The sequence below is a fragment of the Astatotilapia calliptera genome, chromosome 6 (assembly GCF_900246225.1).
Source record: "Astatotilapia calliptera chromosome 6, fAstCal1.2, whole genome shotgun sequence".
NCBI lineage: Eukaryota > Metazoa > Chordata > Actinopteri > Cichliformes > Cichlidae > Astatotilapia > Astatotilapia calliptera.
Window position 1 is genome coordinate 39,756,716 of NC_039307.1, and position 72,089 is coordinate 39,828,804.

Below are 72,089 nucleotides of genomic sequence, written 5' to 3' on the forward strand. Positions count from 1 at the left end.
CAAGTAAATATGGAAACATCAAAATAGCCATTATTTTAACTGAATCCTTGCATCTCTCCCTTCATCTGTTTTCTTACATCTTTATCTGCAGGTAGTCTTTATCCTTCGAGCCTCTACCAGAGGCCTGGGAGCTCCAGGGTCTGCTGTCCTACCCCTGCACTCTTCTGGATAGAGATCAGGGATGTTGTTCCTGGGCTCTACTGGAGCCACTGGCCCAGTTTGGACAGTTCAGACGACCACTGTTGCCTTCATGAGTGTATTTGTTTATCCACCTTGAGAAATCACGAACACTTCATCTGTGATTGTTGTTTTTTTTCTTACCACTGTTCCTGCTATGGCGTTACCGCCCATCTCTGATGATTACCATCACCATAGCAGGAAAAAACAGTGGTAAGAACACCCCCCCCCCCCCCACTTACTAAGAATAACAATAACATAAATAATATAATGTGTAACATGGGCAGTATTAATGTGTCCCAGTTTTTTTAGCTGCAGTGACAGTTGACATGGCTGTGAGCAGTGTTTCCTACCTGTGTGGGCCTCAGTGGTGCACGGACACAAAATAAACAAATGATTCGTTTTCACGCGTGTTTAATGAATGAAAGATTTACTGTGGTACAATCAAACATTCTGTTACAAAGGTCCAAAATAACAACGGTGTGCTCTTGTTTCTGACACTTGACTCCAGCTGCAGTAAAGACATTCTTCACTACAGAGGAGGCATTAAAGAGTAGAAGTAAAACGTCAGGGATGGGGTCAAATTTACAGACATTACTTTTGGTAAACAGGTTTGATGAACTTAATTGCAAATAATATTGGCAGCTTCCAGCGTCACACCTCATCCTGTAGTAGATGCAGCTGCACTACATACACGGGGAAATCGTCCTGACTTATCACCAAGACTTAAAACTTGACCTCTGACACCGACTTTGAGGTCAGATGTTGAGGTCACCAGGATTCGACCTCATCCAAGATCTTTAGTCGCTGCACCTACGTCACCTGGATCTGCAGTAATCATATTTACAAAAATACACAATCAGCCTTTCACAGCTTGTTTGCTTAATTAAAACTAGCATTTGGCTCTAATGAGTGATGAGGCTCAGCTGCATGAAGCTAACTCGTATTAACAATATTAAAGCCCAGTATTGTAGAGGTGGCATCAGCCGAGAGGAGGGAAGTAGTGATAAAATACTGAATGCTGAAGCTCCGAGTGCCAGCAGTAATGACAGCATCTCCCAGTCTCAGCTGTGAATGTGAACAAAGGTTAAGTGATCTTCATGGAGGAGAACGAGCCTGGAAGCTTGACAGAAACAGATTTCTGATTTACTCACAACAGTTTGTTCATAAGCCTTATGAATTCCTTGACCCAGAGGAAGTTTTAAAAGAAAAACGTTAAAGCAGCAAATCAAAATATCTAAGATGCCAAAGTCAGGTTATCCTTGAGTTTTCCTTTGGACAAAGCAGGAGGCGAGAAGACAAACACAAAAAGAGGCATCAAAGTCCCTTTGACTCACTGCCTCATTCAACAGCTCCCCAAGGTGAGGCATTTGCATTTTCACTTGGTTGCACAGTTCAGCATTCCAGAGCAGTTAATGGAGCTAAAATCAATGACAATCTCAGTCCTCTTGGGCTTGAACTGCCTGTGAAAACACCAAACACACACAGACTGGTCAGAGACGCACCTTTACACACAGAAAATGCTTAAAGAAAAGAAAATGCACCTTTGAAAGATTTTTATTGGCCTCCTACTCTGATAAGTTATAACAAGGTTCATGTAGAGGTTTGTAACCACAAAAATCCATAGTTCAGCTCACAGACACGTCTTGGGATCTTTTTAAGCCACATCGAGCATCATAACTTGGGTCTAGCAGGTGTTCCTGAAACGGCCCCCGAGTTGCACAGGCCTCCCCGAGTCTTGTCTGTATGATGAGCTTTCTAGAAGTGCAGGGTTACGATACTCGTTTGAAACAACTGTGATACAAACAGTGCTGTGGCTGCAGACAGACACAGCTCTTCCCCTCACTAACAGCAGAGTCCAGACTGTAGAGAACTAATCGTAGCAAATAAAGAGTCGAATCCAGAGCAGCACAGCTGCAACTCAGGCCTGAACAGAGAGGCTGCATGCAGGTCTGTACAAGATAATAAAGTTGATCATTTCTACCTTTACGATTATTTATTAGTGTGTTTCTTATTTTGTTGTGACCAGCTGTGTTCTTATCTTTAAAATGCAGGTGTGATCAGTGCATCGTTCACAGTGAGTGCTCTGGTGGGTACCTTTTTATTTTAGTCTAACAGCAGACCTTATCTACAGCTCATTAGATCTTGTTTTAACATATGGCATCGAACCTGAACATTTAACAGTGTTTCCTGAAAACCCTCTCCTGTCTGATCATTTCCTGATAACATTTACATTTACAATAATTGATTACACAGCAGTGGAGAGTAGACTTTATCACAGTAGATGTCTTTCTGAAAGCGCTGTAACTAAGTTTAAGAATATAATCCACCCACTGTTATCATCTTCAATGCCCTGTACCAACATAGAGCAGAGCAGCTATCTGAACGCTACCCCAACAGAGGTCGATTATCTTGTTAATAATTTCACCTCCTCACTACGTACGACTCTGGATACTGTAGCTCCTGTGAAAACTAAGGTCTCTAATCAGAAGTACCTGACTCCGTGGTATAATTCTCAAACACGTAGCCTAAAGCAGATGACTCGTAAGCTGGAGAGGAAATGGCGTGTCACAAATCTAGAGGATCATCATTTAGCCTGGAGAAATAGTTTGCTGCTTTATAAGAAAGCCCTCCACAAAGCCAGAACATCTTACTATTCATCACTGACTGAAGAAATTAAGAACAACCCCCAGGTTTCTCTTCAGCTCTGTAGCCAGGCTGACAAACAGTCAGAGCTCTGTTGAGCCAACCATCCCTTTAACGTTAACTAGTAATAACTTCATGAACTTCTTCACAAATAAAGTTTTTATCATTAGAGGAAAAATTACCAATAATCATCCCACAGATGTAATATTATCTACAGCTACTCTTAGTACCATCGATGTTAAGTTAGACTCTTTTTCTCCAATTGATCTTTCTGAGTTAACTTCAATAATTACTTCCTCCAAACCATCAACGTGTCTTTTAGACCCCATTCCTACAAAACTGCTCAAAGAAGTCCTGCCATTAATTAATGCTTCGATCTTAAATATGATCAACCGATCTCTAATAATCGGCTATGTACCACAGGCCTTCAAGCTGGCTGTAGTTAAACCTTTACTCAAAAAGCATCTCTAGACCCAGCAGTCTTAGCTAATTATAGGCCAATCTCCAACCTTTTTTGCTTTAGTAAAAAACAAACAGTTAAATGTGTAACTTCTTTACACTGACAGAAAAGAGTTTCACTGGTCTGGCCACCTTAGGATCAAAGTGAGCTGTTTGTGGTTGTAAAATGTAAAATGACTTTGATCCCTCTGGTCTATAGGGTTGGTGAAATCTTGATTTGGTACTTTCTTGGGATCACCAGCAGGTGGAGCTGTGGCTGCTCTGCACACCCTTGATCCTATTTTTCAGCCGTTCATCCCAGCTGAGGAAAACGACACGTTTCTCCCGCTGAAACAGGCGCTTTACTTTTCTTTACATCTTCTTTTCCCTTTAAATCAAATACATCAATCATCCTTTTCTGACCTCCATAACAATTCCAAACCTTTCACCACATTTTCACTTGCACAGTTCATTTGTTGTGCTCCCTTCCATGTCTGTCCGCTTAGTTCTCAGATCTGGTGGTCCTTTGTTTATACTGACTTATTGTAAGTCAACACGTCTAAAAGATAGCTGTTGTTGTTAATTGGGGCTATGTAAATAAGCGTACTGTATGTCTTGATGCATGCTCAGTCATCCAGGTAAATCCCACAGTTTGATTGTGTTCATCTGGACGCAGCGCTGTCAGAGGGAGAAACCTCTCGTCACTCATCCAATTTACAAATGCAACCTGAATTTTGTGAATTTGCAGAGTTCTTGGTAACTTTGTAAAGCAATCAAATAGAAATAGAACAAAAATACACCCACTTTAGCCTCTGCACTCAAGAAATGTTTTATTGCAACTGATATAAAATCTGAAGTTTAAGATTTGGATGCAGTTCCACTTACTCGTGCTATTGGATTTAGCATGCATCTATTGGGCAGTCTCAACTACAGTCACAGTATGACAACATTCACAGAGATTTTTCTCTGTACTGAATGAAGGAGGAATTGTGTGAAATTTAGGTGAAGCACCATCATCACAACAACTTTTAAGAACAAGCACAAGCTTTCGTTTTGCTATTTGGCCATAATATCTGCAGCAGTGGGATTCTGCAAGCATGGAAAAGCTTCCTGATACATCCTGAGTTACAACATTCTGAAAGTGTCCGAGACAGACTACTGCAGAAACGTAACCACCGCCTGGCCTGAATTCAGTCTCTGGTCCGGAGTAGTTTGGCCGTACTTAAGGCAACAAAGCATCAGTTTCTCCTTCTAGACTAACGTGTAACTTACCTGCACTCGATCTTTGCCATACTGAGCAGCCTTCTGGAAGCAGTCATTTCAGGTGTGTCATGGTACTTATCAGAAAGATACACCACCTCCTTCAGACCTGGAGAAAGTGAGGGAGGGGTCATAAATTAATCTTATTTGATATTACAGAGGATGGAATATTGCAAATCAATTAAGGTTAATTGATTAAACACTAAGTAACAGACACACCGATGAGGGTTTAACACTTTTTAAATATACACGCTTTTCTGTTCCAAAGGACTGACCCACTCTGCAGCCTGATGTAGCAGTGAATCACATTCTTAAATGTAAAAAAGGCCATCTATGTCCACTGTGAATGACCATTATTGAACAGAGGTGGTGGCCACAACCCACACTCACACTTTGCACCAGGTTACATCGTGTATGTCAAGTTTATTTATAAAGCACATTTAAAAACAACCAAGGCTGACCAAAGTGCTGTACAAGAAAATACAAATATAAAATACAATAAAACACAAGTACATAAAACACCTCACTGATAAAACAATAAATTAAAACAATAAGTTAAACCTTGCTAAAAGCCAATGAGAAGAGGTGAGTTTTAAGAGCAGTTTTAAAAGTTCCTAGGCTTGTGGAGAATCACAAGCGTGAACCTTTAATCTGACAAGTAAGTCAGGTGATAGGATGTGGCTCACCTGAAACCCCTGGAGGTAGTAATAATAATAATAATAATAATAATAATAATAATGGATTGCATTTATAGCGCTTTTCAAGACCCTCAGAGCGCTGTACAATTCCACTGTTCATTCAGTCTCACATTCACACTGGTGGAGGCAGCTGCAGGTGTAGCCACAGCTGCCCTGGGGCAGACGGACAGAAGCGAGGCTGCACCACCTCCGGTCAACACCAGCAGGTGGTAGGTGAAGTGTCTTGCCCAAGGACAAAGACAGACAGAGCTGGGGATCGAACTGGCAACCTTCCGGTTACAAGATGAGCTTCCCAACCCCCTGAACCACGGTCGCCCCCTACGCCCTCTTATCACACCTTGGCTCATATGATAACACTGATGACTAATAGATGGTCAGCGACCACTGGGGTTTAAACACTGTTGGTTTGAAAACAGCCTCTCGTCCTCTTGGATGAGAGGCTGTTTTCATCTTCAAAAAACCTAAAGAAGTCAAACTGCCTTCCTTTCAAGCTCCTAAGACGACCACATCCTGGGTGACCGAGTACCTGCACAGACAGCAAATCGCATTGTTATTATAATTTATGTCTTCTCTGAGCAGTCTAAATCATCTAGAACTAAATGAAAATGTGAATAACTGGGTGGTCTTTGAAACAAATAGGGGGAAAGATGTTGTTCTCACGATGTGGTCAAGCATGCTGCAAACACTGGTACTTAGAAAATGTGCCAAGAAGAGGCAGAAAATGAAAGCTGACTGAAACAGATGCCACACACCTCAAACTTTTAAGTACTGGGAGAGAAAAGAAGATTACTGCTACGAAGAAGTCTTAACTAGTCTGAGAAGATTTTCAGAATGACCATAATCAGACAACTGAATGAACAAGGCTGAAAAAGGAAGAATAGCTGCTAAGAAGCAGCGACTGAGCATTAAGGAGGTCAACAAATGTACAGGAAGACTTCAGATCTGTCAGGGAGCTGCAGGTGACTGCAACTAGGTACTGTTCCTGTGCCCACACACACACACACACACACGCACGCACACACACGCACACACACACACACACACACACACACACACGCACACACACGCACACACACGCACACGCACACACACGCACACACACACACGCACACACACACACACACACGCACACACACACACACACACACACACACACACACACACACACGCACGCACGCGGGGTTACATTTCTGGAAACAACATGGGGAAATTTGTGAAAATTGACATTGTCTACGACAGCATCTTGTTGCATCATGGAAACCCTTCTGGACTGTTGTGGGCACCAACAAGACAAAGGCCACAAGCAAACTTTAAAGCGACGCCGAGCTTAACTAACCAAGAAAAAGTAACTTTGATTCGGACAGTCCGTCAGTTCAAGTACTCAAGTGTGGACTTTAATTCCACTGCACACTTTTGGGATTTGGTGGATTTGGATGGATCACACAAAGTTTCATCCAAAGCAGGTCGATGGGAACAGCTAGAAACCTTTTGTAAGTCACTAACAAAAGAGGATCACAGCAAGTACAAGAGCAATGCCAGAAAACATGCAAGCTGTTATCAAAGCCGAGAGAGGCCATAAAAATACTGTTTCTAACAAGTTTCTTTGTAGAATAATAGCTGGGCACAAATGGAAATGTGCTTTAATCACAATTTTTTAAATAGTTTTGACTCTACTTGACAACATATTTTAAATCAGTCATTATGGGATGGAGGTGTGGACTTTTAACTGAATATATAACTCTTACAAGGGACAAGTCACAGAAAGACAAATACAGTCGTCTGACTTTGTTGGGTGTCTGCTAGATTTGTTATTCAGACAAACTGGTGATGGCTAACCAATCAGACCATAATAATCCATTATTATTATTATTATTATTAAAAATGAAGTGAGTTCTGCCAACATTGGCGGCTGTGACTCCTAATATTATTACCTGGACCTTCATGAATCAGTATGAATGTAGAAACAGTTACAGTGTGTGCTGTTAATACTCACCTGCCTGAATAATGAGCTTGGCACACTCATTACAGGGGAACAGCGCCACATACATGGTGCAGTCCTTCACATCAGCACTGTTCTTATTCATAATAGCATTCAGCTCTGCGTGGCACACTGTGAGACACGACATCGAAACAAACCTCAGTCACTAAAACACACTGCAAGTTTGATAGCACTTCATCATGTAGCCTCTGCTGCCCCCAACTGGCCAAACGTTTGAAAATTGTTCCACCCACTTCCATGATCACAGGTGCATAAAATCACACACAGATAAACATCTGTGAAAGAATGAGTCGCTCAGGTGTGAGGGCAGATGAACAGATACTTTTGGCAGTATGGTGCAAATGTAGATAGGATTTGGTTTACTCCAGACATTCTCCCACACATAAGGTGGATGAAAGCAGGAGTGCTTTGTTACTTTAATGCACCAAATACACCATTTTAAAACAAGCTGTTGTAGAAGAAAGCAAAAATGACAGTGTGCATTCTCACCATAAGGGTATTTAGTGTCAAGCCGGTCATCAGCAGAGCGAGACCATGGCAGCAGGTCATCATTACAGCCATTAGGCATACCATTGTAACCGATGCCCACTATCTTATTCTCCTGGTTCACTATACATGCTCCCACCTGTGAGAGACACCGAGACAGAGGGACATAAAGAGAGGGACACACACAAAGAACTGATTCCTATATTTATAAAAACAAGACCATCAAATTAAAATTATTATACCACCACGTCCTATTTTACAATAATGCATGCCCCAAATTCGCTCCCTGACAGACTTTCTAATATTCAGCTCACCTTAAATTTGTGTGTGTTTTCTCTTTCTTTCATCTGCATATTTAAATTGGGAGGAAATACAATTTTTGGGGCACGTTCAATTTTTCCCTGTTTTTCTTTCCTTCAGAGTCTGAGTAACTGTGTTAAATAATCATTACATCAACAGTGAACATCACATCTGAGCAGGCCTAAACCTTGTCTCCCTGTTTTTGGACAGCAAGAGGAAACAAACTAAACTAGGATTGTGCGAAGACAGCTTGACAATGAAGGTGACGTTTGACCGTTTTCACATTAAACTATTGCATTAGAAACGTTCCTGCTAATACATTATATTTTAACACAATGGGAGATTGTGCCTTTCGGCCGGCCTGGGAGCTCCTCAGTGTCCTCAGACAGCTGGGGAGAGATGAGCGAGCAACCACACATTCTCATGCCAACATGCAAATGACAACAACAACAGTAAACTCATAGTAAAAGACTCTTCTAAACCTGAACCACACCTCAGTTCTGTACACCAGAAATTTGGATATGAACTCATAGTAAAGTATCTGTTTCAGCCCTGACACATAAGCAAACGCAGACGTACCTGGGAGCTCGGGTCTTTGCTTCTTTGTGCTGACAGAAAAGCCACAGCCATGAAGTACTCTGGCCACTCAAGGTAGTCCTCTCTTTTCTTGGTTTTGCCACTATAGAGAAAAAACCCAAGAGATTTATGAAGTTATGTGAGAGAAAACAAAAACTGTCCAATTCTGGTTTAAGGGACTTCACAGCTTTGTGAGCCGTCACTCTGGTACCTCACCATCAATGTTACGATTCAGTTTGTGTTATCTGATGTGTACATTCGTATGTATTAATTGATGAGCTGCCAAAACAATCATTTACATATAAACACCACAGAGTCTCCTGAGTAGAAGCTCAATGTGCATAACCTTTAGTAAAAGCTTGAACATAATGGTTTTCAGTATCAGCACTTGTAACAAGACTGATACTATTCAGATATACACCAATTAGTCACAACATTAAAACCATGTCACTAATACTCTGTAGATCTTCCTCCTGCCCCAAAATCAGCTAAGCTGTCAGAGTATGGAAAGAGTGGACACAGTGCCTGTTGTGTCTGGCACTGGGATGTTGCTCTGGCTGCCCTCTGCAGCAGTTTACAGGGATGGTAGGGTGCCAGCGTTAGTGTCCAACAGACAATGACAACACTGAGAGTTTTTAATTATATTAAAAGATGAATAAGAATTGTATTACTATTTAGTATTGCACATTATTTTTTTAAATTAACATTATGAATAATAAAAAATAATATTTCCCCCAAAATGACTCACATAAGCCCCCTGACAAACAAACCTCTGTACTGAGCCACAAACGATAACACACACTACTGAGAGCCACGGGGCTTATGTTTGGAGAAACAAGGGCCAGATGTGCAACCAAAGAAAACTGTCCCAGCAGAGAAAAAGCAGAGGCGGCAGTGTTAGGCTGTGGGAGATGCTTCCTAGTGTCTGGAAAGGGGGAACTCATCGAGGTGGAAGAAATCATGAAGACAGAAGGATAATGGGAAGATGATGAAAGCTTTAAGCAGTCAACAGCAAAACTGGGTCTGTTGTTGCAACAAGGACCAAAACATGTGTCGATCTCGGAAAACTCCACTTCAAGCGAGACTAAACAGATAACCTGGAGTACAGGAAGTGTATTTGGGACTGACGTCACTCCCGATTATCGTGTTTGAGAGAATAAATGTAGAAAAAACGGGATTTAATTTGGTTCTCGGCAAGGTAGAGCCGTGCAGGTATCACTGGGAGCAGCATCAGGAATAGAGCCTCTGCACACGGTGAGTCAAAATCCACAACAGTGCAGATTAAAGGTTCACGCTTTTACTATTGGATCGGTAACTTGGGGTATGTTCCGACCTTTTATGCAATTTTTTTTTTTGGCATTCCACAAAATCTCTCCAACTGGGAACTTCCGGCGATGCAGGAACGCACCATAAAACTCGAAACGTCACTAACAGCCCAGTGAGACAGTTTTACGACCTCCGAGCATTAAAAATAAATGTGAAAAACACTGTGACGGACTGATAAATGAAAGACATTGGCTCAGGGTGGAACATATACTAAAACACTACGTAACAGCGCACCACACGCGGACAGACTCAGCTGCTTCTCGGTGGAAATCCGAGCCTTTCCCGTCACGTGTAGAGAAAGGTTACCTGTTTAAACTAGAACGCTGTTGGGTTTCTTCCATATTGTAACAAGTAACTGGTATAAATCCCTCTGACAACGGCAGCCTTTGTTGATACCGCACCGTGAACCACGTCACAACACAGGAAGAAATCTCCCGCGCTTAAGGCCGGACTGTGGGAGTTTTTCTGCCCTGACTTTTGCTTCAAAGGACTGCAGCTTCTTCGGTCACAGTGGCGGATCGAGAAAGTCTTACAGGGGTGGGGCAGGGTGGCATATACGTCTTTGGTAAAGTACGTGAAAATCACCTATATGTAAATGGAGCCAACAAAGCACTTTAAAACTATTTATTATATCATTCTCTCCACAGCAGGCTGAAGAGCCTCCTGTAGACCCGCCCACATGTAACTCACACTGGGTTGATTGTGTTAGAGGACAGGACAGTGCTCTTCCTTGATAATTATTCACACAATGACCATATGACACATTTATAGTAAGTTTAACATTAATGACGTTTCTTATTGGCCAAAGGTCCTTGTACCCCCTCAACTGAACTGTACAGATCCACTTCTTTGAACTATGACATTCAGTCATAATGAAAACGATAAACACCCACATCACTAATTACTTGAGCTCAAGCTCTAAGAACATAATTAGAAGGTTAACAGCTGCCATATAAAGAGCAGCACTTGTGAAGTACACTTCATGTCTGTTTGGCACTAACAGGTCATTCATCAGCTTGTGCAGCTACACTATAGAGATAAAATTCAGGTATTTGCAGTCAACAAGCTACAAGGGTATAAAAGTGGCTCATTCTAAGGAGCTCTGAATTCTGAGCACGGTAACGTAATAGCATGGCACCTTTGCAACAAGTCCCTCTCTCCTATATTCTGTGACCAGCTGTAAGTAGTATTACTGCAAAGTAAAAGAGTTCAGGAAGCCCACCAAATCTGTAGCCAAACGTTAAAGAGGGAGGGTCACTGACTGATGAACTCATGGTGCACCAGGACCTTTATTAAGACAAAAGTAACAAAAACATCATGTGAAATCACAATTTTCCATTTTAGTGCTGGAACTGGTGACACCAGCAGACTCTTGTATGCGAGGCTCTCCCAGAGCGCTCTGTTTCTGGTGGAATGCCGTTCAGTCGGACGCAGGTCAGGTGACTGATAATATTCAGTCTTTACCCTAAAAAGCTCTTTGTCTGAATCGTTGTGCTGATAACTTTCTGTTGATGCATTGAGCTGACTGTGAGTGCTCCGGTTTACATCTCTGCATGAATTATATTGATGCTGTCAAACCTTTTACTCCCTTTGATATCTCTGTCTGTTTGTTAAGCCTCACTATTTTTCTCTGATTAAACTCATTAATGGGTGGATATGTACCTGTATAATAAGTATACAGTATACTAAAGTATAGTAAAGCTTTAGTGCACTAAAGCTTTGAGTGTTATTATTCAGTGTTCAGTGTGCAACAGACTGGAGGTGCTCTTCAGCCTGCAAATCTCACAGTTAAAGAAGTATAACTGCATCAAAACAGCTTTACACTGAAAATCAGGCTGCTTCTACTGCAGAAGTACAATCAGGTACTTACAAGTTGGCAACGTTTTGTATCCCGTCAGTAGCCCATTTACACTCTTCCTAAACAAACAAACAAACAAACAGCAGGTTAAGAAATAAACACTTCAATTTGGACACCTTGGAAAGTTTTCTGTTTTCAAATGACACAATCTCAAACACACACACACACACACACACACACGATGGCAAAGCTGCGTGTAGCCACAGCCACCCTGGGGCGCACTGAGGAGAGGCTGCCGGACACTGGTGTCACCGGGCCCTCTGACCACCACCAGTAGGCAATGGGTGAAGTGTCTTGCCCAAGGACACAAGGACCGAGACTGTCCGAGCCGGGGCTCGAACCGGCAACCTTCCGGTTACAAGACAAACTGCCCACTCTTGAGCCACGATCGCCCAAATAAATAAAATCCAGGAATAATGTTCTCAATTGGTCAGTAAATGGTGATTTCCTACCAAGTTTGGTCTACAAAATAAGTTTCTGTAGTGATAGCAGAGATAAGCCAGAAGTCGTCCTCATACGCCCAAATATGGGCCTTGTACCAGGAAGCAAGTTTAACATACCCAGGGTATCTTTTTGTTCTGGATTCACTGACACTAACATCAGCAATCACGGTGAATGGTCACATGAAGCTGGTTACCAACCTGTTAAGTTACCCTGGCTTTCCTAATCTAGGTACACGCGCGTGCAAGGGGTGACACTGGCAACATCTGACCAATCCCACTGAATACTGAGCAGCAGCTTTAAATGTGTCAGACAGTAAGACTGGAAAAAATCTACTATAAAGAAAGAAAAGAAAAGCTGGCAAAAATGCCAACAGACTTATTCCATTAAATGAACGTTTAAATTAGCATAAGACAGTTTTGTATTTTTTAGCTGCATCCCAGATGGTGTTGAACAGTCTGATGGAAAGCATAAATATAAAAACATAATTAAGTGTAAGTTTATTCTATTTGCGACTGATATAAAGTACAATTAGGTGTCCTGAGACTTAATTATAGGCAGTGATTTAATGATTCCACAAAATCCCAGAACACTCCATGTTAGTGACTGAGCAAAACTACAAACATCTCAAATGAATTTTCCTAAACGACTGTGTGATTTCTACCATATCATGTTGAGGTTTCTCTTTAGATACGTGTCACTGTGACTCGCAGCCAAAGAAGTCGTGGAGGTGCCAGCAGGTCTAAATGAATGGTACTTAATTGCATAGACAGCATAACAGAACAGAATTTAAAATAATAACACAAAATTTAAAGTATGGTTAACTCATTCCAATCATGAGAAAGCTTGAAAACATAAGGTTTTCAACTCAGCTTAATTACCTTTTTTTCCAAATTACTCAGTGCACAAACAGTCAAGAAGGTCACATGTCTACACTTTGGTCTATTACGACTACAACACAGGACAGATAAGGAGCAAATTACTCACCTTTGAAGGATCAATTGTGTAACTGGAAGCATGTGATGAGGTAGACGACTGGCATGGCTGTGTATTGTGCACCTAAAAAAAGACGAGAAGGCAAAAGGAGATGCAACTAAAATGGCCATTTTTAAACCATTTGGGTAAACTGGTTGCAGATTACCAATCGTTTAGAAAAGGTGGTTTAATTTAATCTGAAAAAGCCGATTCACGAGGTCCTGATTCGATTCAATTAAATTTGGACTCAGATATAAAAATATGGATATGCACTTATAAATGATCAGAATTATAATATATTTCCTGTCTATGTATAAAACCAAAGCTGACACTGTGAGACTTCATCAGAGGTGTGAGCATCACAGCAGAGGCCTTTGTGTCAAAGTGACTGAGGATCAAACAGAGAAACATGAAGCAGATTTTCCTGGATTGGCTTTTTATAGCAGATAATCTTAAAAATATTCTGCAGTAGAACAAAAACGTAAGAAAACCATCAATCAGCATCTGAACATGACCTGATGCTGCTGAAGTGAAGCAGAGCAAAGTTAGAGGTTTGATTACAGACACAGCTGAGAGTTTTGCAATTTGGCATCAAGTTTACATTTGTTCGATATAAATTTGATTTGAATCAGGAAATCAATGTTTTAAACCCACCCCTAATCAATTGCCACGTATCAACAGAATTACAGGGAGAAAAGCAGACGTCACAGCATGTGCACACACCTACCTCTGTATTTCTCTGTTCGAATTTTGTTTCCAACAGCAGGACTCTGCTTATCAGCTTTTCCCAGCTTTCTCTGGATACGGTGACGACTTCTCCCACATTCTGGAAAAGAATATGATAATTACAGAAAAGAAGCGCTCGGGTTATTCTCTTTCCTGTTGTCTATCAGAGAAAAGACTAAAACAAGACTAAAGAAAGGGCAACATATTTTAAATAAGTAGGGAGTATCTTAGCTTTGTCTGTTTTCCTGCCTTGCTCCAGGCGTTTCTCCAGAATACTGACCTTGCTGAGGCCAGACACTGCATAGCTGAGCTTTTGTTACCATCCCTGAGTTTGGACCCAGTGTTTTCAGTTGAACGTTTTTCAATATTGATATTTTAAGCGAAGTAGATGAGCGCTTTCTCATCTACTTCAGTTCTGGGTTTTAGTTTATTTTGCATCCTTAGGGTCCCCAATGAATCTTGTTTCCACTGTGGTCCCTGTGCTTCTGTAGCTTTGTCTGTTTGTGATTCCATGTTTTGTTACTTCCTGTACTTAAGTAGGCTTTTGTCTCCTGTGCTTCAATGTCCAGTTTAGGTCCAGTTGCCTTGTCATGCCTTATTTGTTCCCTTTGTGTCCCTCTGTAGTTACTCTCATCTCCTCAGTCAGTCATGTGTCCATGTATTTTGACCTTTTGTCTGTGTCAAGTAAGCATATGAATGCTCAGTTGTTCTCCCAGTGTCTCCCAGTTTGTTCCTGCCACTCTTCTTCCTTGTCCTCATCACCTGCCATGTTTCTATTGTCTCCATGTGTGTTCTTTGCTGTGTGACTCCTTTGCTACCTAGTGCCATGGTTTTCTCTAATTGCCTAGTGTTCTGTATTCCTGGCTCCAGTGAGCTCTTTATTTTGCATTTCTGGAATGTCACATGCAATAAAGCCGTTTTTGAGTTCAGGTTTTGCCTCTCGAGACCTGCATACTGGGTCCAAAACCTGTCTGCCATATACACCACTCATGGTGTTGACATGTGTTCAACCTACCCTGAACATATCCTCAGACTTTCATGCCTATTAAACTTTGAGACGCACTGAATCTTTTAAGATTTTTTGACATCATTTGTTAAAGAATGTCCAGTATATTGGACATGATACACCCACCCTGCTAGGGAAAACAATGTGCATTTCCCGACTGGTTGTAAGTGACTGCGGGAGGTGACGGTAGCAAAACTTCAGAAAGTGTGACACAAGCTTCAAAGTGAAAGAGCTGTACCCAACATCTCTCAAAGCACAAATGGTCTCAGTTTCCAATTTGCACTTTCCACAGATTCATTATAGCTTGGAGAGTTGCCAGCGAGTGTTTATAAATAAATTTGTTACTTACGGACAAACTACGGACAACTATGGGGCGATCGTGGCTCAAGAGTTGGGAGTTCGTCTTGTAATCGGAAGGTTGCCGGTTCGAGCCCCGGCTTGGACAGTCTCGGTCGTTGTGTCCTTGGGCAAGACACTTCACCCGTTGCCTACTGGTGGTGGTCAGAGGGCCCGGTGGCGCCAGTGTCCGGCAGCCTCGCCTCTGTCAGTGCGCCCCAGGGTGGCTGTGGCTACAATGTAGCTGCCATCACCAGTGTGTGAATGGGTGGATGACTGGATATGTAAAGCGCTTTGGGGTCCTTAGGGACTAGTAAAGCGCTATATAAATACAGGCCATTTACCATGCTTGCCAACAAATCAATCACACGGTGCTGTTTGCCAACTGGTGAGCGAATCACAGGTCTGTCTGACCGGGGCTTTACCAGAGATGTTCCCATCAACCTCGAGTAACCACTTGCAATTGGTCAGGGAGTACCCAGTTTCCCCCTCACAACCGGTACTTGCCAGATGGCCACTGACTATCGTCAAAGCCTGTGTGATTTGGGCCTTATTCATTTTATTCTAAATTATCATCACGATTTTCACGGGTGGAGACAAGTTAATGTCACATGGTTAGCAGTCACGTGTTAGTAAAATCTCAAATAACCAACATCTGTCACAGGAGTTCACTAACATGGAGGCTGTTGTCCTTATCCTCTTTTCCTGGCAGCTCTGCAGCGTCACTGCTGGAAGAATCAGGGGAGTGTACGTCACCAGAGGCACATGTTCCATTATACAAGGACAATGGTTCAGTATGGGAGGAGTTTGTGGGAGATGTCATAGGATTTTCCATGTGATGTATGACAAATGACTTCCTGGATACCTAAAATAGATAAAAACACAACGATCAGCTGTTAATGTTACATTATTATCGTCACGCCTCTCTGTAAACGTGATCCTCCAAACATCTGTGAACGGCTTTCAGTTAACAAAGACATGACTTTCTTTGAGTGCCTGTCGCATTGAGTAAACTGCATCACTGATGTACAGTTGTGTACAATGCTATGCCATTCTCTGGACATCAGCTGGTCATGTACGACTTCACACCAGACTTAGGTGCCAGAGCATTCGACTCTGGGCTACAGGACTGCTGTATGGTAACCGTTTCTCACACTGTGAGGTGGAACTATGGGCTGTGACTGATGAAGCTTCCAAAGTCCACAAGAACACACAAGTACGCATATTGATAAATGGCCCACGAGTGGGGTTGAGCTGTACCATACAGTGGAAGAAATGCATATGTACTTTATTGTTACCATTTTTTAAACTGGCAAAAACAAAAAAAAGCACATGGGTGGCAGTTCTGTTTTATTTTTTAACTGGCAGGTCCACTGGCACGATTATTCAGTAGCAACCACCCCATCTCATGTCCATAATTTGTCTCTTTTTTCCACTGCTGGAGAATATCAAGGCAGCTCTCTGATGTTATGAAATGTATTGAATGCCAATGAAGTAAATGACAGTGTATTTGACCACTTTAGCACCTCTGCTGTTTTCTGTGTGGCTGCAAACTGTGGTACAAATGGTATTTCTATTTATCACTGTGAGAACAAACAAGTCTGACTTTTAAAAGTCAACACACTTGTATTTGGTTCAGAAAAATCATCAGAAACATTCTTAATATTAGACTTTTTTGGCCTAATATATTCATCCTATACTACATATGATTTGTGGTGAGTATGTAACAGTTATAGTTTAATGTAGTAACTAATAATCAGTACATTACACTGCTGTGTTACACTGTTACTCAGCTGAATTGTGTGTGTCTCAGTGGTTTGTCCTCTGAGCCATTCAAATGTTTTGGGGGGGTTTTTTCGGGGCTATTTTCGGGGCTTTTCTTTATTTCTTTCACTGTCCTTTCTTTACTGAGACAGGACAGTGAAGAAAAGACGGGAAAGCTGGGAACGAACAGGGAGAAGACACAAGAAATGGCCTCAGGAAGGATTCAAACCTTTGCCTCTCCAGTAGGCGTGCAGCATATGGGTCACCTACTTGAACCAGTGAGCTATACTGGTCCCTGTGGAGATCCTGTTCAGAGTAGTTAACAGTATTTTTTACTCAGGAATAAAACATTGAGCAACTCTCTGTACCTTTGGATATTATTATATCTTGTGACAAGTCATATATTAAATGTTTGCTTTGAGAAACTTGGAGTGAGAAATGACTGGTGTAACACAGTGTGCCACTTGTGACCCAGCAACAAACACAAACTCAAACACACTACAGAAACTTCTGGAACAAGCGCTCTCCATTTGAGGCAAATACATGGAAATAAAAACAAATGGCAGGTTTCGTACCTTCTTCAGCTGGCTGTGTTTCTGCAGGACCAAATTAATAATGTCACAGATGACAGAGATTTTCCTTTGAGAGAAGCCCCACTGCAGGAACTGCTGCTTGGTCAGCAAGGGCTTATACTGGAAGATATCTCGTAACACCTTGACAGACAAAACGGAGACAGGAAACACACTCACAAAGCTGGACACATTGTTACAGGACTGAATGGACTTTCTTATAAAGCACTTTTCTACTGTAAATGGGATTAAAAGTAGAGAGAGCGGGCTCGCTGTCTGCTCTTTGGTCAGATGGAGGCAGTGTACACAGTACGTGCTACAGCCAGTCTGTGTGTACTCCTGCTGTTGCTGGTCCACGATGAAGAGTGAAGCACATACTGACAGTGATGAAGAGTGAAGCACATACTGAGCTGAAGTGTTGAAAACAAAAAGATCTAAACTGCAGTCTTTGCTGTGCTTTTCATGCTTTATTTTTTGGTGTTTGCTGTTTTTTTAGCACTTCTTTCGTTCCCAGTGAACGTTATCATTATTGGATTAAAACACACATGACATTATCGAGCAATGCTACATTAGACTTGTGTTTAGGAATGGGCACGCTATAGCTCTATTAGCTATCCCTTGTGTAACATGTGTTAACACTGTATGTAAACCCTTTAATTTCATATCTATTCTTTACATACCTGGTCAACAAACCTTTTCTCTGCACCCTTGCTTGTGACCATGGCTAGCTTTCCTTACTTTGGCTTGCCTTCCTTAAAGTGTAGCGTGTGAAAGTATAATATCTACACATGTGGGAAATACTGGCAGTGACCAGTGGTACCGCTCAGCATCCTCGTAGATACACCTACAGCATCAGTTTCAATACCCTACATCACCCTGCTCTCAAGTGATCTCATTCACACGATTTTCAGAAACCGTGACCTCTGACCTGGAGGTAGACATCACTGATATTCAAACTTGTCCAAGGTTTTGGTAGAAGGGTGACGACAACACCCCACCAGCTTTTTACTACTGAGAGGTAAAAACTACTGACAAACGATGTTGTATTATTTTAAATGTGTCTCACATTATCCTTACAAATACCAAGCTACAGCCACAGACAGCTTTGTGTCAGTGTTTAGCCTCCTGCTTGCTGCAGCGCTCTGACATCATCAGATCTACTCTTCAGTGCAATGAAATTATAAGAGCTGTTCTTATCCATACACCTTTTCCTAATATTTAGCATTTCTTTATATTTATTTTTTCCTTTCAGTAATAACTGCTTTCCTCACACAACAAAAGGCCAACTGTGTGATTACTGAACGTAACATAACTCAATGAATGAAGCATGACAGGATTTGGAAACAAACAACAAGGTGAACCAGATAAATGTTCTGTGTTGTAACTAATGTGGGTGAGTTCCTCATGCTTTTCATTCCCTATACCAAACATACTGTTTCTTAAGTCTGTTTGTGTGCATCCTTTATTCCTGTTGTTGCATCCCCGTAACAATGTTTAATCACAGAAACAGGCCTCACACAGAGTAACACAAATAGACCCATGTTCCTGGCAATGGTAGGTCAACACTTTTAGGTCAATACCATCTTTGAACGGTTGTCATATAGTGCTCTGCAAAACTCTTAAGCAATCCTTCATTTCTTTCTTATTTTTTATTCCAATAAGCTTCTGTTCATTTCTTAACAGTGGTCTTGAGTAATAGTTCCTGAGGCCTTTTTCTTTGAACGTTGGCGGCTTTTTCATTCATTTCCACTCAAGTCCTTGTATCTGACCATTTTCAGAAGAATGGTTTTTCTTTGTTAAGCCTCTTAACACCAACCTGTAAATCACTCGAGCATAAAAAGCGGCCTAACTCGAGGGATGAACCAGTGCTTTGTCAACATATAACAGAAACAAAGAATCAAACTTAAATTGTGTCTAGCACAGACCTGACAGAGGCATCTAACCCGAGGGCGCAGACCTCAGCACTTTTGAAGCACGGAGAAACAAGGGGCGGCTCAATCAGTATAACAGTTTTTGCGCATTAGCAAAAAGACAACACTCTAAACACAGGAATTTGTTACCTTATAAACGGCCTCTGTAAAGCGGAGGTCAGTTTTACCCGTCAGCTCTAAACCAGCTGCCATCAGTTGCTCAGCAAAAGGTGGAGAGAAGGAGGTGAGAGTGAAACTCAGTATTGGCAGAAAAGCTGATGGATCTCCTTTGGACAGCCTGGCAGAGTAACACACAACAGCATTCACAGCATTAGAGCAGATACAGAAATCCATCTGCTGTGCTGATTACACATTCGTCGCTTTTCAGAATCAGGTCGTTCAGAACATTCAGATTTACATTTTGTTCTTTTTTTATTCATCTGGTATATCTGATATGTATTTACACAGACCTGACAGAGGTACAACCATCTGTATTATGTGCAAATTTACATTCAACATAAATACTTACAGAATATGTACAAATTCATGCAATCATGCAATCCTGCATCTTCCCAAAATGGTAAATGTAGTATTATGGGGTATTACAGGCTTTTGGTTGTTTTGTTATTACATTATTAACATACATTCACACATACTTAATCATGTAGAACAAGCCAAGTATTTTCTTACTATTTCTTACAAATGATTCCAAGAACCGTGAAATGATGGGCGGTGCTGCCAAAGCTGCAGAATACACACATGTGCTCTGATACCAATTCACAACCTCTGCCTAACTGGAACCCCGGTGTGAGGCTGACACTTGGTCTGCATGGCCTTAAGTGGCAAACATTTATCTTTCAGTCTTCACAAAGAGCAGCCAGTCTATTGCCAGAATTGTGAACAACCTGCTAAGGACCAAAGTGCTGAACAAAAAAAACATACTGGAAAAACCTGGAAGGTGCAGAGATATTTCTCAGTATTGGGTGGAGCATGTTAGAAAAAAAAAGGGCAAAAAACCCCCAAAACAAAACAAAAAGAAACATTGGACCTAACATTCATTTGATGCACAGGCAGGGGTGGAAATTAGCACTCGCCACTGGCGGGTTTAAATTTGAACAGAAAAATACGTTCAATTTGAGATGCGCCTGGGTTTCTGCTATCTAAATGCCACTATGCGATCCGAGCAGATACTAAAATGTGACGTCGTCAGACTGGCTGGTCAGTAGCGTCACACGATGAGTCATGAGAGCGTCCTGTTCACAAAAATTAAAACTGCCATTTTTGAAACCCGGCAAGGGGAGAAATGGCTACAAAAAACAAGTCGATCCGAGGAGGTGCTAATGGAAAAGGGGCTCTGGAAGGAGGAGGAAAATTTCAACAGTAGCTTTTGAAATGTAGATTTACATTTCTGGAGTTTAGTGGGACGAGTCAAGGGAAGAACCCAAAGTTAAACTGTGATTTTTTTTTTTTTTTAACGAAAACGTGAAACAAGCTGACAATGGTGAGCTACACGACTGGCTTGTTTTTGATGAGAGCAGCCAGTCAGTGTTTTGTCTTTCGCCCGTGCATGCACACACACACACACACCCCTACTATAAGCCTACAATGAGAATAAGCATGTAACCTATGTAGTTAGGTCAGGTATTATTTACATGTATAATATAAGATTATGCCACATGCTGACTGCCTGTTGTAAGATTTAATCATTGGGATTAATGTGCAATGTTTGACTTGGTTCTGACCTATTGTGATAAGCCAAAGAAAAGGCTAGTCAGAGTGCTGACTGGCCTTTGGCCAAGACTTTTGTCGGTACCCGTCCCTGCAGCTGTGTTTGGCCTGAGGACGGGTGGGAAAGTTACCCAGCAGCAGGGGCGGGGATACTGGTCCTATATTAGGGGACCAGAGGACACCCCAGCACTCCCTTTTCTCCTGCTGCTGTCCATCTCTGGGTCGCTCTGCTGTCTGTGCTTAACGCTGTGCACCGCGGGATTTTTGCTTTGCTTGCTATACTCTGTATGTATTTTCTTGCTGTTCATATGATTCAGTGTAAACTCTGTTCCAAGAATTCTCCTCTTTTCCAGCATCTTTTTGACTGCCTTGATTTTAATTGGATCTAAAAAAGTTGGATCTCCACATCGTCGGTGGGATAAGGTTATCAGGATGGCTTCAACCACACTACGTAGAACGTGTTAAAATCTGCAGGGTTCATTTTGTGACAACAGTGATACCTAGTGTTTAACTGGCAACATCAAGGCGATCCATTCAAGCTCAGTTAAACTAAGAGGCTCCACTCACAAAGATTATTGTGCAGCTTGGGGGGAGCAAGTGTCAGGTAAAGAGTAGGGGTGGGGGAAAAAAAATCGATACTGTGTAGCATCGTGATATTTTGTTTGCTAATAATGTATCGATACAGGAACAGCAGAAATCGATATTTTGTTACAAAAAAGGTTTTTGTGCTCTGACTTCAGAGCACGTTGATCCTTTTTCTGAGCAAGAATCCTGACATTCCTTCACTGTCCAAATGTGTTTAACTGGTTTTTGGCAGCAATAAACATGACAGTTTACTTATTTTAATTTAAGACATGTTTTATTTTAATTAAGTTTAAAACTTTTTTATTTAACGTAAAATTATATTTTGTTTTAATTTACTTTCAAATTCTTCAGTTGCTGCAGGGGCTGCAGTTTTCATATTGCATAGTTCAGAATAGCTGTAATTGTACCAGATGGTTGCATTCAGTTAAGTTGGACTAGACTGTAATACAAACCGTTCAGTTTGTCAACAATAAAACTGACTGAGATGAGAGAAAGACTGAGTGTGAGACTTTGATATTAGATAAAATGAATATTGATCAAGTTTACCTTTATGGACAGAATCTGAATATCGCAAAATATTTTTAAAAAAATCGCAATAATATCGTATCGTGCGTTAAGTATTGTGATAATATCGTATCGTGGGATGTTTGGTGATTCCCACCTCTAGTAAAGAGTGGGCTGTCTTTCTTTATGAAGGCTGATGGATTGATCCACGGCTCCACGAGCCCACCTGTCAAAGTGTCCCTGAGCAAAATACTGGAACGGCTGCATCCATTGGAATGTTATCTAGCATTTATGAATGGAAATTAAGTAATACGCTTATAATATTCATAATAATATGCTCACTAAAAAAGACAAATATTACTAGCAGTAATTGGAGAAACGCTACAGAAGAAAATGTTTAAGAAAGCACTGGCAATTCACAAAATATCACATTTCTGCAATGAAGAGAAGGAAGGAATAAGTCAAAGAAAAGAGACTTAAAACAAAATCTATTTTATTCATGAGCATGAGAAGTTCACTACTCTCTGAATTAAATCTTATTTATTAGCATTGGCTATGGGTGCTTATTGTCGCACTCAAAGTAAATGGATGGAGCAATGCAAAAGGAACACCAACTGGAAAAAAGAAATCAACCACATACATAAACTTAGAACGAACAATGAAAATATCTGAAAACTCAACAAATCTCTGTCGTTATTGAGGGATTTTACCAAAAGCTACAGTCTGAAAAAACTTAACCTTTCTTTACACAGATTAAAATGAGGGCACAAATTATTGACAAAAATCAATGGAAATGATGTGATCAAGAATTATCTCTGAAAGAACTCAAACAGTTTATCAGTAAACTGAACAAGAAAAAATCCCCAAGTGATGATGGACTCACTGGAACATTTCAGAGGCTCTTTCAAGATATCATATCAGTCTGAGAGAGAAATATCTCATTTTCAGCATCAAATTCAACCTGAACTGGATCAAACGTGTCATTAGAGACAAACATAGATTCTGGTATTTAATACCAAACCTTATTTTTAAACATAGAGGGACAGAATCCCTTCTTATGTAGCGCTTTACACAACTTGCCTCATTCGCTGCCATTTGCACAAACACTTTTTTCTATGCTCTTTCTACACAAGTGCTTTCTATCTAACATTCACACACATTCATACTCCGATGGATCATTGTGAAACTTGGTATTAGTATATTGCCCATTCAGACTGGAGGAGACAGCGATCAAACCACCAACCTTCTGATTAGAAGGTGATCTGCTCTTCCTGCTCACCCAAACAAAACTCCAATTCCGTTACAAGCATTTTCATGCTGGCTTCATCTTTACAAACATAATTTTTCCCGACATAAATCTCTGATTTGGAATAACAAATGTATTAAATACAAAAAAATATTTTATATCATAGACTTCATTAGGGCAGCCCGGTGGCATACCTCACAGCAAGAAGGTCCTGAGTTCAAGTCCATCACCTCGCCGGGCCCTTTCTGTGTGAAGTTTGCATGCTCTCCCCGTGTTTGCGTGATATTCTGGGAGTTAGCGGGGGTTAGGTTCATTGGTAATTCTATATTGCACATAGGTGTGAATGTAATTGCAAATATTTGTATGTTTCTATGTGTTGGCCCTGAGACAGACTGGCAATCTGTCCAGGGTGTAGCCTGCCTCTCACCCTATGGAAGCTGGGATATGCTCCAGCCGCCCCGCGACCCTGAAAAGGATTAGCTGAAGAGGATGGATGGATACTTAATTGTACTTCATATCAATATTGATTACATCCACCTTTGTTCTAGCGTTCGTGTCACATACAAATGATGTCACGGGATGGTCGACTGCATTGCTATAACGACCTCAGGCACATTAGGCTGTACTCGATAGTACATGTAATGGAAACATCAAATGGTATGCTTCTCTCCAATGAAGAATTTTGTCTACATCTCAATTTAGCTATAAATCATGACGATGATGCTAAAGTATTTGGCTCAATACCATCAGGGGTTTGTATGCTTTTTAAGAATAAACCTAATATCCCTTCATACCATATGCCGTTGGTATCTCCAATACAAACTGTCATTGGTAAGATATGCTTATCTAAGTATTCTGAAAACAACAATAAATCTATTAGACCTTTATTTCAGAATAGCATAACCAGGGCTGCACATAAGTGGTCCGCGGGTGAGCATTCGCTGTCAAAATAAAAAATGCGCACAAGATAAGAAGTTGCAACGCGTGTTTGCGTACATAAGATTTTCTGGAGGAGGACAGACATTTGTTTAGAACTCTTAAAGATGTCGAAGAAGCTCCTTTAAGCAATTACTGTGATGTTCCTCCACCTCCAAAGAAATGTCAGGAGTCCGAACCACAAAAGAAGCGCGTATTCTCGGAAAAGTGGTTGCAGGAGGTGAGCTGGCTTCAAACAAATGATGAACGCACAGAGATGTGGTGCAGAATATACATATATATATTCTAAGTTTGGAAACTACCAAATCAGTTTTTAATTACCAACAAAGTTAAAGACATTTCTTATAAGGTAATACACAGAATTTACCCATCTAAAGATTATCTTCAAAGCAAATTCAAGTTAGACATTGATGCAAACTGTAGCTTTTGTAAGACTTGTAAGGAATCTGCTATGCATCTTTTTTGGTTTTGTCCCCTTGTACAAAACTTCTGGCAGAGATTACGTGTCTTCATCTCAGAAGATGGATTTAAAGGTTTTGTACTATTTTGGAAACATGTATTATTTGGTCCCCACAAAAACCAAAGACAATTCAACATAGATATGATTAACTTGTTAATCTTAAAGGCTAAATTTCATATTCACAAATCCAAATGTTTAGGAAGACATCCCTCCTTTTCTATGAGTTTTTGCAATATCTTAATTCAATTAAGAAATCCGCTAACCCAAAACTATGGTTGTATGTGGAAAAATGAAGATCCTTCAATCACCGCTCTTTGGTTTAATTAGATAAACTTCTCCCCCTAGCGTATGTGTATTGTATGTTCTGGCTAATGTTTGTTTGTTTCTGGTACAGTTTCTGTAAGTACAAAACCTTTAATGCAATACTGTTTCATTTTACTTTGTATTGTACCAATCTTTAAATAAGGATCTTATTTAAAAACAAACAAACAAAGAAGATAGGAATGGAAAACGATGGCGTCGAGCCGAATAGGCACTCTTGGGAACGAGCTTTGTACCCTTTAGCAGTAAAAATGCTACAACTGAAGAGCCGTGGTTTTTAATCAAAGTGTTTTTCTTACACAAATTACTAATAAAACATTGTAACGCGAATACTGTTAGTTTGGATCTCTTTAGTAACAAGGGACTGGCGGTGGTGACGCTTACCCATTGTAGTCGACGTATCCCGGGTACTTGATCACTCGCAGGAGAGCTTCCAGTTTACGGAGATAACCTTGAACATCTCCAGTAGACAACATTTTAAATAGATGTAAAAGAAAGAAGAGCCCGTTGATGCCAATCCCCGCTTTATTCCCAAAAAGGTACGAAGGAGTTTCTCTGTTGTGACAACGCCAAATTTAAAGAAGCCGAATTGATTGTTTAAAAAGTCGAAGCTCTATTAACACTCCTTTATCCTCTTTTCCACAAAGAGACATAACTCGTATGAATCATTCTTCTGCCGCTTTTCCTTTTCCTTTAGCTAGTTTTGTTTCTCCCGGGTCGTCAACAACGCGACGCTCGATTGGCTCTTCTTCTTCTTCTTCCTTAGTTATTAACGGCAGCTTGCATCCAACAATGTTGCACTACTGCCATCTCTTGGGCTATACTGCTACATCATTTCCTTATATGCTCCTGATGACTTTGGTACTTCTCAGAAACGAAATTCCTTTCCCTTCATCATGATTTAACTGAGCAACCACATTCTCAAACTTCAATTCCCTGTTAGTATCCATTTCTACACTCGATATTCTTCTTTGATTGACTTATTTCCGGCAGCTAATAAGCACACGTTCTATTGTTTCTATAGCATTACACCGATTACATAAACCAGCTAGATGTTTCCCCATGTTGAAAGGAGTGCCATTCAAAGAGCAATGACCTGTTCTTATTCTATTTATTATTATCCCCTCCGGCCTACTTATTCCTCTGTCTTGTAACTCCAACTGTATTTTATACAGTTACCTTTTACCTCATTACTCCACACCATTTTTCATAATGTACTATTTTCCAAACTAATATATCTACTAAAATATCTACTCTTGTAATAGCTTCCTTAGCCAGCTTATCTTCTCTTTTGTTACGCTAAATACATACATACATACAATTCTACACCACATATACTAAAAACTAAATTGATGTTCTTTTTTGAAATCTTGATATTTTATTTTATAATTCAGGAGCCACTACTGCTACACCAGTTGTTTCAGTTTTTGGCTCTTTCGATCCATCTGTATAAATCTGCAAGTAATCACTCTACTTGATCTCTACTCTGTTATAAAATTCTTAACAAATATCTGTTATATTTCTTCTCTTTTTAATATCTGATGTCTACAGTTGTGTATTTCCATGGGTCCTAATTCTGTGCTATATACTTGAAATACTCTACCAACCCACCCAAAACTATTTTTTAATCCTTTCATTTTTCCAAAACACTTTCTTAACAGGATGACGCTTATTATGAGCTTTCAGGTGTATCCAATAATTAACCATTAACCACTGTCCCCTGATCCGACTTGTAAAGCAGGCTGATTGGCTCTTGGGTCTGTGCGCGTTGCCTACGTCATGCAATAAGTTGACGTCAGTGACGCAGACGCTGGTTCTGCTTTTGTTTTTTTTGTTTTTAAAGCTTATTTATCACATTCATGTTAAATACGTAAACTTTAATCCACTGATAAAGACAAACCGGGGGAAGACACATTTTCTTTCGATTCAACCTTTTTTGTCTATATGACGCGATACAAAAGGTGGGAGGGCCGACAGGAAGAAGAGAGTGGAAACATAATTCAGTTGGTAGACTCCTGTATTGAAGGGCTCTGCTGAACCGGAGGACCTGTTGTTCTGTTGTTATCTGTACTCGGCTTAATGAAATTACTGCAGTATCCGTTTGATAATAAGGAACTCGCGCTTCCAGCTGTCATTGTGCGCAGGTCAGGTTGTCAGAGGAATCATTGAAGTCAGGTTGGTAGCGCCACTTACGTTTCTGTGACGAACTCATATGTTCTTTAATATGGAAATAAAGAGAACGCATTTGTGTCCTCGGTGCACTTAAACTATCTTGGTAGGCTAACTTGATGAATTGAAAGACTAGCATAAGAGTGAAAGACAGTTCAACCAATGGGTTAAGAGGTTCAATGCTACTGTGATTTTGTGGCCAGTGGTATTGAAGGGAGGGCGGGTCTGCAAGTCAAACTACCGTGCTGGCTGGAACTTCCAGCGTTGATGTTTACAACAGTGTAATGGAAGTTGTTTATGTAAAACAGCTGACGTTTGACCGGCCTTCAGACTAGCCGCTGTCTCCTTGCTGTTGGCACGCAGGTACCGAACAAGCCAAATTTGAAGCTAGTTAGCAGCATGTGTGCTCTGTGGATCTGACAGTGTTTGCTAAATGTAGGCCTGTGTCGGTGATCGTTATTTATTCTGAAGCAGTTAGAGTGCTGTCAGATTCTGGTGGCTGCGTAGGCTTTTTAATACATGAAACGGGACACAGCGGCTCATTACTTTGCTTCAGTCTTAACCCTTTATAATCTCGATTTTTTTAATAACCAGGTTTGATCTAAAAAGTATGACCCCTGTTCATAAAGTAAATGGTCAAATGTTGCCTCGAACAGTGCTCACTGTATACATCCATTGATCATGTATTTAATGTCATGTCAAAGTATGCAAAGAAGAAACATGCGTGTACAAAAAAAGATGTAGTCTACTACTTTATTTTTCACACAGGTAAGTGGAAATGTAGCATATTCCTTTATATCATCTAAGTGTCTCCCTCCTGTTACAGATGGGTCAGGCACTGTGGAGGCTGCCTCCCAGACAACAGCAGCAGCTTCAGGAAGAGCTCGCTGATCGACTGGCTGAGAGAGGAGGGGGACGACAGGAGCAAGGTACTCTGCTTCAGAGCAGGAAACAGAATTGACTTGGAAATGATGGAAATTCTATATTTCACTGAAATTTTGAAACTGAAACGTTCTGGTGTAATTTATATAAATATTCCCGGTGTTAGACTGCAATCCAGGGTGCGGCGTCATTTATAGATGTAGCCAAGTTCTCTGAATGATATAGATTTAAATTACTATCTCCTATTTGTAATAGTTTTATATGTGAAGATAATGAATCAAAAATATACATTTTCTTCCGCTCAGTCCAGGGTCATGGGGTGGGGATGCTGTCACAGCTGTAACAGGGGAAGAGCAGGGGCTCACCCTGCACATGTCACTGATCTGTCAAGGCTAACACAGACAGATAACCTGTCACACTCATGGCCGATTTAAATTCACTAATTACACGTCTTTCGAGTGTGGCCAGAGAGGGGAACATGCAGACTCCACACAGAAAGGGCTCCTGGATTCAAACCAACGGCTTTCTTCCTGTGAAGTGATGGTGCTAACCACCACACCGCTGGACAGCCCTAAAGTCAGCATATATTTATTTATTCCTAAATCTGTATATATTATTAAGCATTAATGAGTTTCTTATGCCATGTACAGTAATTACACATGCTGTCATTTGAACTGACAGCTAACTGCATTTATCCTCTCCTCTTTAGGTTTATTTTTAACTTTTGGCAGTTTCTACCAAATCCACTGAAAACAATTAACCAGTGGTGAAGCTTAGAGTCAGAAAATGATTCATTTTTCTCCTCGAGGTGAATTTCAATGTCTGCGACTGAATAGAAAAACATTTTCTTCTTTACCCAGGGAGAGATGCAGGCTCGCAGAAAAGAGCTCCACAGCACTGCTATCGGCCTGACATCTATCATCTGCTGAGAACACGCAGTGGCGGTATAAACATACAAACACACACGATGCAATCTGTATTAACAATTCATGCCTGTCGGGAATCCAAACATCTGTGACCATGTCCCCAGGGAGGAAAAAGTCCTTCATTCTCGTTTACTTACATTTGGGCTTCACTTCTCTTCACTTTCACTATGAAATAATCCACTCAGTGAGATCATGTGAGATAAGGATTTCTAAACTAAAACAAGGAAATAGGTTTCTGTAGCATCCTGTCCTTTGAGGCTCCATTTTTGTTTGTGTGTTTGTTACATTGTCCATTCCACACATCAGTCGGGTCCCCCTCTGACACGATCGTGCTTGGGTAAAAACTTGTGATGCACATGTACTAACTTGTTATGTTGTAAACTGTTTGGAAGAGGGACAGCTTTATTGAATAAAACCATGCTGATCGCATCTTGCAGACGTCTGCTCTGTCAGTTGATTGCACCACTTGATAAACCTAACTAAACAAGAAACAATCAAACAGTGTCAGTAACTACAGCTTGTTGGTCCAACATAAACTAATCAAAGTCTATTGGCAGCAACCAAACAACCCAATGACATCATACTCTGTACTAAACATGTAACTTTAGACACTTATTTCTTAAAGCCAACTTGACATATAATGTTAAATCGATGCCTTTATTAATGTAGTGTTTCATCTCCACTTCAGTACTGTTTAGTTGCTTCTTTTAACATTTTGTACATAATCAGAATAGCTGTAGTTAATAGGCTATTACTTTTGATTCATATGCAGGACGTTAAACCTAAGAAAGAGATAAATACTTTCATCCAACTTGATTATTAGCCACACAGAAAGGCTCCATCCGGGGTTTCAACCTGGATCCTGCCATTAGGTGAGGCTGGTGGGCTGTAACTATTCTATTGTAGGAAAGGATTGTATGCTGTCCGAAGGTTTCCAAGAAATTTGGGTGTAATTAGTGAGAGGCATAGCTGTTTGGCCATGAGTTCTGCCATGAGTTCTGCTTAGTAAATGAGTTTTTTAGCATGTACTTAAAATCAGGACAAAGTACGCGTACAGTGCTTCAAGTCAGTTTGCATTTTGAAGTCCTGGTACTGGGGTCTCTTAGTTGGCCCCGAGGTCTGAACACACTGCAGCTTAAGAAAATGTATGCAAATCGAAAAACAGAGCAAATTATGAAAACGTCTTCATCAATTTCACAGCTCATATGTTCTAAAAGCACGCAGTGCAACCAAATACAGAAAAATGCTACAACTAAATCTGAATACGTCTGTCTATTTTGTCTCTCCTTTTTTGGTAGGTAAGGAACCTCATGGTTTTATAGACTTGGAGATGCTGCCACCTGAACTGGGCATCACCATACTGTCATACCTGAATGCTACTGATCTGTGCCTGGCTGGATGTGTGTGGCAGGGTCTGGGAAATGATGAATATCTTTGGCAGGGGTAAGGCACTTCACCTCGGTTTTTTCTTGTGGTAATTACATTTTTACTAGAAGTGTTACAAATGTCTATGTTGTTGTTGTTTTTTTTTTAATAATCCATGTCAATTCCTCCAGGCTATGTAAGTCCACTTGGGGCCACTGCTCCATCTACAACAGAAGGCTTCCTGCTGGTTTCTCATATAGAAGACTATACCTACAGCTAGATGAAGGCAGCCTGACATTCAATGCTAACCCACAGGAGGTAATATATAAAGTTACACCCAGGATCTGTAGTAGAGACGCATCAACTGTGAATATTTCTTTTGTTTCCATCAAATCTCCTGCCAGCCAATATGTTAATTTTTCCAGGATTTCAGTGTAAGAACAAAATAACTTAATCCCCGTCCTTCACCTGACCTAATGATTTAGTCAAAGGGTCAGTATTGGTTGATGCGCACATCTGGATTTGGGGCATCTGCAGTCTGTTGTCTAAACCTTCAGTGATAACAGTTGATACAGTTATACACTGGAGGAAATAAGTATTTGATCCCCTGCTGAATTTGTAGGTTTGCTCACTTACAAATAAATGAATAGCATCTGTGTGAAGGGAAGCCAATGCAGGAGAAATATTTATCTCTCTTTCTGGTCCCTGTCAGTACTCCTGCTGGAACATTTTGGATCAATTGAAGGCTTTTCAAGGAGCTTTTAGTTTTTAGCAATAAATGCATGAACTAGTTTTTCAGTGTCACTCTGAGACAGGATATTTCTAACTTTAGAGATGTTGCACAAATGGAAGAAAGCAGTCTTACATATTTGTTTAATATGTGCGTTGAAGGACATGTCCTGGTCAAAAAGGACTCCAGGGTTCCTCACAGTGTTACTGGAGGCCAAGGTAATGCCATCCAGAGTAAGAATCTGGTTAGATACCATATTTCTAAGCTTTTCAGGGCCGAGTACAATAACCTCAGTTTGATCTGAATTAAGAAGCAGAAAGTTAGCGGCCATCCAGGTCTTTATGTCTTTAAGACATTCCTGCAGTTTAACTCATTGGTGTGTGTTATCTGGCTTCATGGACAGATAGAGCTGGGTGTCATCTGCATAGCAGTGTAAATGTATGCTATGTCTTCTAATGATGCTGCCTAAGGGAAGCATGTATAATGTAAACAGAATTGGTCCTAGCACTGAACCCTGTGGAACTCCATAATTAACCTCAGTGTGTGAAGAGGACTCTCCATTTACATGCACAAACTGGAGTCTATTAGACAGATATGATACAAACCACTGCAGTGCAGTACCTGTAATACCTACAACATGTTCTAATCGCTCTAATAGGATATTATGGTCGACAGTATCGAACGCTGCACTGAGGTCTAGCAGGACAAGCACAGAGATGAGTCCACTGTCAGAGGCCATAAGAAGATCATTTGTAACCTTCACTAAAGCTGTTTCTGTGCTGTGCTGTGCTCTGAAACCTGACTGAAACTCTTCAAATAAACCATTCCTCTGCAGATGATCTGTTAGCTGTTTGACAACTACTCTTTCAAGGATGTTTGATATGAAAGGAGACTGACTTATGATTGGTGATGGCTAAAAAGTGGCTAAAAGTGATGGCTTTTTAACTACTGCCAGCTCGAAGGCCTGTGGTACATAACCAATTGAGTCGATAGGTTGATCCTATTTAAGATTGAAGAATTAATTAATGGCAGGACTTCTTTGAGCAGTTTTGTAGGAATGGGGTCTAAAAGACACGTTGATGGTTTGGAGGAAGTAATTATTGAAGTTAACTCAGAAAGAAAAATCTCTAAATAAATATCAATGGTGCTGAAAGTAGCTGTAGATAATGTTACATCTGTGAGATGATTATGGGTAATTTTTTCTCGAATGGTCAAAATTGAGTTTGCGTTTTCCAACAGGGGTGGACAAGGCTAAGCATCAGGCTTTCAAATGAATGAAAACTCTGTTTAGGTCTTTGGTTGATCAACAAGCTAGAGTGGGAGATTGCTAGCATAACAAAATAAACTAGCAACCTGACTGCTCATTAGTTTGGTAACTCTTGTAGTTCAACAGCGCAAATGACGGCGCTGGGCTGGGGTCAGCATTTACTCAACGTTAGTGTCATTGTGGGTTATTGGCTAGCTTAGCTTTAGCATGCTGTCTGTGCAGGTGCATGTTGTGTTAGCAACATTGTGCTGTTGTTTCTGTCCTCAAATAGTCTCTACTTTACCATTGTGCTCGTGTCCCTTTGTGCGAAAAAAATCGAAGTAATGTCCGTATCCACACTATAAACTGTGCCACTATTTTCCTTTCCCCAACACACGGACTGAAATCAGCTAATCGTAGTGAGAGTGCAAGAACCAAGCTGTCGTTACACTGTCACCACGCCTATATAATAAATACTGCATGAAAATTGAGTGTTTTGTAGATTGGGAGACGCTGCCGCTCACAGTAAAAGAATTTGTCGGCTACAACTTGTAGTTTTCTCTTGGGAAGCATTTGTTTTAGAGCTGCCTCTCTGTTCGGCGGGCTTTCTGTGTCTGACCCTGAGACGCAGACGTCCCCCTTCCCTGAGTCGCTGAGTCAGTGTCTAGATTCTAACTTTAGTCCTACAAGTCTTTGCTATTTCAGAGCATCATTTTCCTCTTTGTGTTTGTAGGGTATCAGTTACTTCATGTCCAAAGGTATACTAGTGGATCACCCCACTGAGCTGGCAAAGTTTATTTTCTACACCAGACGGCTCAACTGGAAGATGCTAAGGATTTATCTGGATGAGAGGTTAATACACACACACACACACACACACACACACACACACACACACACACACACACACACACACCACTCTTCACTTGACATTCACAACAGTTTGTTAAGCTGAAAGGTTGACACTTGCAGTTCATAGGTCCATGAATGTTTAGAGACAGTCACATCATAATAGATTAGTTTGCAGTCCAGTGTGATGGTGCTCAGAGGGAAAATGTTTACCTACTGTGTCCAAATACATTTGGTCCTAACTATCCCCAAATATATAAATATGCCTTTACTGCTAACTATTAAATGTATTTTCATGTTAGTATAGATATTTTAATATGTTTGTCTGGAACAAGTCTCTCTTGTAAATGACAAATTGAATCTCAATGGGATAAATAAAGGTTAAATAAATAAAGATAGTATCTGTATGCTATTCTGTGACTGCAGCTTGTGTGACTGTATGTTTCTGTGTGGGCAGACGGGATGTCCTGGATGAGTTGGTGAAGCTCCATAACTTCAGTAACCAGTTTCTCCCCAATGCTCTGAGGGATTTCTTCAGACACATCCATGCGCCCGAGGAGAGAGGAGAATATCTGGAAACCCTTATTACCAAGTTCAGCCACAGGTTTTGTACCTGTAACCCTGGGCTTGTTCGAGAGCTGGGCCTCAGTCCTGGTTAGTACTTAGTGTTCCTGCTTTAAGTACAGGAGTTAACTTAAGTGTCACCAGTGTGTCTGGGCCTCGAGATGGCTCTTTGATAGAAGATAGTCTTCTTCCTCTTCAGCTGCTTCCTTTAGGGCTTGTCACATAGGATCATTTCACCGTATCCCTCGCATCCTCCTCTGTCCAACCAAGCCCGTGCATGTCCTCTCCTCTGTGGGCCTCCTCTTTTCTTCATGTCTGACAGCTCCAAATTCAACATCCTTTGTCCAATGTGTCCACTATCACCTCTCTAAACATGCCCAAAACCATCTAATCCTTGCTTCTCTGAATTCATCTCCAAACCATTCATCATAGCAGGTCTCACTATCATCTTGTAAACCTTCCTTTTGTCACAAATCACCCTGACGTCCATCTCCACCCACTCCACCCTGCGTGCACTTGTTTACCTTTCTTGTGCGTCGCGTTAAACGGTTGACCCAGCATATTTAAATTCATCCCCTTTCACTCTTTCTGCTCTGTGTTCACCGTAGCACCCGCCTGCCTCTCACACACACAAGTGTATTCTGTCTTGCTCCTGCATAGCTCCACTGTTGCAAGCTCTCTTTCACCTGCTCTCATCTGCAAACATCAAAGTCCATGGAGACTCCTGCCTGACCTTATTTGCCAACTTGTCCATCACCATAGCAAACAAGAAGGGGCTCGGAGCTGATCCCTGATTTAATTCCACAACCACCTGGAATCCATCTGTCACTCCGACCGCACACCTCACCACTGTCTCACTTCCTTACTATCCTTCCCCAGCTGTTTATGCTTCTGATTTTCTGACTTCCTCATACACATTTCCTAGCAGCTCCATTTGACCCTCTCAAAGAACATCTCATTTGCATCTGTAGAGCTCTTTCTTGGCATGAAGATGGCTCACCAGCTTTATCCCTCTGTAGTTGCTGCACATCACTCTTGTTTTGGAAACACTGTACCCTTCCTCAGCCATCCTTTGTTAAATAGTCTGATCAAAAACTCCTCCAAAATAAGACACGGTACGTCATTTGAACGACCTGCCTTTCCACTCTTCATCTGCTTCATAGCGGCCCTGATTTTGTCTCATTCACTCTGTCCTCCATCCGCCCTCCTCTCTCTCATTTTCTGTGTTCATCATCTCCTTAAAGTACTCCTTTTATCTACTCAACACACTATCTTTACCTGTTAGCACATAGCCACTGCTATCCTTAATCTGCTGCACATCTTTTCCATCTTAATAATCTCTCTGCCTTGCCAGTCCAAGTCCTTTCATAATGTCCACCCTCACACACAACTCTCTGTAAAACCTTTTCTTTGGTGCTAGCATTAAAGAGATGCCCAGCAAACACTAAGATGCTAACATTCGTGGATATTTTGTTTTTGCCAGAACTGTTAAACTGATGTTGTCATTGACAGTGAACCGTCTTGTATTTGATTTCTGAAACAGATAAATGATAATAAGAGTAAAACTGGAAGCTTCAGTTTTTCGGATTCAGAAATGTCGAGGGAGTGTGATTTTCATCGTCCTGCTGTAGTAACAACAAACTGTAGTATGCAGACATGACATGAAAACCTCATTCACTGCCACATAATAAGGATGTCAGAAGGTTTTATTCTTTCCCTGCATTTACCAAAGGCTTTGTTAATGTCAGCAGAACACAGAGAAACCAATGCCTCTCTGGATTATTGCTAACTCGTCTGAACTGCTTGTGTGGTTAGGAATTGTAGCAGGATCAGTCTGACACTTTAGAGCCCAAGACTAGAGAGGGATGGATTACTGCCTTTTCATGGATGTGGTAATCTAACCACCTGTCCCCTCTGGAAAGTCTTGGAAACAAGAATGCTCTAGAGCTATTTAGTAGTAGAAATCACTCAGATTGATGAGTTTTTCCACTTTCTGTTCCTCTCTCCAATTCCAATCTGGTGCCTTCTCTCTGCAGATGCTGTGTATGTGCTGTGCTACAGCCTTATCTTGCTCTCCATCGACCTCACCAGCCCACACGTGAAAAACAAGATGTCCAAGAGGGAGTTTATCAGGAACACACGACGAGCAGCACACAATGTTTCGGATGACTTCGTAGGCCACCTCTACGATAACATATACCTGATCGGCCACGTTGCTGCGTAGCTCCAACTGTCAGCTGACCGTACTGCACTGAAAAAATAAGAACCGGCCTCGTGTCTAAAAGTATGGATCACCACAGAAATGGATTCGAACAACTTTTCACATCTAACGAGGAATACGACGGCTAAATCTTACTGGAAAGATCAGAAACAAATAAAATTGTCACTCCACTGCGAGAGACACTGCGCTACCAAAAATTAATGTTGACATGTGAAAGAACCTAATTTCTTTAAAACCCAGTCACTGCAGAGGAGGAGATTTGAAGCAGAGCCACGAAGACACTGCACTGATTGAAAGGGACTACTGACTGATGGTGGAGGAAGAGCAGGAAAAGCTTCGTCTTCAGTCTGTTTTCAGATGTCAGGGTAATTCTGCTGATTCCGTTTAGCTAAGCGCTGCTCGTCTCTCAGCTGCAGGACGAAGCCTGGCTCACTCTTGTTGGTAGTGACACACGAAATTAAATGGAGCTAACACAGTATCAAACATACCATCAGTTTAATAAGAAGATTAATTGTTAAGCAGTTGAGCCCATGCTATAAACAGTAGGCTTGATCAGCCGTATGGACACTATGGCTAGTAGATCAGTTGTAGACTGTTTTTGAAACTGCTTTGCTGAATAAGCCTAAATATGTCTCAAAACCCTCCGAACTATAATTTAACCACTGGGCTCTCATCCTGAGGCATAAGAGTCAGTACACATGAACACTAAACGATGCCATGTAACAGGGTTTTACCTGCAGTATCTGTAACAAACACAAGTTATGGAGGCTATAATACTACTGTGGCAACGCTGAAGTCAAACAGAGGATTCCTGCTGCAAGTCGGAAAGATTTTCTAATTATATTAATGAAAGAAAATTGAGACACTATATCCACATGTAGTTTAAAATGAATGTGTGAGAATCTTGTTCTTGCAGGAGGGCTGCTGTTGTAAATTTTAAATATTGCAAATTGCAATACAGTTGATTGTTAGTAACAGCTAATAAACATGCATATCTTTAGTTACTTTTAGTTGAAAGTGAGTATGTGATTTAAGAAAACGTGTCATAGCAGTGGCTTGGTGGTGATGGAGATGGATGCTTATTAAGAGAAAAATAGCTCAAATCAAGTGTAGAAGGAGATAATGTTAGCCAAGAAAAGAGGAGTTTTATTGGGTCTTTGGGGATTTGCCTCCTGAACAGGGGTGGATGCCAGAACTCTGTAAATAACATTTATAACAGAGTATAACTATGATTTAGGGCGTTCATAAAACTGTGTCCTGAACAGAGTTTAGCCCAACTGCTACAGTTTAGTTTTATTTCCTGAACAAAAAAGTCTTCCACTTTGTTCTGTGACATTAATCACATGTAGTGTAATTCTGTTTTACAGTAACACCACAACCCCTGCAAAAGCAGTCCCATGCTTTCAGAGGTCAGTGAGAGTGAGTCGGTGCTCTCAAGTTTTATTTAGCTTTCTATTTATATAACTAGCTGCACGGTGTCCGAGCTGTTATTGATGGATTTGTAAGGTAACACTACAATAGGGAGGACATAGATTGATTGTGGATACAGATACTCATTCTACTTTTTACTAAAAGTAAAGTTTTAATCAGGTGACCTGAACCATCTTGTAGATGTGCTGCAATATGCTTCGGGTGCTGGGGGGCTTCCCATGATGCACGGAGCACTTCTTCTTCACTCACCTCTCTGTATTTAATTATGAGCAGTGATTAAACTCTGGTTCTCTCCTGTAGCGTGCTTCCTGTCCTGTCTCTCTCTGCTCTCTCTTCTTCTCTTTATTCCCCACCACAATACTCACTCTGTGCTCGTAGCTTCTAACAGCGAGTGCCAACAGCCAGAATGTAGCTGCAGCTAAAGGGATCACAGCGTTCACTTAATGTAACCATAGCAACAACACATTTTCTGTGGTTTAATTAAGGGTTTGATTTTATTTGATCACGGTGGGGGTATTGTAAAACAGTCAAAAGATACTGGTTTTGTTTTCTGTCCAACTCATTCTCTTCTTTAGATCATTATCACTCAGACATTTGACACGAATGTTTAAATTATGAAATCTTTATTGTTGTTTTTTTCTGTGTTCTTATGCTATGAAAGTCAAAATGCACTGAGAACTTGTTCCAAGGATGTGTCTTTATTTTCCTGACGAGTTTCAACCAAGGGAGAAACTTGTGGCATTCCCTCAGAGCAAGCGAGACAAGCAATGCTCCTCTTGTCTAAATTAAAACGTACGAAAGTAAAGCGATCTCTCTCCTTTAATATCAGACGTGCTGTCGTGAATCCTTATGCTACGCTAGCGTTCTCTGTGTCCATCTCGTTAACAACGACTGAAGCTGTGCAAAGCTGAGATGCCGGCAGCTGCTTTTCTGGTGAATTGCACATGCACAGCTAAATGCACTGAGATCAGTTACAACCTGTGCTTGGTGTGAAACTCAGCTAGCATTACCAAGTAAATGACATTAAGTGATTTATCAAAGTCACAGATGAGTTGCCACCTTAGCAGGCGTATAACAGAGTAGATGGAGTATGGAAAAGTATTTAATAACTTAAAAGTAAACCTCTTAATTCAGCAGATTTTAAAATTATTATTCATAAATTTTACCTTTAAAGAATTTTTTTTTTTTTCCAGCGATACGTGAACCAATCATGAACCAGACACACATTGGGTTGTCAGACGTAGACTAATAGAAACCAAAAACCCAACAAACACTTACACAGCTATGAAAAACCTGATGGGGATCAGATAGGAGCAATGCTCCACGTTCTCAAGCTTTCTAATCGAGCAGCAAGCTGTCCGCAACTAATTAGCATTAAGAATAAATGAGAGAAGGGCGAGAACATGATAATGGGACTGACAATGAAAAATGCAACAGGACAGTGAGTGTACAAAGGCTCCGAGGTCACGTGCAACACGTCTTTGTGTATAAAAACTGGTGAGAACCAGAAAAGGTTAGGTTTAGATTCTGCAAGGTCGTCATTTTCTGTTAAGCAAAGCTCAGGCTTCAGTTAAAGTTAACCTTAGGATATGTGGTTGTTAAGTTCATGACTCATTACACCGGCTTCTTCCTCAAACTCAAAAATAACTGGAGTGTGTAAGAGTGTTCGTATTTGAGGTAAAACATTCAATCTCGACTCCAGATACTTGATGTGTGTGATTCAGAGACAGACGCAGAACAACCTGTCCCCTGCTGCTATTTGTTTTATGCATTGCAAATGATTAAAGATCGGGGGCTACAGACACATTCCCATCCATACATACATGTAGGCACACTTACTGCTGTGCATGTGTGACCATATTCATACAGTGCCAACACAACTGATTGCTAAAAGAAGGAACTTAATGTTGTCGTCAGCTGTGTTACTACTGGAAATGCTTGAAAATTGGACCCTTTTTAAAACGTGGATAATACAGCATTTAATTTACAGAGAGAATGAATTAGGAATTTGCACTATTTTTCATGAAATTAGTGTTTCAGTAATATGTCACTGAAAACACAAATGTACCCACATCAGCTGTAATATAAGCACATGGTTGTCTTGAACAGATGCGTATGACACTCTAAATTATTTTGTTTAAAGCCATGTTTACTTATTTTCGTATTACATGAGGCACTGAGTTTGTCAGACTCCAGTTATAGATTATACCTTTAGAAGGAAAGACATGTACAGATGATGTCAGATAATGTGACATCGTGTGGTGTAATGGCTCCGCTTTTGCTGATGATTTTGACCCAAACGTGTCTCGAGGCTTTGAAACGATCTGAAACTCAACTCCGTGGTGACATCTGCTGGCCAGTTTGGCTATCGCCACATCGTGATTATGCTGTCCGGTGAAACGATGATGCAGACAAGCCCAGTGCAGACTGTAATGATCAGTGTGGTTCATCAAGTATCTCCCTCTGTTAATATTTGTGTTGATCAAAAGAAATGAATTCATAAAGTAAAACATACAAGACTGTTGTGTTTACTGTAATAAGCACACAGGTTTCCAGCTGTTTACGGCTTCGTTTTTTGCTCACAGCTCTCAAACTTTGATTGATTTTTTATTACTTTTAAGTTTTCTGGGAGTTCCTGTCATCAGGTTTGTTCTACACACTCTCAAACAAAGCTACAAGCTGGCGTAGTGTGACTTTTTAATTATTTGCATAAATATACACACTACCAGTCAAACGTTTGGACACAGCTTCTCGTTCAGTGTTTTTTCTGTATTTTTGTGTAGATACAAACTGAAAACATCACATATATGAAGCAAGAAGCGCCTTGAGGCGACTTTTGTTGTGATGTGGCGCTATATAAATAAAACTGAATTGAATTGAAGATGGGATTATATGGGATTATAAAGATAATATATAACTCTAAATCTGTTTTATATTTTAGATTCCTCAAAGTAGCCACTATTTGTTTTTCAATGAGCTTCATGATGTACCTGAAATGGTTTCACTTCACAGGTGTGCCTTGTCAGGGTATTTAAATGAAAATACAAAATGAGTTTTCCTTTTTTAACTTTTATCACATTTTCATGGGCTAATTCTGACCATGTGAACACAAGGAAAGCGGCGGGGCCAGACGGCATCACCGGCCGTCTGCTGCGCTGACCAGCTAGCAGGTGTGTTCACTTCCGTCTTGCCCAAGAACAGCAAACCCTCATCCCTGAACGATTACCGGCCAGTTGCACTGACCTCGGTAGTAATGAAGGCGGTCGAGAGGCTGCTGAAGAACATCATCTCCTCCTCCATCCCAGACACCATAGATCCGCTCCAGTTCGCCTACCGACCCAACAGATCCACAGAGGATGCCATCGCCCACGTCCTGCACACCACTCTCAGCCACGTGGACAAGAAACAGGGTAACTATGTGCGAATGCTGTTTGTTGATTACACTTCAGCGTTTAACACAATAGTGCCCTGCAGACTGTTCACAAAGCTGAGGGATCTGGGACTCAACAGCCATCTGTGTGCATGGGTGTTGGACTTCCTCACTGGGAGAACTGGGTAGGTAGATGCCTCTCTAACATCCGTCGGGGCAATCGTGACTCAAGAGTTGGCAGTTTGTCTTGTAACCGGAAGGTTGCCGGTTCGAGCCCCGGCTCTTGGTCGTTGTGTCCTGGGGCAAGACACTTCACCTACCGCCTACTGGTGTTGGCCAGAGGGGCCGATGGCGCGATATGGCAGCCTGGCTTCTGTCAGTCTGCCCCAGGGCAGCTGTGGCTACAACTGTAGCCTCCACCAGTGTATGAATGTGAGAGTGAATGAATAGTGGTATTGTAAAGCGCTTTGGGTGCCTTGAAAAGCACTATATAAATGCAATCCATTATTATTATTATTAACAGCATCACCATGTGGAGAGCATCTTCACACAGAACATGACATCGTGGTTTGGGAACAGCTGTGTGAAGGACCAAAAAGCTCTCCAGAGAGTGATCCGTACAGCAGAACGCTGCTGCAGGATTGCTCTTCCCCCGCTTCAGGACACCTACACCAGGAGATGCCGGACTAGAGCAGATACTGAAGGACCCGTCCCATCCAGGCAACAAACTGTTCCAACGTCTGCAATCTGGTAGAAGGTTCTGCATCTTCCGGGCAAGGACAGAGAGACTCAAGAGGAGCTTCTATCCCCAAGCCATCCGGGCCCTAAACCATTAACCTCTTACTGCTGTGGATGCTCTGTCTTGTAACACAACCACAGTGAACCTTTGGCTTTCTGTTATTTATGAGATAATTGCACCAGAAGCATCATAATGTCATAGTATAGTAATGTCACTAGAATCAGAACAAATCTTTGACTGGTCCTTTTTCATAGTTTTTTCACAACTTTGGTTTTGGAAAGTCTTTTATTCATTGGATAACAGCTCTATATAACTTACCCACCAACAGGTCATATCACAATGTTTCACCCTGGAGAGAGGGACCAGACAAGGATGAACACGGTCACCCATATTATTTGCAATTTTCCACAGACATACTGGTCGTCACAATACACGAGAATTGGAATATCAAAGGTATTTAAACCTCCCTATTGGAGCACAAAATTAATTTATATGATGGAAATGTATTACTGTGTCTACAGGACAAGCTCAGTAGTTTGTAGTTGGATAGAAGTAGAATAAATAGATTCTAATAACGTTAAACTTTCAGACCTTACAAACATATTACCATTTCAATTCCCAATTAAATCTTCTTGGGAGGGAAGGTTGGGATGGTTTTAAGGTAACTGGTTTTGTCCAACATAGGCTGGACCAGGGGTAGGGAACTCCAGGCCTCGAGAGCCGGTGTCCTGCAGGTTTTAGATGTGTCCTTGACCCAACACAGCTGATTTAAATGACCTCCTCAACATGTCTTGAAGTTCTCCAGAGGCCTGATAATGAACTAATCATTTTATTCAGGTGTGTTGACCCAGGGTGAGATCTAAAACCTGCAGGACACCGGCTCTCGAGGCCTGGAGTTCCCCACCCCTGGGCTGGAGTGTGCAGTCTGCATGTATGAAGTCTGGCTCATTTTTGGTGCAGCATGTTCTGGGGTTTAAAAGCCACAGAGATGCAGTGTTTGTGGGAACGGTGCTTGTTCTGTGTTGTAGCGTCCTAATGACACCCAGTTTGTGCTCCAGTGGATGATGATGATGATGATGGAGCACAAACTGGGTGTCATCAGGACACTACAACACTCTTTCAATGATGAGGATGTACATCCTGGACAGGGAGGAACGCTGGTTTGAGCGCGGAGTCAAGGAGGCCATTTACATGAAAGGGGAAAGACCATCTCTGAATCAACGAGGGGCCCAAGGGTACATCTGTCACCATCTTACAATGCTGTGATTGCAGCCATTCAACTCTCTGTGAATGGGACTCATGGCCATTGATCAGTGGTCATGACAATTTGCATATTAATGACCTGGAACTGACCTCACAGCCCATTGTTCATTCAGTGGGCTGGTTTCAGTCATTGTGCAGATGTGCTGTTTATAAGGTTGGAAACCTGCAGTCAGCTGAGGCTACGTCCACACTAGCCCGGATAAATTTGAAAATGGTGCCCGTGTCTGGAAACGCTCCGCGTCCACACTATCGTTTTCATTCGTTTTCACAGTTGTGCGTCCACATTGAAATGGCCGAACACGCTTACGTTCCAGTCCTGCGCATGCGTGACATGCATGACGACTCGACCTGCCTCATTTCTTTCTGCCGCTTATTTACTTTCCGGCTCTTTGAAACGTTGCGGCAAAATGTCGAGGAAAAGCACCGAGTTTTTCAAATGGACTAACAATGAGGTGGAGTTGTTGCTGCGAGTAACACAAAAGTACAAAGTTGCAAACGCAAGTGTGCATTAAAGAATTTGAAGAAAAGATATCTGGAGCGCAACTGCTGTATAACGCCCTCCGCTATCTTAGTTTAATTGGTCACATGACTGCATCACATGACTAAAATGCGTCATCACTGTTTTCAAAAAGGCCCCGGGTTCGCTGTCCACACTGGGACCCGAAAACGGCGTTTTCAAATGTGTCCACTTTGGAGAGCGTTTTCAAAACGTTGCGTTTTCCTTGACCAAAGACGGCGTCTCAGTGTGGACGGGACGCCAAAACGGAGAGAAAAAGATGCGTTTTCAATCAATAACGTATTAGTGTGGACGTAGCCTGAGACTGAAGAAGTCACTTGGTTTTATTTTCTCTAACTCAAAGTATGCTGAAGTGAGCATGAATGAAGTTTCAAAATATGGTGGGTTTGAAGAGAAGCATTCTCCATTCATTTGAGTGGAAAAAAAATTATTGAAAAGTTAAATATGTTAAAAAGCCGGAAAAAAGAAATGTAGCACACTTTTCCAGAAGCAGCTGAATGTTTTGATATCAGAACGGTTTCTGTACCACAAAGAAGTAGCTTAAGTACAAAATGATAACGTGAACACCTTATAAATAAAACTGAATCAAAATGAACTGAATTCAGTGTTTTCAGATTTTATTTCTTTGTCTGTTTTCCGCTGCAGCAGTTTCACGAGCATTACTTTGCTTTTCTTGATTTTAGCATTTTTGTAAAGTTTCAGACGAATCCTTCACAGTGCATTTTTGTGTCTGAACTACGTTTACTCTACCTTATCCTACAGTTTTGCTGTAGTTGTTATATATACTGTAAGGCAGCGGGTACATTATAGTGCTTGAATTCAAAGACCATAGACCTTTGCATGACCCAGCCCCCTCCCCTTTCCCCTCCTAATGTCATCTATGCCCTTTGACCCCAGCAGGGCTGCCAGACCATCAGAATTTTTCACTTGTGTTGTTCCAGAGCTTTCTAAGCAGCTGCTGTCCAGGCTTTGTGCTCTCAGCTGAAGACTATGCTGTTCATGTCTCAGCTCTTGTCAGATGTTGTACAACACTCAGCCACAGCTGGCAGAGCCATGCAGCCTGAGCAGAGAGCCTCACAATGATGATTTATTAGTTCAGAAGAAACACAAGGACACAATCACTGTTGGCTCACGTTTTCTTTTTGTCTTCTTCAGTTAATTTACTGCTGCTAGTGCAGTTCTAGGACAGCAGAGAGCTGCTAGCTTATGTTTTCATCACAGACAGGAAGGAAGGAGGAAATTGAACGAGGTGAGTTCTGAAGATTATGTGAATGGACAAAGTTATTTTATCAGCTAAAATGTAGAAAGGAGTTGCTGATATCTGATGAGGGATCCTCTGATAAAGTTTATTTTAATTAAATATTTTTATACCAAACTTGAAACAGAGCAACACTGCTGGATGTAGAAGAAGCTTCCCATCACAGAAACAATGAGCGTACTTAACACTGTGTTTTCAGTGTTTTCACAGCAACCAGTTGTGTTCTTTGTTTTTAAATCTAGCTTTCTGCACTTTCTTAACTCTGTGAGAGGTCTTTAATTATTAGTGATTCATGAGTCACTGGTAAGTTCAAAACACTCCGATGTGGAAAGTGTTAAAATGATGTGACTGCTCACAGCTGAGGAAAACCTACAATATTCTGATGACAGGGGAATAGAGACGTCTGACATGGAAAAAACATTCATCGGCTCCAAGCTATTAGATTCAGCAATACTATAGAAAGATTAGTGTGAACGCTGATTAAGCATTGACAGTAATGAGATCCAAGTCGTTTTTGGCATCTTCAACACTGTTCAACTTAGAAAAAACGTCGATTCTGCTTCTTTTGAACATGTGTGCATATATGTTCTAATGTATTTCAGTGTTTAAATCCTCATTCAACCTACTTCTCTTTCAACTTTACTTGCTTCCACATACGTTCATCTATAGACACCATTTAAACTTTAAAACGAAGCCAAGACATTGAACTACACAACTTTATAATAATAATGGATTGGATTTATATAGCACTTTTCAAGGCACCCAGAGCGCTTTACAATTCCACTATTCATTCTCTCTCACATTCACACACTGGTGGAGGCAGCTACAGGTGTAGCCACAGCTGCCCTGGGGCAGACTGACAGAGGCGAGGCTGCCATATCGCGCCATCGGCCCCTCTGGCCAACACCAGTAGGCGGTAGGGTAAAGTGTCTTGCCCAAGGACACAACGACCAGGACAGAGAGCCCAGGGATCGAACCGGCGACCTTCCGGATACAGATGCGCTTCCCAACCCCCTGAGCCCGTGTGCATGGTACGCACTGTTGACAGCTACAGTGAGAGAAGCAACTGGCAGTGTGGCAGAAAGGATTCATCTGAAAGCTGCTGCTGTGTCCACAGCTTTCAGTCTGCAGCCATTCTTTGACCCTCAAAATGTAGCACCGTTTCTCTTCTTTCCAGTGATGAAAGTGATGAATCTCTCAAAGCTAACAGATGTGAACAGATCCGATTGGAGGGAGTACCTTGTAACTGAAGCATAGATGCACAATGTATTTTCAATGAGGAGATTGTCTTAACAGCAGGAAAGACCCTAGTTTTTAAATTGCTCAACAGGAGCAATTTACCAGGAGCAACACCAGTGGACTTGCTGGTTAAGGTCTTGCTGGAGTTTGAACCAAATTTACCAGGGATTTGCTGCAGAGTGACAGTACGTCACTATTTCCTGCAGTCCAACCGAAAGCTGTTGGCAGGTACTTTCAGTTGATGAATTTTTCTTTGGCAGACAGGTGGTTTAAATCTGGGCAGTTGTTGTCAGTTGATGGTTTTCAGATTTGTCTTTTCTGACTGGATGATTAGAATTTCAACCATTTATCTGTCTGTAGTGAATCCCCCACATTTCAGCTCATCTAATGTAATTCCTCTTTTTTCAGTCTGTATAGTTGAAACATACGTATTTTAAAATAAAATACAACACACGCACACACACCTACACACACACACACACACACACACACACACACACACACACACACACGCACAATATATTAGAGTGAACAGAACATGCAAATATTTTGGTTTTGAGTTTGAGATTTGAGATAATTACAGACTTAAGTGATTTAAAGTATGTGAGCTTTCAATATTCTGATTCAACAAGTTTCCCCCAAATTTGAAGGTTACAGCTATTGAATTCAAATCATTCAGCTATTCAGACTACACTTTCTTCAGGAAATGAAGTGGCCTGCTTGATAGCCTAGACGATCTAGACTCTCAGGAAAGAGTCACTTTGATCCACAGTGCAAAATCTATGAAATGTTGTTGTTCACAGTTGCTACGCAACCCTAAATCGCTCGTGTGAAAGTGCTGTATTTAAAAGCTGTCTGTTCAATTCAAATTAGATAAAGAAACTTGACAGTGAAGTAGACAAACAGCAAAAATAGGCCCAAAATAAGTAACTGAGGCCATCCCGTAAAAAAATAAAAAATGCTAACCCCCAGCTGTTCTGTTTTCACACAACATCAAGTGTAATTTACTGCTGACGATGAAGTCTGTGTCAAAATCATTAAAATAAAGCACCTCGGTTATTGCATTCCATACTGAGGGCACCAAACATATTTGTATTAAAGGTCACGGAAATCCTAAAACCAAAAATGTCACTGTTACAATGATGCAAGATGACTCAGAGATGATGATTCATATACATCCTTAATTTGCATCGACACCAATAGATTTGATAGCTTAAAAAAAGGTTTCTTCAGATGACATCAACATTTGTTGCATATACACAGTGTTAGTTGGTCAGTGGTAAGCAGTCATATTACCAAACAAAGAGTTGGTGCTTACCTGCAGTTTATATGTGACAAACAGTGAATGCAGTGTAAGCTCCAGCCATCTGTTAAGCAGCTGTGGAACGATGTCTCCTCGTGTCTCTTTGTTGCTCTCTGACACTCTGACTGTTCCCCTCGCAGACGAAGAGATGAGCTGAGCTAAGTGGCGCAGAGATGCTTTATGGGTTTAAGAAAATCGTCCGAGGAGCTTAGCTCAGTGACAAATTACTAACATTAATCTTGTCATACACACCCATAACTTTTACCTTTACCATTGACAGTATTAGGAATGTAATGTTATAATACTAATTGCTATTTTCCAAGTGGGATTTTTAGTGTGTCTACATGTGACATGATAAATACCTAACCTGCCAGTTTACAATGAACATTCCAGATACATTTGTTTCTAGAATGACAAAAACAAGCACAAGCAAAAAACAAAAACAAAAACAGTGCAGCCAGCATTTCCCAACTCAGCACGCTCCTCTGTCATTAGAGAGCTGTTATTGTACAATGTGCATTGCAATTTTTACAGTAATCCAGATCAACTGAACTGAATAAATTGAAGTTAATTGATATTGACAATAAGAGAAATGGTGCTACACTCTGCAAACAAAGTTACCACACTTTTATTGGAAATTTAAAGTAACCAAAATTAGACACATATTCTATGTTAAAGACATTTCGAAATTTAAACTACAGACTTACAGGTTTTTATCAATTTGCTGTTTTTATGGTTCTCTAATCACAAGAGGACAGCATAAAAGGTAAAATTCAATTCACTTTTATTTATATGGTGCCAAATCATAAAAGTCTCCTCAATGCACTTTATCTTGTAAAGCAGAGACTCCATGATAATAGAAAAAAGCCAATAACCAAATGGCCCTATGTGAGCAGCACTTGGTGACAGTGGGAAGGAAGAACTTTAACAAGAAGAAACCTTCGGCAGAACCAGGTTTAGGGAGGAGCAGTCATCTTTGAAAAAACACTTAATGACTACAGACATGAGGGCTATAGGTCTGTAATCACTAAAGCTGTCTATTCCAGTCTTTTTGGAGAAGGGAATGATGGTGGACACCTTCAGACAGGTGTGAACAGTGGCATGAGTCAGGGAGAGGTTGAACAGCCTGGTGAAGATCCCTCACAAGGCCTTGGTTAAAGCCTGCACAGACAGCCTCTGGGATGCCCTTGGAGCCAGGATATCTTCTGGGGTTCACCACCCTCAGCTTCCTCCTGAACTCCTGTTCCTGAAGGGAGAGGGGGAGGTTGGGGGCAAGGGCAGTAGAGGTAGGGTTGGTCTCAAACCGAGCAAAAAAGGTGCTGAGCTTCTCTCACAGGGCTAACACATAGAGAAACAGTCCAAGGAGCTTGGAAAGAAAAGCGTCTGGACTTCTTTATGTTGCTTGAAGACGTTTCACCTCTCATCCGAGAAGCTTCTTCAGTTCTAAGGTCAAATGGTGGAGAGTCCCAAATTTAAGCCCTAGGGGAGTGTCCCCCAAGGGGGTCATGAACCCCCTGTTGATCCTCTACCTAATCACACGAGCAAAGGTCTGAAAACGGGTCTAGGTCACAATCAGCCAAGGTTTCGGATGAGCTTCGGATGCTCCAGTACATCTTTCCAGAAGGAAGCAGGCTGAAGAGTGTGTGTGAGGGGTGTATGGGGTCCTCCACAATGCTGGTGGCTTTGCGGATGGAGTGAGTGCTATAAGTGTCCGTGATGGAGGGAAGAGAGGTTCCAAGGATCTTCTCAGCTGTTCTCACTATCCGTTGTCGGGTATTGCAATCTGATACGGTACAGTTACCATACCAGACAGCGATGCAGCTGCTCAGGACGCACTCGATAGTCCCTCTGAAGAAGTTGGTAAGAATGGATGGAGGAAGATGTCATGACCCTGTGCCTTCTCGGCTGACTCTGTATGGCTACAAGTGTTTTTGTTGCGCTGCATCTCTCTCTCTCTCCCCTGCACTGCGCTCTACCGGGGCGGAGTCATGACGGCTCCAGCCCCTGGCTCGGACACCTGCAAGCAATCATCTCACTCACTTCTTAAGGCGGCTGCTGAGAGTGCTTCCTCGCTGGATTATTGTGTAACAGTCGTCAGTGTCATCACCTATCTGAGCCTTTTTCTGAGTTTCTGTCGTGCCACTACTTACCTGCCTTTCCTCTCTGTGCCAGGATTCTCGCCAGCCTGAGGACCGCCGTTGGTGAGCTAAAGCCGGAGTCCGAGCTACCTGAGCTTCAGTGGATTTTGTACATAGCCCTCTTCTTCCCGTGCCTGTGCTTCCCGGAGACCCTCTTCCTGTGCCCCCTCACCTGTATATATTCGCACCTGGTGTCTGTGTGTGTAAATAAAACGTGAACTTTAGTGACGGTCTGACTCCGAGTCCCTCCTGAGCCTGACAGAAGATGTGCTTTTCTCAGCATCCGCAGGAAGTAGAGACGCTGTTGAGCCTTCTTGGTTATGGAGCTGGCATTAAGGGACCAGGAGAGGTTCTCCGCCAGGTGGGCACCAAGGAATTTGGTGCTCTTGATGACCTCCACAGAGGATCCAATGATGTTAAGTGGGCAGTGATCTCTTTGTGCTCTCCTGAAATCAACAATCATCTCCTTTGTTTTGTCCACATTCAGAGACAGGTTGTTGATTCTACACCAGTCCGTTAGCTGTTGCACCTCCTCTCTGTATGCTGACTCATCTTTCTTGCTGATGAGACCCACCACAGTCGTGTCATCGGCAAACTTGATGATGTGGTTCAAACTGTGCATTGCTGCACAGTCATGAGTCAGCAGAGTGAACAGCAGTGGGCTGAGCACACAGCCCTGAGGGGCTCCAGTGCTCAGTGTGGTGGTGTTGGATGCTGTTGCGGATCCGAACTGTCTGAGGCCTCTCCGTCAGAAAGTCCAGGATCCAGTTGCAGAGGGAGTCTTTGAACAGCATTCGTACATATGTGTCCACAGATGGCGTCATCTGTGGACACATATGAACTGCAGTGCATCCAGTGTCATGACCAGCCTCTTCAAGCACTTCATCATGATGGGTGTGAGAGCAACGGGACAGTAGTCGTGGTGGCAGGACACTGGGCACTTCTTTGGCACAGGAACAATGGTTGTGGCCTTGAGGCATGCTGGGACAACAGCAGTGCCCAGGGAGACATTGAAGTTGTCAGTAAGGACATCTATTCAATTCAATTCAATGTTATTTATATAGCGCCAAATCACAACAACAGTCACCTCAAGGCGCTTCATAGGTACAGAGAAAAACCCAACAATCATATGACCCCCTATGAGCAAGCACTTTGGCGACAGTGGGAAGGAAAAACTCCCTTTTAACAGGAAGAAACCTCCAGCAGAACCAGGCTTAGGGAGGGGCGGGGCCATCTGCTGCGACCGGTTGGGGTGAGAGAAGGAAGACAGGATAAAGACATGCTGTGGAAGAGAGACAGAGAGACATCTGTCAGCTGGTCTCCACGGTCTCTGAGCACTCTTCCAGGAATGTTATCTGGACCCACTGCTTTGCGTGTGTTAACTCTGCAAAGAGTTTTCCTCACATATGCAGAGGTCAGACACAGAACCTGGTCGTTGTGAGGGGGGGTGGACTTCTTCACCAACACATCATTCTGAGCGTCAAATTGTGCATAGAAGTTGTTCAGCGCATCTGGTAGGGAGACATCATCATGGCAGGCAGGTGTTGCCTTCCTGTAGTTGGTGATGGCCTGGATGCCCTGCCACATGTGCCGCGTGTCGCTGCTGTTCTGGCAGTTTCTCTGGATTCGTCTGCCATGCACGCGCAGAGGGGGAGGAAAAAAGAAAAAAAAAAAGAAAAATGGAGAAACCAAAAAATAAACTTAAAGTTAAAGAGGTACCTACACAGGGAATGTATGTAATAATGTAAATATCTACACAGATATCTACAAGTTATATATGCCATGTAAAGGAACAGGTGCAATATAAGGTGCAATGTGATCAGTGGTACTGCACATGGTGTAAGAGGTATGAGTAGAGGTAGGAATGTTGGTTGCATTATATTAGAATAAGTACGGTTTATAAATACAGTGAAAATGTCCATAAATCTTAACAGCACAGTCAACCTTCAATCAGGGTGGAGGTAGGGCATGTTTGACAGCCTGTGGGTAGAAACTTTTATTGAGTCTGTTTGTCTTTGCCCTGATCGACCTGTAGTGTTTACCCGAGGGGGGGGGGGGGGGGGGGGGGGGAGTGAGTGTCCAGGGTGTGAGGAGTCCTTGGCTTTCCGCGGAAGTCTTCCAGTTTAAATGTCTCTGAGAGGGTTACTGAAGTGCCAGTTGCCTGCTTTGCTGTCCTCACCACCCGCTGCATCTGAAACATTTAGGAGTGACCAACGTACATGAAAACAAGACAGGAAATCAGGAAGTGGGCAAAACACTTTCTAACACTATTGTAGAGCCTCAGGGTGCTGGACTTTGGGTTATGACCTCTATCATAAGGATCTATCAAAGCAAATTTGTCTGGGATGAGGGGCCAGACAAACTAGGCATCTAGTGCGTGAGGTTGCGAGATGCAGACTAAATATAGTTGAGCTCAGCTCAATGTATAACTCAGCTCTGGAACCAGTTTCCTGGAGTGATTCTGGATTTTGTTCTTACTGTGTTCTGTACATTGGGATTTTCCTTGGTAGATGAAAAGGTTGCTTCTCAGCAACTTGAGTCCCTGAGTGGGGTGCTGGAAAGTGCTCCATCTAGGGACTCGATTGTTCTGCTAGGGGACACTCGTGTGGGCAATGGGTAATGACAGTTTGACGTATGTTTTTGGACATTTTTGGAGCTCAGTGTTCCAACATTCAGAAGAAGGAACTGCTCAAATGGCTAGAGATTGATGAGGTACAACACAAATGCTACGGCAAGGGGGAGCCAGGATGACAGGTCATGGGGGACATAATCTTTCTTTCATTCCATTCTTCCTTCTTTTCTTCTTTTTTCCAAAGACAGGATCATGGTGAAGGTTGAAACCTGGGGCCTCCAAGACTATATGATCCTACATGAAAACTATGTGAAGTACCCTCTGAAGGTCTACTAGATGATGTGAATGCAGTACAATATGGGCCAGACAATATAATGGGGAACAGAAAGAAATAGGCAGGAATACAAGAGGAGCGAAACACCAGCTACTGGTAGAAAGAGCTGTATCCCAAGACTGCAAGACCAGGCTGACCAACCTGTGCACTGCCTGGATTGATTACAAGAAGACCTATGACTCAGTGCCCCACACCTGGGATGCCTAGATCTATGCAAGATCAACAGGACCCTAAGAGCATTCATCATGATGAGATAGCCTTTATTTGTCAGTTGCAGTTGCCCACAACCGAGATGACAGACCGTACAGCCAATACACAAACATCACATTGGGGAGACAGGTAAGGCTAGGTAGCAAGGGAAAAAAAAACATCAAAATGTGTAACATAAAAGGATAATCCAGCAATACACAGATATCAACACACCATAACACAACAAAACACAGACAAGCAACATGGGAGAATATTCCAGTGTGTATAGCTGGATCTGGGACCGCTGCAATCTTCGATTGCGCCTCCAGCTGATCCACTGTCCACATTGGATGGGAGGTAAGCAGGAACTCAATGGGGATGTGGCGGACAACACTAGAGGCCAAATTCAAGCCCAAGCCCACTAGCACAAGTCACCATCAAGTGCGGGATATACCAAGGAATTGTGCTGTCCCCACTGCTGTTCTGCATAGGCCTGAACACAAAGCTAGGAAAGTGAAAGTCATGACAGGTCAGCTGAATGGTAAGAACAAGATCCAGGCTATCAACACCTACGCCCTGCCCGTGATCAGGTACCCTGCCAGGATAATAGGCTGGCCAAAGGAGGAGATAGAAGCCACTGACATCAAGACAAGGAAGCTCCTGACCATCGATGAAGGGTTTCACCCCAAGTCCAGCACCCTGAGGCTGTACGCTAAGCAGAAGGAAGGAGACCGGGGACTAGTGGGTGTCACTACCACAGTCCAGGATGAGACAACAAACATCCACGAGTACATCAGTAAGATGGCCCCAACTGACAGCGTGCTCAGTGAATACCTCAGGCAGCAGAAACCCAAGAAACAGGAGGAAGAGGAGGCACCATCATGGAAGGACAGGCCCCTGCACGGTATGTACCACCGGCAGATAGAGGAGGTGGCTGATATCCAGAAATCCTACCAGTGGCTGGACAAAGCTGGACTGAAAGACAGCACAGAGGCACTAATCATGGCAGCACAGGAACAAGCTCTGAGTACAAGATCCATAGAGGCTGAGCAGCCCGTTCTCACTCCTGGGGCGTAGCATCCCGACGTTGCACGTCCCGCGGTGTTCCTGAGGAACGCGAAAGGTGACCTTCTGCGTTCTTATGGTCCGCGAAGGCTTATGGCTGAATTCCAGTGGAATGACGGTCCCGCGGTAATAGACATTCCAGCCATGTGTTCCAGACCTAAACCTAACCTCATTCCAAACCTTAACCAGCAGTTAAATGACGTAAAATAGTGTTTTCCAAAGCCATTTTAAGAGAATGAACGAACATGTGTAGATTGAGTCCAAACCATTCTCATGTGTTCTTCTTTTTCCGATGCTGTCATTTAGGAACATGTTGGGTACCCGAAAGTGTAAAATGTTGACGATTTGTCACATAGCGTAAAATATTACGCTTAGGGAGTGAGAACGTGTTGGGCTGAGGTCTATCACACCAGGCAAGACCCCAGGTGCAGGCTGTGTAAAGATGCCCCAGAGACAATCCAGCACATAACAGCAGGGTGCAAGATGCTAGCAGGCAAGGCATACATGGAACGCCATAACCAAGTGGCCGGCATAGTGTACAGGAACATCTGTGCCGAGTATAACCTGGAAGTCCCGAGGTCAAAGTAGGAGACTCCCCCTAGTGTGGTCGAGAATGATTGACTGAGCTAAGATCCTCCTTAGCTCTGAGCTGATCTGAGCTAAGATCAGATACGACTGACAAAATGGTGGTGGTTAAGCAACCAGACATTGTAGTGGTGGACAAGCAGAGGAAGACGGCCGTAGTGATCGATGTAGCGATACAGAATGACAGCAACATCAGGAAGAAGGAACACGAGAAGCTGGAGAAGTACCAAGGGCTCAGAGAAGAGCTCAAGACGATGTGGAGGCTGAAGGTCACAGTGGTCCCCGTGGTAATTGGAACACTCGATGCAGTGACCCCCAAGCTAGGCGAGAAGCTCCAGCAGACCCCCGGAACAACATCCGAGATCTGAAGAGCCAGAAGAGCGCAGTCCTAGGAACAGCTAAGATACTGCACAGAACCCTCAAGTTTCCAGGCCTCTGGTAGAGGGCCTGAGCTTGAGGAATAAAGAACACCTACAGGCGCGAGAGGGGAGCTTTTTTGAAATTAACTTAAAAAAAAATACAACTTTAACTTTTTCAAATTATTTTTTTTATAAATGTAGAGACAAGGTTTTTCCATTTTTTGAAAGAATGGAACCCAAATCTAGTGACTTGTCAATGTCATTTCCAGTTTCTGTGCTCCTATCACAAGACCAAGCATTGTTAATTCAGAATAATGTCAATGATGCAAAAAACAAACAAAAAAACAAACAAATAAAATACAAGTGTCCAAACATTTCCCATGAAGTTAAATGCTATTCTGTTTTCACGGTTGTATTTTCTTGAAATGCTGTATTTCTTCTATCTTGCAAGCAATGATAAGTTGTTGTAGCTACTGAAAATGAATCCAGTGATGCAATGTTTGTGTAAATGCATAGTTTCTATTTTATTTTATTTTATTTTATTTTATGTATTTAGTAATATCAGCTGGGCTCCCGTGATTAAATAAAGGTTTAAAACAGGTCAGAATGAGATGATGAGAGATAGCCTTTGAATGTACCTACTTATGCAAAATTTGCTGCTACTGCATAAATTCATTCATTCATTCATTTATTTGTTCATTTTCAGGCACAACAAATACCTATATTGAACATAAAATCCACAAAACAAATTCAAGTCTTAATCATGCTGGATAGGAGAGTCTAAGGGAGAGGAGTGATTCTGTATTAGCTAGCCGTTGTAAACATTGTAACTGTTCCCACATAATATTGCATGTGCATACTTGGGTCCTTGATCAGTTGGAAATGCACGGAGTCCTTGACAGTAAATAAAATACCCCTAGGTTTTCTTTCCGGTGTCTGTTTAAAACACAGCGCAGGCAGCTTTCTATCAGAACTCATCCTAGAACAGAACGGTGTAAAAAACCCCGACAACAACAACAAAAGCCCCCCAAAAACCAGAGGGTGAACAGAACTTTCAAACAGACATGCACATTACAGCCGTGATGGATCGCGTGTTTCCGACGCATTGATGAGCTGCTTTTTCAGACTAATTTTCTCCAAGCCCACATGCTTTCTTCACAGTTTACCTGCGCTCACGTCTTTGTATGTGTATTTTCGAAAGTTAATTTGTAATATGCATCAGCGACGTTACCATTCATCATCTTTACACACACACCCACACACACACACACACACACACCACAAGGTCAGCCACTTAACCCTCTTTAATCACAGGCGCCATTATCATCATCACGGTATTATGTGGAAATCAGCACCGAGACATAAACTTGCTGTCACGTTTATATTTCAAACGAAAAACGCTCCTGTTCCTACCACAAGGGTTATTTAAAAGCTCTATAATAATCTTCTTCTTTGCCCGAAAACACCCAATTACCTGGACTTTCATTTGCAGTTATTCTTTTCTGAAGCAATTTAAAAGCATTTTTTTTCATCTAACATTTTACGGGAGTTGCGCATAATTTTCCAATAGGCTATAAATTTGCGCTTTAATCATACATCCAACGTGACCACAATTATATACCTTAATAATAATAATAATAATAATAATAATAATAATAATAATAATAATAATAATAATAATAACAACATTACATTATGTTACAAACACACACTGTAACGGATTTGAATGATTGTAACACTTTTCCACGCAACGTTTAAAAATATTTCATTATATTAGATTTCATCATTAAAAACAATTTGTAACATTTTTAAACACTCAGACAAAAATCTAAATAAAACAATTTTACTTGCCCACCAAAAGCCTCAACATTGATTTATATGCCCCTGTTAACTTATGTACAGTGTTCCGTGAAAGGATTGCACGGCAATCTAGTTTTGCATTGCAGTGAGTAACAGCTAATTCTTGGCTACAAATGAAAAGCTACTACTGTTAGATTCGACAGGAACAGATTCTCTTGGTTTACTGCGAAACTCAAAATGCATTAATAATAAGTTTTTCTTTTCTTTTTCTAAACCAAATTAGAGATGGTTTAATATTACCCTTTCATACCGCAGGCTTCAGGCCTTCACCTTGGAGACTGTATAGGCGCATTTACCATATGCGCTCAACATTAAATGTTCATACTGGTCGGAGGCTACACTCTCCTTCCCGTCTAAAGAAAGTATTGGTCTGAATGAGTGTGAAGCTTAATAATGTGTTCGAGTGATTAGAGGACGTTAGCGCATTAGACATTAGCTACTGACAGTAGCAGAAAAATATGAACATAATCTCAGATGGTCCAGTAAGCCACACTGAATCCGTTAGAACACGCACCTTGTGACAACAACACGGTGCGTGTCATCCATATGTTTAAAATAAGTGCGCATGAATGTTTCAATTTTTTGAAACAAAGAAAGGAAAAATATATATTGTCACATAAAAAAAGAACTATTATATACAATAGTGTTATTATATTATATTATATTATATTATATTATATTATATTATATTATATTATATTATATTATATTATATTATATTATATTATATTAGCAGACACCCGAAAGGTTGGTTTGGTTGCGACCTACCTTCAGTCCTGTCCTCGGGTGCCTGGAGCCAGTGCACCGCTGCCGAGAACTGCGCACTGAGCCTCGAAGCAGACTGGCAGACCATGGACACGCAGTCAGCTTTTCAGCTGCAAGACACAGGCGCCAAAGACGATATCCTTCACAGATAAATCAAGTACTGAGTGCACATACAAACAAAACATACAAAAGCGCTCCACACTTGATGTAGAGTGAAGTTTTCAAAAGCTTGTCTGTCCAGGTTCCGCTGCCTAACGGATTTGATCCTCCACGTATTTTCACCGGTTCTGGGTGAAGAGAATCGTGAGCAGAAAACAGGAAAGGATAAGATTGCATTTAAAGCAGACTAGTTTTCTTGTCTCTCAAATACTGAATTTACACCTGACAATGGTGATATCCCCATTTTTGGAATGCTATATTTATTTTATTATTTTTTGCTAGTATTTTGGATTAATTCCCACAGAATGTACAGAGAAAAAAATCTGTCGCTTGGTTATAGCTAATGTTTGTTATCTTTTTTAGCTCTATTGCTTCACGAAGGCTACAACATGTTATTCATTTACAACATTTAAAACGTTTGAAACAATTATATACAAATCCAAAACCTTTAGCATCACGTTTTTAAAATTCCACATATGTTACTGTTGCAGGGATCCCAAGGTCATTAACACCGACATAAAATTATATAATAAGATGTATTTAATTATGTCTTCTTTATTTATACATGTATTTAGTTGTTTATTTATTTATTTTTGTGAAATTAAAGAAATGTGTTGCCCAGTTTCTGTTCAGTAATTACACATAATTGCTTACCTTTAATTTTTAATACCAGGCCTTTTTGAAATAAAGTTCTCCCAACTGAAAAGCAGGATGTTAATTTCAGGTGTGACGGATTACCTGCTGCCTTGATTTAAGAATAAGAATTTATGAGTAATGACGCCATTTGCCAAAAATGTTTCAAAATCAAACTCAGAAATCTGTTTTTAGACAAGAGTGTCTTATTAAATATATTAACATGCCTTTTTCAGACGTGTTTCATGGATAATTCATAAATATATATCTTAAATAACATATATCATACTTTGCGTTTTTTTTCTTTGCGCAGCCTTCAGTGATATGTGAAAATAAACGAATAAAATAATGATATGAGGAAAATACAGGTTTAAATAAACCATACGTGTTGTTTTGTATTGTTTTGAAACATATATTATTGTCTTTTTGTACCTGAGAAGCTGCTTGATTATTATTGTCTGAGAGTCTTTATGCTGTAGGTGTCTCTGTCTTTCAGTTTCTCGGAGAATTTCTCTGTGTGAGACTCTTTCAACCTTAGTGTGTGAGTGTCTCTGTGCGCATGTGTGCGGGCGTCTGTGCGCGTGCGCGTGCGTAAGGAATATCCTCTTGGCCTTGGGAAGAAATCGGCATGCCACACACTGACAGAAAACAGACTGTGGCATACAGGTTCCTCTCAACTAATGAATTCCTGATCTCTCTCTCTCTCTCTCTCTCTCACACACACACACACACACACACACACACACACACACACACACACACACACACACACACACACGCAGACCCTTAAAATCAGAAGCTGCAGCTCACAGCGCAATAAATAAACAAATACATAAATAAAAATAGTGCTTCATCCTTTTTAAAATTTTACTCGGATTATAGTTAATTGAAGCTACAGAGCGCACAAACAAACCTGATTCTGTTTCTTTGTTTACTTTGCTGCAAACACCACGTATTCATTAAATAATGCTGGCAATGATGAGATTAAAATGTCTTTGTGTAAGGAGAGGAGGGCAGTGCTCACTGCGTCAGTGTGTGGTTTCACCAGCTGACCTGCAGGGGGCAGAATAACCCTCTGAAGGTCACCATATAATATTAGAGACGTGAGAGCAAGAAGTCTGTAAAAATAGAAGATTTAACACCTATATACTTGAAAACACAGTATGAACACACCTTTACTTGTTTTCATATTAGTCAAGCAGTAAAACTACTAATATTCAACATAAGAGTTCAGACACGGTGTTAATACCAAACTGTCCAAGCATATTTAATTGATCACAATCTTCCATTGAAGGTTATTTTACCAGGAAAAGTTGTGACTGAATCTAAATTCCTCTGCGTGAACAGAAGCCAGATTGGTTGTAACCTTTCCGTGGAGTCTTATTGAAAGCAAACCAGAAAAAATAGGAACTGTATCAATAACCACAGGCATGTAACTTTAACTAAAAGTGCACGCTGCTCCACAGTGAGCATGGATGGAGAGACGGGGCGTCGTTCTGGACAAAACTAAGACTTTAAGAGCATCCATCAGCTTCTGGAAGTCCTCTTTTTCTGCAGCCACGGCAGCTGAAGGCCAGCATAGACGTTCCCCTATGGTAGCCTCTTACCGCTAAGGACTCAACCACAAAGGTTTATCACTAAAATGAAAACTGATCTCTTAGATCCAAACAGTTTAGTTAAACCTGTGAATAAAATGACCACCACAATTGTCCTGTTGATAATAATAATATTACTAATAATAATGATAGTACTTTTTCCTTCTTGTATTTGTTGCCAGCAGACAAAAAGCCTTGGTGTCATTATTACATAAAAAATAAACCTTGGGCCCTAACATGGAAAATATCATCAACTCTGCTTTCTCTCTTCTTGAAAATAAAGGTAAGTTGGGACCGCTTTTGTCCCTGTGCATCAGGGAGAACACAGTAGATTAGACTACTGTGTTCCTATAGACCCAAATATGTTATCATACATTCAGAACTGCATAAATGTTGACCAGGGTCAGAAGGAAAGAACACAATGAAGCCAGAATAAATCTATTGTAATCTTTAAAATTCTTTTGTTTTTGAAGCACTTTGTGGTCATGTACCCTGCTTCCTATGATGTTACATGATTGGCTCATGCCATCTGAAATCAGACAATTATTATAATATCATTTTGGTAAAAATCTATGGTCCAGTGTTTGAATATGTCTAATGACTGTTGTGAAATTAGCTTCATATATCTTAATATATTTTTGGTGAACTTGAATATTTCAAAAACTGTAAGATAAAAACCCCCAAAGTCTTTCTTACCATCAACATGATTCAGACTTTTTAATTTGGACGATACACCAAAAATGACGTCTCACTAAAATGTGAAGAAAAAAAACCCAAAACAAAAAAACAGCCCTCCCATATTTGAGCACAGATTAATAAAAAAACAACTGCTGACAATTTCTGAATGGTTTGGAGTTCTGTTCCATCACAATGCAAATGAGCCACGTGGAATAAACAAGTAGGAATTCTTAGCTTCAGAAAAGAAGAAAATGGTATTAAAATATCAGTAGGTAGTCTAATCTGAATCGAGTGTGCAGAATTTACTCTGATACTAATAATGTTAGTCAAATTATACTTTAGAAAATAATTACAATAAATATATTTTAAATACGTTATTATAATAAAATAACAATACTGGTTATATTATTATAGTTTTCATTTTTGAGACGTCACTCCATCTCAATCTTCTCCAATTTGCATTAAAATGTTATCGTTGCAAGTTTGGACAATTTTAGCTTCATGTGTATAATACTAATATGAAGATGAGATTTACATTTTAACATTGTTGTGGAATGGATCTATGTACTATTCAGAAATTGGCAGCAGTATTTTTTACAATACATTTTTTTTCTTTTATTAGTGTGTGCTCAAATATGGGACTTTATGGGATATTCATCATTTTACATGTAGCGTCCCAAATTACATCCTGTATTATTCTGATGTTAAGAAAAGAAATTCCAGGCCTTTGTCTCCAACAGTTTGAGGGATCCGTGTTCAAACGTTGCCTCCAAATTAAATGTGCAAAGAAAACGGCACCAAAGTGTGTCGACTGAAAAACGTACTAAGAATTTCATCTTAAAAATGATTCTACATGCTTCATTTTACAGTATTGTGTTTACCATTCATAGATTATTATTAATTTTCTCTTGCAATATGAAAGATAATTTTATTAAAGTGTACTCAAATATGGGAGTGTTGGCCTTTTTTCATATTTTAATTAGCCAGCATGTGCCTCAGGTTTCAGTGTTCAGGAACATTTAGTGTGTTTCTGCTTCACTTCTGCAGAAAGGTTAACGTTAGATTTACGATCAGGGTTAGGATGTTTATCATGTTAAATTACATATGAAGAGCAACAATTCATATGGTAAAACTCTGAAGAGATTTGGATTTAGTTCTTATATTGTTTTATACATATTATTATTTTTATAGAGTAAGGGGTAGCTTTTCCATCCCCAAATGCTAAGACAAAAACCAAGCAAGCTAAAGGTAATGCCACTTCTTGTCCAGACAGATATATAAAGCGTAGAATTACCGATCAAAAAGGGTTTTATGTCAAGGTCTCTGAGTTGAAAATATGTCAGAATGTCTGTGTAAATGAAACAGCTTACAAGAAAACTAGCTAATAGGCAGAGATGTGAAAGTACAAAGATTATGTGTCTGTTTGAAGTTTCCTTACACACGACTACATATACAAGCAAAAACACATGACTGAGGCCACCACAGTGGTTTTACAACCCGAGACATATATAGGCATTCGTGCACACGCACACACAAATGCACACAAACGCGCACGTACCAACACACAATGTATAAGAGGCAGGTTAATAGCTGGCTTAATGGGCTACTTACCTGAGTCGGACATACAATAAATCTTGTCCTGTGAAAGGTCTCTCATTTTCAGCTGGAGACACTAAACACAGCATCGCTTCAGGCCGATGTCAGATAATCACAGAAGGTTACTTCCCACGGCAGTGATATGTTAATACGAACCCTCTTAGGCACTGAGCTTACATCTCTGTCCAGAAGTATATTACTGATTAATCAGTGTAAATTGTGGATCAACCTGGCAACCATTTATTTATAATACAAATCAGAAAATGAGAAAGAAAAAAAGAAAGAAATGGAAATGAATCTTGAATAATTTGGGTTGTTGAAAAAGACAAACTTGGTGAATCCAGAGACAGAAACCTCGGATCATCTTCAACAGGAATCTCTAAGAATTAAAATGTTCGTGTAGACGTTGGCTGATGACAAATGTCTAACCTCCTATTGGGGTAAGATGCATGCCATACCCCTTTATTTATTTTAAACTTTGATATATGCTATAAAAATTAATTTCATACTACTATTACAATTATTCCCGAAGACTGTTCCAGACTGGCGCTCTTAACAGGTACTGACTTTCAATCCCATGAGAACTGTGCAAAATGTTTTGGTCTTGCATATATGGAAATACAGCATTCCCATTTATGTAGCACATATTTCAATGAATTACTCCAAATGTTTCCCATTAATATGACAAAATACAAAGAAATGACGGATGGGTCAAGACTTTGTATTTCTTTGTAGGAGTCAACTGTTGCAACCTGTTTTTAAATATATGAGATAGTTCAAAGCGTGACCTGCTGCACTTCCTGAAGCAGTAACCCATCCGATGGCATCACTCTCACCTCTCCTTATGTCAAACTTGACCAACCAACTCTCCCACAATTTGTGTACTTTTTGTGTACAGACATGTTTTGGCCACGAGCCCTTGTCTTCAAATTACTGAAAACAAATAAAAAATCCCTGAGTCTGTGTCCTCAGCTGAAATATATCGATGTATTACTAGACAGAGCATAAAGAAGTAGATCGTTCAGACAACAAAGTTATTTTCAGCTTGAGTAATTAAGTGCCTGAGTTATTAGAGATCTTCCACTTGTGCTACAATCAGCTCCTTTCAGTGTGTGCTGGAAGAGGTAAATAGTGACCCAGTCTACAACATGGATATGGACATTACATATTACTGCACAATATATATTATATTATTGCACAAAAGGATGAGATGCTGCAAACTGCATCCATGACAGACACAACTGCATCATGTTGCTAACACAGTATAATCGTTGTAATCACCTGTAAAGACAGCAGCATAATGCAGGGTTGCTAGCCAACAAACAGGACTGATGTTAAAGTGAATGTTGACCCCAGCCCCAATCCAACACCACACATCAAAGTGGTCAGTAAGATGAAACTCATCTATTACGATGATAAATCACTGAAGCTCGTTTAGCTGCTAACGATAGCTGTGTTTCCATAAGAAGCACAGGTCGTAACTGATCTCAGAGCAGTGAAAGCTGAGCCAGTGGCAGCTTGCCTCACATGCTGGTCTCCCATCAGTTTACTGTGAAAGACCAGACATTTATCCTCACAGCGCATTGCAAATCACCAGGAAACAGCTGGTGATTTGCAATGTGCTCCACTGGAGCTGGCCTCACTTAGTTTTTCACAGGACTGCATATTCATGACTGTGTTAGTTTTCACTGTAATGTTTTAATACATTTAATGGATTTATTTATACATTTACACAAATGTAATTTAAAATTGGAACATTTTGTCTTTCATACTGAGACCTAATGAGGACACAAATGAACTGTATGACCATTTTTAGGCTACAGTCAGACCTGAATGAAGATCACAGTCACGGATTTCCTTCAGAGCTCTTGGTGCCACCAGAGATTACAAATAAACTCTGATAAAGGGGGAAGTAACAAAGTGCAAAAACATTTTGCTCTTTACATTTAAACAAATATCTGTACTTTTTATTCCTCACATTTTCAAAACAGGCTTGTTACGCATTTGACGGGCGTTATTATTTCAAATCAAATCAAATCAAATCACTTTTATTGTCACATCACATGTGCAGGCACACTGGCACAGCACATGCGAGTGAAATTCTTGTGTGCGAGCCCCACAAGCAACAGAGATGTGCAAACACAACAACACAAACGAGCAAAATACAAGAATGGCCAACCTGAAACTAATAAATATATGTACAATATATAATAGTGTATGCATTTCTGGATGTGTATACTAAATATTTTCCTACGTGTGTGTGTGTGTGTGTGTGTGTGTGTGTGTGTGTGTGTGTATATACACATTTTTACAAATTAAATAGTAAAAAAAAATGAAAATAAAATAATAATAATAATAATAATAATAAAATACAGAGTTGAATATGTGCAAAACAAGTGGCATTTATATACAGTGTGGAGTGCATAATGTTGAAGTTCCAGTAGTGAAGCTGAGGTGTCTATGAAGTGTTCAGCAGTCTGATGGCCTGATGGAAGAAGCTGTCTCTCAGTCTGCTGGTACGGGACCGGATGCTGCAGAACCTCCTTCCTGATGGAAGCAGTCTGAACAGTTTATGGCTGGGGTGACTGGAGTCCTTGATGATCCTCCCCGCTTTCCTCAGGCACCGCTTCCTGTAGATGTCTTGGAGGGAGGGAAGCTCACCTCCAATTATCCGTTCAGAGCACCGCACTACTCGCTGGAGAGCTTTGCAGTTGTAGGCGGTGCTGTTGCCATACCAGGTGGTGATGCATCCAGTGAGGATGCTCTCAATGGCACAGTGATAGAAGGTCCTGAGGATGCGGGGGCTCATGCCGAATCTTTTCAGTCTCCTGAGAAAGAAGAGGCGCTGCTGCGCCTTCTTCACTGTTTTGTTTGTGTGTACTGACCACGTAAGATCCTCAGCCAGATGTACTCCAAGGAACCGGAAGCTGCTCACTCTCTCCACAGCAGCGCCGTTGATGGTGATGGGGGTGTGTACTTCTCTGCACCTCCGGAAGTCCACTATCAACTCCTTTGTCTTTGCGACGTTGAGGGTGAGATGGTTGTCTTGACACCAGTGGGTCAGGGCGCTGACCTCCTCCCTGTAAGCCGTCTCATCACTGTTGGTGATAAGACCCACCACTGTAGTGTCGTCCGCAAACTTCACAATGATGTTGGAGTTGTTAGTGGCCGTGCAGTCGTAGGTGTAGAGTGAGTACAGGAGAGGGCTCAGTACACACCCCTGTGGAGCACCAGTGTTCAGTGTGATGGGGGATGAGGTGATGCTGCCCAGTCTGACCACCTGGCGTCTGTCAGACAGGAAGCTAAGGATCCAGCTGCAGAGGGAGCTGCTCAGTCCTAGATCCTGCAGTTTCCTGTCCAGCTTCGAGGGAACGATGGTATTGAATGCTGAGCTGTAATCTACAAACAGCATCCTCACATACGTGTCTCTCTTCTCCAGGTGTGACAGGGCAGTATGTAGTGTCAGGGCTATGGCATCATCAGTGGACCTGTTGTGGCGGTATGCAAACTGTAGAGGGTCCAGTGAGTCGGGTAGTGCAGAGCAGATGAAGTCCCTGACCAGCTTCTCGAAGCATTTGCTCACGATGGGGGTCAGGGCTACAGGTCGCCAGTCGTTCAATGAGGAGATGGTGGAGGATTTGGGTACAGGGACGATGGTGGCCATTTTGAAGCAGGCTGGGACTACAGACAGAGAGAGGGAAAGGTTGAAGATGTGCGTGAACACTCCAGCCAGCTGAGCCGCGCATGACCTGAGGACGCGGCCGGGAATCCCGTCCGGACCAGTAGCTTTGCGTGCGTTCACCTTCCTGAAGCACTTCCGCACATCCTCCTCAGACACAGTGTGCGCACTGACGTCATCCGCGGTGCGCACACTGTCCGGTCTCATGGTGTTCGCTGTGTCGAATCTAGTGTAGAATACGTTTAGATCCTCACACAGAGAGGCCGTGGTCTGCGGTGTGCTGGTTTCCCCTCTAAAGTCTGCGATCGTGTTTAGTCCCTGCCACATCCTCCGAGGGTTGTCAAACTGTTGCTCCACCCTGTCCCTGTACTCACGTTTGGCTGCTTTGATCGTCTTCCGGAGTTGGTAATGTGCGTGTTTGTAGTCCGATGTGTTCGCGGAGGCAAAGGCGGTGCTCCGTGCCGCCAGTGCCGCGCGAACATCTCCGTTAATCCAGGGTTTTTGATTTGGGAAGGATTTGACTGTTCTGGATGGGACGACATCTTCCACGCATTTCCTGATAAATCCACAGACTGAGTCTGTGTACTCATCAATGTCCCTAGCAGCCACGTGAAACATTTCCCAGTCCGCGTGATCAAAACAGTCCCGCAGCGCAGACTCCGATTGGTCCGTCCAACAGTGCACTGCCCTCCGGGTTGGAGCTTCCTGTTTCAGCTTCTGCCTGTAGGCGGGCAGGAGCAGGATGGAGCAGTGATCTGATTGGCCGAATGGGGCGCGGGGGAGGGCTTTGTACGCATCCCGGAAAGAGGTGTAACAGTGGTCGAGTAGCCGGTTTCCACGTGTGTTAAAAAGGATGTGTTGATGGAGTTTTGGTGAGACTTTCTTCAGGTTTCCCTTATTAAAGTCTCCGGCTGTGATAAACGCCGCCTCTGGGTGTGCGGTTTCCTCACTGCTGATCGCGCTGTACAGTTCCCTGAGTGCTCAGTCAGTGTCGGCTTGTGGGGGAATGTAAACAGCCGTAATAATCACTGCTGTAAATTCCCTCGGTAGCCAGAATGGCCGGCACTTAGTCATCAGGTACTCCAGGTCCGGTGAGCAGAAGGATTTGACCGGGTGCACGTTTGCATAATCACACCAGCTGTTCTTGATCATGAAACATACACCACCGCCTCTGCTTTTCCCAGTAAGATCCTGTGACCTGTCCGCGCGGTGCACAGAGAACCCCGGTAGTTGTATTGCGGAGTCCGGTACTTTGTCCGATAGCCAGGTTTCTGTGGGGCAGATCATGCAGCAGTCCCGCATCTCTCACTGGAATGAGATCCGTGCCCGAAGCTCGCACAGCTTGTTCTCCAGAGACTGCATATTAGCCAGTAATAAACTGGGTAACGGTGGTCTGTAAGTGCGCCGTCTCAGTCGAACCAGAACGCCAGATCTTCTCCCTCTGCGTCGGCGTTTGCGGCCTCCAGGGCCAGAGAACAAAGGCGTCTCAGGTGAGATGAATGGGGGGTCTGCAAACGGAGCGTCCGTGTTGCAAAACTTGAACTCTGGAAAGTTATAAGAAAGACCGTCTTTTATGTCCAGTAAGGTTTGTCGGTCGTACACAAGGAGACAAGTGCTGCTCGTGAAAAAATAAAGGAAAAGTAAAATTAAACACAGAAGAAAGCCGTTGCTTGGGGGAGCTCGCGACGAGGCTGCCATACTCGGCGCCATCTTGAACCATCTTGAACCATCATGTCACTGCGAGCCTTCAAACATCAAACTGGTTTCAGCCTAAACAGTAACACATGAATGGCCAGGGCATCCACCAGGGGATTTCGCATAAAAGGAGACGAAAGATGCAAAACTTTGCCAGGATGCCATTTTTACGCAGTCTCTTTCTTACTGTTGAATCATGAACTCTGACCTTAACTGAGACATGTGAAGCCTGCAGTTTTTAATGTATTTGCGGGTTTTTTCTGACCTCCTGAACGAGTCAGCGCTCTTGGAGTAATTTTGGCAGGTCGGTCACTCCTTGGACTCCTTCCTCCATTTGTGTAAAATGGGTCTCACTGTAGTTCACTGTAGTCCCAGAGCCTTACAAATGGCTTTGTGACCCTTTCCAGACTAACAGATGTCAGTTACATTTTTTCTCGGGTGCTTCTTTGGATCGTAGCATGATGTGTTGCTTTTGGAGATCTTTTAGCCTGCTTTACTTTGTCATGTGTCTCTTGATTTAACAAGAGGGGCAATTCCTTTTTAACACAGAACCAGGTAGGTTTGGATAGTTTTTCTCCTTTATTCAAGGAAATCATCATTTAAAAACTACATTTTGTATTTACTTGGGCTATCTTTGTCTAATACTAAGATTTCTTTGATGATCTCAACCATGTAAGTTTGACAATTATGAAAACACTGGGAAATCAGGAAGGGGGTAAACACTTTTTCACATCACTGCTATGTTTTTTTCATATTGTGAAACATGCTGCAAAACAACCTGACCTCGACTGTGTTATTTAAGGTTGCATGAAAATACTCTGCAGGTCAGTGCAGGATAAACAGGTTATTTTGCTGTATTGTGATGCATTTAAAGTGAAGAACAGTGTGTTGGACTGGTGCACAGTAGCTGTGTTGCTCATGGTCAGCAGAGATGGGCAGTAACGCGTTACTTGTAACACAGGAAGGGAACTTAAACTCAAAAGCAGGTGACACAAACAGGCGATACAACAATACGAAACTAAACTGAAAAACGAATTATAATATGCACAAGGAGACACAGGGAAAATAACACACAGCTATGAGGGTAATTACACGTGACAGGACAGGAAAGACACAGAAACTGAAAATGCTGACAGCAGACATGAACCTTCAACACAACACACAGAGGCAACCTGGAGGGAGAGAGAGAACAAGGAGCAGCACATGATGGAGTGAGGAAGACACGCAACACAAGGCACCAGAACTAACATCACAATATAAACACAGTTACACAAAGGGAGACACAGAGGGCAACTACACGAGGGAACCCTATTAAATACACAGGGAACTAAACAAGTACAAGACACTCAAACTAGGACACTAGGCTCTGAATAAACTAGGACAACAAAGAGAACTTAGAACATAAATGTATAATACAGTGAGCCATAAGAAGCTCAAAACACTGGGTCTAGAGACCCAGGACCCTGACAGTCTCCCGGATGTCTGCTTCATGTTCTGTCTCTCGTGCTTTTGCGTCCCATGCTTCACCAGTCCTGACCTGGCCTCCTCAAATAGCGCACCTCGAGCTCTACGGCACGACTGTTGGCTGGCCCTTGGCAACTTGTCCCTTAGCACTGGATTGGCTGCTGGACTGTAAAAACTAACCAATCTTAATCAAGGAAAGGATACAGTCAGCAGAATGTATATAAATGTATAAAACCACAGATCTAAAATACTAAAAAAGCTTACACAAAAATAAATCTAAAGCAAAATAAAACGTGCAAATAACAGCCAACTATACATTCTGACTTGTGACAGGTGCATGCTGACCCCAGACCAGCAGCCAAAGCTTGATCTTCAACAGGTAACAAAATCAGTCATGAGCCTCCCCTTAGGTCATCCTTCTTTTCCGTCCTGTCTGGCACCTCCATCTTCATCACCCTTTGTCCAGTATATCCACTATTCCTTCTTTGCACATGTCCAAACCATTTCAACCTTGCCCTTCTAACTTTGTCTCCAAACTGCTCGGCCTGAGCTGTCCCTCTCATATACCCAGTTTTAACCTTGTCTGTTTGGGTCACTCCCAATGAAAATCTTAGCCAAGCTGGTGGTGGCAGAGTTGAAGCTGTTGTCTTTCTGTCAGTGTCAAACTGTCCATCACCACTGCCAACAAGAAGGGGCCAAGGTCTGGTCTCTGATGCCACATCCACCACAGTTCCAGTTTTGGCACCCTGTTGTATCTTGTTTTTGTAGATCTAGAGAAAGTCTGCAACTTCATCAACACTCTCAGAGCAAACATTGCATCTGAAGAGCTCTTACTTGGCATGAAGCTATACTGTTGCTGCTCACTGATTGCCATCCCTCTTCTTAACCTAGCTTCAACAACTTGTTCTCATCGCTTCATGGTATGGCTCATCAGCTTTATCCCCCTATAGTTACTTGAAAATCTATACCAGCACAATTGTTCATCAACACTATTCCTCAGGCATCCTGTCACTCTCCAGGACTGTGTTGAATGACCTGGCCAAAAAGTCCACTGTCCTCTCCCTAGACAACTCCATACTGCCACAGGTATGTCATTCGGATTAACTCCCTGCTGTCAGTAACTCCTTACTAATCTTCTGGAGTTTCTGATTTGCTAACTGCCCTCCACCATTCCTCTTGTTGCTCATATTCTATATTCATCACCTCCTTAAAGTATTTCTTTTGTCTTCTCAACAAACTCTCTTCACTTATTAGTCCATTTCCATTACCATTTAATCACCATGCTGCACATCTTTTCCAGCTCAATCTTTCTCAATCTCAAGCTTTAGAGAAAGATTATACATATTACTTGGCTTCTCACCCAGTTTTTTTTTTCCAGGATAGATTATTTATTATTATTTTTATGAATACAAAACATAGAGTGTCCCTCTCCAAAAGTTGATTCTGTTCGTCTGGACGTAGCATTTTCAGTGGGAGAAACATTTTGTCACTCATCCACTTTTGTATAAGGATTGAATTGCCCATATCAATGGGCCAGACACTGCATACTCTCGAAACACCTCCCACAGGACACTCTGAAGGACACGGTCAAATGCCTTCTCCAAGTCCACAAAACACATTTAGACTGGTTGGGTAAACTCCCATGCACCCTTAAGTATCCAGGACGAAAACCGCATTGGTCCTCCTGTATCTGAGCCTTGACTAACGGATGCTCTCTCCTTTCCAGCACCCTGGCATAGACTTTCCCAGGGAGGCTGAGGAGTGTGATCCTCCTATAGTTGGAACACACACTCCGGTCACCCTTCCTAAAGATAGGAACCACCACCCTAGTTTGCCAATCCAGAGGTAATCCAAGACAGCTCTACAACATCCAGAGCCTTCAGGAACTCGGGGCAGACCTCATCCTTGGGAGCTCTGCCACCAAGGAGTTGTTTAGCTGCCTCAGTGACCTCGGCCACGAAGATAGATGATTCATCCCCCTCATCCCCAAACTTTCCTTCCTCCACGGAAGACGTGCCAGTGAGATTAAGGAGGTCCTAGAAGTATTCCTTCCACTGCCCGACAATGTTCTCAGTCGAAGTCAGCAGCGCTCCACCCCCACTATACACAACTCAGGTAGAGCACTGCTTTCCCCTCCTGAATTGCCTGATGGTTTGCTAGAATCTCTTTGCGGCAGTCCAAAAGTCTTTTTCTATGGCCTCTCTGAACTCCTCCCACACCTGTGGGCGATCGTGGCTCAAGAGTTGGGAGTTTGCCTTGTAATCGGAAGGTTGCCGGTTTGAGCCCCGGCTTGGACAGTCTCGGTCGTTGTGTCCTTGGGCAAGACACTTCACCCGTTGCCTACTGGTGGTGGTCAGAGGGCCCGGTGGCGCCAGTGTTCGGCAGCCTCGCCTCTGTCAGTGCGCCCCAGGGTGGCTGTGGCTACATGTAGCTGCCATCACCAGTGTGTGAATGTGTGTGTGAATGGGTGGATGACTGAATGTGTAAAGCGCTTTGGGGTCCTTAGGGACTAGTAAAGCGCTATATAAATACAGGCCATTTACCATTTACCTGAGTTTTTGCCTCAGCCACTGCCCGCGCTGCGTTCCGCTTGGCCTGTCAGTACCTATCAGCTGCCTCCAATGTCCCACAGCCTAACCAAGCCCGATAGGACTCCTTCTTCACCTCTGGTGTCCACCATTTGACTCAGGGGTTACCACAACGACAGTCACCAAGCACTTTGTGGGCAGAGTGCAGAGGCTTCAGCAATGGAGGAGCTGAACATGGTCCATTCGGCCTGAATCTGCCCAGTCTCCCTCGGAATACTGTTGAAGCTCTGCCAGAGGTGTGCGTTGAAGAGCTTGTGGACTGGGGCCTCTGCCAGGCATTCCCAGTGCACCCTCACTATACAGCAACTGGTCTGTCCAGTTTAATTATCTCCCATCACCTGATTCAACTCATCAACAGGTGGTGATCAGTTGACAGCTCAGCCGCTCTCTTTACCCTAGTGTCCTGAACATATGGCCGCAGGTCTGGGGATATGATTACAAAATCAATCATCGACCTGTGACCAAGGGTGTCCGAGCACCCTCAAGCACCCCACTGCAGGGAACAAACCCTCTCGTCCACGGGGAGAAACCCAAACGTACAGGCAACAAGCTGAGTGGATACTGGGATTTCCACTACAGCCCCCCACCTCTCATCAGGGGAAACTCCAGACTGAGTCCAGCCCCTCTCCAGGAGACTGGTTCCAGAGCACCAACCCGTGTGTTGAGGTGAGTCCGACTATATCTAGCTGGTACCTCTCAACCTCATGCATTAACTCAGGCTCCTTCCCCACCAAAGAGGTGACAATCTCATGTCCCAGTTGCTTGTCTTGGTAGCCGGGGATTGATTCAGAC

General features: G+C 41.9%; 1 protein-coding gene and 1 pseudogene across 3 annotated transcripts; one reads left to right on the top strand and one right to left on the bottom strand.

Moving 5' to 3' along the window:
* Positions 1-574: 574 nt before the first annotated feature.
* Positions 575-26,108, bottom strand: LOC113024787 (uncharacterized; annotated as a pseudogene).
* A 925-nt stretch (positions 26,109-27,033) lies between these two features.
* On the top strand, positions 27,034-38,459 carry fbxo8 (F-box protein 8). Of its 3 annotated transcripts, none has more exons than XM_026172121.1 (8): positions 27,034-27,446; positions 28,267-28,369; positions 29,183-29,266; positions 30,547-30,691; positions 30,805-30,931; positions 33,323-33,441; positions 33,896-34,092; positions 36,039-38,459. In XM_026172121.1, exons 2-8 carry the CDS (start codon positions 28,267-28,269, stop codon positions 36,224-36,226), a joined length of 963 nt encoding a protein of 320 aa, XP_026027906.1. In that variant the 5' UTR covers positions 27,034-27,446; the 3' UTR covers positions 36,227-38,459. The 3 variants fall into 3 exon arrangements, with proteins under 3 accessions (XP_026027906.1, XP_026027908.1, XP_026027907.1); XM_026172123.1 differs by having other exon boundaries at positions 27,034-27,232; XM_026172122.1 differs by lacking the exon at positions 27,034-27,446 and adding an exon at positions 27,674-27,803.
* Positions 38,460-72,089: the final 33,630 nt, after the last annotated feature.

Bases quoted from the DNA above. Each gene is read 5' to 3' on its own strand.
- fbxo8 (XM_026172121.1), top strand. From the start codon at position 28,267: ATGGGTCAGGCACTGTGGAGGCTGCCTCCCAGACAACAGCAGCAGCTT. The intron at 29,267-30,546 runs GTATAAACATAC...CTTTTTTGGTAG, and splicing joins GCTGAGAACACGCAGTGGCG to GTAAGGAACCTCATGGTTTT. The intron at 33,442-33,895 runs GTTAATACACAC...CTGTGTGGGCAG, and splicing joins AGGATTTATCTGGATGAGAG to ACGGGATGTCCTGGATGAGT.